Source organism: Mauremys mutica, chromosome 12 (genome assembly GCF_020497125.1).
Source record: "Mauremys mutica isolate MM-2020 ecotype Southern chromosome 12, ASM2049712v1, whole genome shotgun sequence".
Lineage (NCBI taxonomy): Eukaryota > Metazoa > Chordata > Testudines > Geoemydidae > Mauremys > Mauremys mutica.
In genome coordinates, this window is record NC_059083.1 from 29311848 (window position 1) to 29370605 (window position 58758).

At 50.3% G+C, this 58758-nt stretch overlaps 2 protein-coding genes and 1 pseudogene across 6 annotated transcripts; all 3 read right to left on the reverse strand.

Moving 5' to 3' along the window:
- Window positions 1–2390: 2390 nt before the first annotated feature.
- Window positions 2391–11618, reverse strand: LOC123346105 (annotated as a pseudogene).
- Window positions 11619–13096: 1478 nt separating this feature from the next.
- LOC123346119 (tripartite motif-containing protein 15-like) lies at window positions 13097–17679 on the reverse strand. The gene is made up of 4 exons (XM_044983346.1): window positions 17492–17679; window positions 17158–17180; window positions 16318–16433; window positions 13097–13873 (listed from the first exon to the last, which is right to left on the reverse strand). The coding sequence occupies exons 1-4, from the start codon at window positions 17531–17533 to the stop codon at window positions 13359–13361; spliced, it is 696 nt and encodes a 231-aa protein (XP_044839281.1). The 5' UTR covers window positions 17534–17679; the 3' UTR covers window positions 13097–13358.
- An 11226-nt stretch (window positions 17680–28905) lies between these two features.
- Window positions 28906–52297, reverse strand: LOC123346114 (butyrophilin subfamily 1 member A1-like). Of its 5 annotated transcripts, none has more exons than XM_044983336.1 (9): window positions 52051–52295; window positions 44192–44308; window positions 42845–43192; window positions 40192–40212; window positions 39212–39232; window positions 38107–38127; window positions 36425–36451; window positions 31117–31149; window positions 28906–29674 (listed from the first exon to the last, which is right to left on the reverse strand). In XM_044983336.1, the coding sequence occupies exons 2-9, from the start codon at window positions 44289–44291 to the stop codon at window positions 29157–29159; spliced, it is 1089 nt and encodes a 362-aa protein (XP_044839271.1). In that variant the 5' UTR covers window positions 44292–44308; window positions 52051–52295; the 3' UTR covers window positions 28906–29156. The 5 variants fall into 5 exon arrangements, with proteins under 5 accessions (XP_044839271.1, XP_044839275.1, XP_044839272.1 ...); XM_044983340.1 differs by lacking the exon at window positions 52051–52295 and adding an exon at window positions 43807–43950 and having other exon boundaries at window positions 44192–44307; XM_044983337.1 differs by lacking the exon at window positions 39212–39232 and having other exon boundaries at window positions 52051–52296.
- Between the last annotated feature and the right edge of the window lie 6461 nt (window positions 52298–58758).

Sequence of the window (58758 nt, forward strand, 5' to 3'; positions counted from 1 at the left end):
TACTTCCAGAGCTAAATGGGTTCCGGCCACAGTCATCACTCAAACAGGACCTGTTTCCTACACAGTCCGGACTGCAGAGAATCTTACCTGGCGGCGACATGTAGATCAGCTGTTGCCAGGTCATGCCAGTCCTCAGGACCCATCTGCAGTTGAGGGGTCTGACTTCACCTCTTCTGGTGAGGGATTGAATCACGAGTCACCTGTTTCTGACTGTTCTCCTCCATTACTGCCGGCGGCTGAGATACCCCTTTGCCCAGCACGAGCTGATACCACCTCCTCACCTGTTCGTGCTGCGGACCCTGAGCCCCTAGTGCTTTCGGGTGCAATAACACCAGTAGTTCGCCGTAATCCACCTAGAGACAGAAGGCCTCCTCATCGGCTGGATCTTTAGCTAGGGCGAACCCACGGTTATGGGGCAAAATAATCCCCAGGGTTTAGCCGGGAATGGAGGCAGTCTACCCTCCTTCTCTAGTCTAGTGTGTGTTTTATTTAGGGGATGTTCTTATTAGGGGGGGAGGAATATGTTGTGTATTTGGTTGTCATGGTTTTGTTGCTATGGCAACTGAGTTAGATTATTATGGGTTAGCTCAACCGGTTTCAACCGGCTGTGGAGCTCTCTGTATATATGTAAATAAAATGGAGGTTTTGGTTAGCTGCCTGCTCTCTGGCCTCAAGTGATTGCTTCCTACACCGGCTGCCCCAAGGATATAACAATCACAGCATCCCCTTCCACACCGTGCACTTCCCAGAAGTCCGCACAGGCACTGACACTCCCTCCTCCGGCCTTTGTCTCTTTTCCAGGCATTAGGAGGCCACCCGATCTCTCTGTTCTCCAACACCTTCAGTTGGCACCTTGCAGGGGAAACTGATTTGGGAGAAATGAAGTAAAAACTGCCCAAACCGAGCTTGAGCACACCTGAATTTTGAGGTGTTCAAATCTGGAAGGCAGGTGCTGGGGGTGGGAGAGGGCTGTGGGCTCCATGGGGGAGCATGGCAGCAACTGTCTGGAGCTGCACGGAGCCAGACACGCTAGTCTGAGTGGCACAGTAAGCGGTTTGGGGGTTGGAAAAGGGGTAGGGAGTTCCAAGGGGCAGTCAAGGGACAAGGAGCAGGGCGGGTTGGATGGGGCAGAGGTTCGGAGGGGCAGTCAGGGGACAGGCAGCAATTGGATAGCATGGGAGTCCAGGAGGTTTATCAGGGGACAGATAGAGGGGTTTTGGGGGGAAGTTGGGTGGGGTCTCAGGAGGGGGCAGTTGGGGACAAGGAGCAGGGAGGCTTAGATAGGGGCCCAGAGCCCTCTGCCTCCCGGCCGCGGCTGGGATTTAAAAGGCTCTGGGCTCCCCACGCTTGCAGGCAGCCCAGAGCCCTCTGACTCCCGGCCGCAGCTGGGATTTAAAGGGCTCTGGGCTCCCCGCGCTTGAAGGCAGCCCAGAGCCCTCCGACTCCCGGCCGCGGCTGGGATTTAAAAGGCTCTGGACTCCCCGCGCTTGCAGGAAGCCCAGAGCCCTCCGACTCCCGGCCGCAGCTGGGATTTAAAAGGCTCTGGGCTCCCCGCGCTTGCAGGAAGCCCAGAGCCCTCTGACTCCCGGCCGCGGCTGGGATTTAAAAGGCTCTGGGCTCCCCGCGCTTGCAGGCAGCCCAGAGCCCTCTGACTCCCGGCCGCGGCTGGGATTTAAAAGGCTCTGGGCTCCCCACGCTTGCAGGAAGCCCAGAGCCTTCTGACTCCCGGCCGCGGCTGGGATTTAAAAGGGGAGAAACCTATCTCCAACTATTGGTGGAGCAGAGCCCCTGACTTTAAATATTCCTGGGGCTAAAGCACCACGAGCCCATATAAGTCGGCGCCCATGCCCCAGCTGGTTCCCCTGCCAGGGATATTTTCCTGTCCCTCTTTTCATTTCTGTTTTCCATCATTTCTGATCGACTCTCCCTTTATTTTTGTTTTATTTTCATTCACATTTTTCTTCTTGCGTCTAAATCCCTCTTTTTAAACCTGCCCTGTTCCTGCCTCCCCCAGTGCTCCCAACCTCAGGAATTTAAAAGAAAATCAAGAGAATGACACAATGATGATTTTTTTTAAGGTTATATAATGTTTTTGGTCAATCTGCACCCATCTCCCCATCCCCCCACCTTTTTTGTGACAGTTACAGGGTTACCAGCTCTCCTGTAGTTACAGGGGAAGGAGACTTGGAACCCTGTGGCAGGAGCTCTGGCTGGGAAACCCCAGTGAGATCTAATCCCACAGATCTGTACAAACCGCTCCCTGCTGCTGCTTCTCCCCAACCACCCAAACCCTGATTGATTCATGCTGTGTCCCTGCCACCCCCACCTCTGCCTGTCCCCAGTCCGGCTGTTAGTTCTGCCCCCTGCCCAGCCCCCGCATCTGCCCCCACAGGACCCCTCTGCTCCTTATGCAGCCTCAGGGGTTCTTCACCCCTCCCCCTTCCATCCCTAGGGCTGCAGGGAAGGGGAGGGGCTTCCACAGGGCATAGAGATGAGGTGCCAGGGGCTGGGTAGATGGGAGTCCTCCAAGGTCATAGAGACTGGGGTGTCTGAGGCTAGATAGGCTGATTTCTGGTTCTCCAGTGGGATATTTCACCCCATCTCAGGGACACAGTCTGAGCCAGGATTCCCGCACCCCGAGCCAGGGTCGGATTCTCTCCCCAGGGACGGAGCCCGGTGGGAAAGTGAAGATCGGGGCCTCGTCACCAGCATCCATAAATGTCACCTGCCCCCGATCACAGTCCAGACAAACCCAGATCCTGCTGGGGGCCCGGCTCAGGGGCAGGAGGATGCGAGGGGAGGTGAGAGACCAGAACTGACCTTCCCAGTATGTCACAGCCCAGATCCCCCCCTCAGGGCGAAGGCTGATCTGTCCCTTCCTGCCCACAGACCCTCTGGCCACCCCCATGGCCCAGAATCCCCCACCCCCCACCTCCACCTCCCAGCAATGTCTCCCCGAGGTGAATCCCTCACAGCCCAGCACACAGGGAAAATAGTCAAATCTCTCAGGTTTGTTGGGCAGTTGCTGCCGTGAGTCTCCCCATCTCACACTTTTCCGATCCTCAGACAGGACGAGTTGGGGATGAGCCGTGTCTGGATCCAGAGTCACATTCACTGGGGAGAGAGAATCAGAGCTCAGCCCTGGGGGAGGCTGCAGGGCCGGCTCCAGGCACCAGCCGAGCAAGCTGGTGCTTGGGGTGGCAGATTCCAAGGGGGTGGCATTCTGTCCAATCCTTTCCTTTTTTGCTCTTTGCCGCTTCCGCCGCCCCTGCAGATTTTTTTTCTTTTTGGTTTGCTGCTCCTGCTGTCCTGTAGGGGGCGGCAGCATGAAGGAGGCCCCCCTCTGCTGTTTCTGCTGGCTGGCAGGTTTGTTCCCCCCCAGCCCCTTCGCTGCTCTGGCCACCATGCAGTTTTTTTTTTCCCTTGGGGCGGCAAAATACCAGAGTCGGACCTGGGAGGCTGGGACCATTTCTCACACTCCCCAGCAGCCCCGTCCTGGCAGGGACAGGCCTGGATCCCAGGGAGCTGCCTCTGTCCTGGGCACCTGAGACTGAGCAGGGACGTCACTGCAGTTCCTCAGTCTGTGTAATGGGACCCATTTCACTAGTTTTTCATTTGCTTGCTGAGGCTTCAGCTCCCTGCTCCCTCTCCTGGGGCTGCTCCATTCCCAGCATCAGAGACACAGCAAGGAAGATTTTAGTGAGGAGGGAGCAGAGGAGGCAGGTACCAGCTTTGAACCCCAGAGGGAAGCTCCCTTCCCTAAATGCAGCCTCCACTCACTGGCCAGAGTAGGAAGAGCCAGTTAAGAAAAGAGAGTAGGAAATGGCATTGGGTGGGGTAGCCTCCATTCAGGGCCAACCCTAGCCATTCTGGAGCCCTACCCAGCCCCCTACCCCCATCCCCACCGTGGGTGGTGGTGCCTCAGGCCTCTGCAGGGTGGAGGCTGGCTTTTGGGGCAGAGGAGAAGTGCCTCCCAGCACTCACCGGTGGTGCGTGAGTGCAGGCCCGACATGCAGTAGTCCTCAGGGGAGTGGGGGCGAGGCTGGGACGGAGCAGGAGAGGGAAGGAGCGGGGTCAGGGCAGAGCAGGGTGGAGGCTTTGGGGAAGGGGTAGAGTGGCGGGGCTGGGGCGGAGCAGGGGTGGAGGCCATGGAGAAGAGGCAGGACAGGGGCAGAGCAGAGGCTGGAGCAGAACTCAGCTGCCTAGGGCACCAGGAAATTTTGTGCCCCAAATTTCCTAGTGCCCTATGCAGCTGCGTACTTAGTGTATGGGTAGGAATGGCCCTGCCTCCATTCCCGGGCCAGAGAACAGAGAGGAAGGTGCAGCACTGGGGAAGAGCTGTTTAAGAGCAGAGAGTAGGAGGTGGCATTGGGTGGGGGAGCCCCATCCCCAGTCTAGAGAGAAGAGAGGAGCTGCCAGCATCACAGGGAGAGCATCTAGCCCTGCCCAGAGGAAAGGTAGGTGTAAAGAGTGTTTGTGTGAGTTCAGCACGGGAGCTCCTCACTGTTCAGCGTGTTGTTTTTAGGGCCGTGTGTGTCATGGTCGGTATCAGTTTGGTTGGTAACTTTAGCTACAATCTCATGAAGACGTTTTCTGATCATTTAAAGACAATCTCCAGCTGCAATCTCACCCTGTCTGAATGTTCCTAGGGATCCTCCTCTTTTTGTCTCTGATGCAGACGGCAGAGTGTCTGGAGGTGGGAAGGAGAAAGGAGACGAGATTTCAGCCTTTCATATTTATAACATTGTCCCCACTCTCAACTCATAGAACTGTCTTTTAATTATGACAGGGAAACACACCAAAAAATACTCAGATGTTTAAAATAAAAAGATCTGAAACCGTCTCTTTCCTCTCTCATTCAGGCATCTCCCAGCAACGCGACCAACATCCTTGCAGCCTCATAATTATCCCAGGACCCACAATCTGTAAGTGAGATTTACTTTTCCCCTCCTCATCCCCTCCCTCCCTTCAGACTCCAGTTGGTTTGTCTCATTCACTTGCTGCCTTTTGTCTAGACCCAGAGCCTGCAAAGACTTTGGCATAAAAGCAACTTTACCCACTTGGGTCCCTTTGACACTAACGGGATGTTGACAGTTTGCGAAATCCTGGCTCTAATTGTGAGTTGTTGGGTCTGTTTACTCAGTGTCTCTACAGAGAGCAGCATGATGGGGCCTTGTCCTCCACAGGCAGGAATAGAAATAAAAGTAAAATCATTTTATAAATGTGGAAATTGAGGTGGGGGAAGGTTGACTTAATGGGACAGATTCACCCCTGTACCGGCAAAAGGAGAGAGGGGAGGGGCCATTTGTGACTCTGCTGTTCAGTGGCTGCAGGGGCTGGTGCAGACCTTGGCACAGGCGGAGGAAGTTCTGAAGCCAGCCAGAGCTACATCCCTATGACAATGTCCCCCGAGGGTCTTGCCCAGTGTGCAGAGTGTCTGAGGCCCAGCTTTACACTGCCCACCTCCCTCTGTCCCTCGTCCACCCCCCTCCCTCTTCCACCCGCCCTCACCACCCCCACCCCATTCCCAGCCCTCTCAGGAACCTGCCTTGTGCCTGCAGCTGCTGTGGAGGAGGCACCAGAGGCTCCTGTGCTGGAGGAATCCCTCACCATGGGGGAGGGGCTTTCTCCTTCCCCACAGCCCATTTGGCCCAGACTGGCGGCCGTATGGGACCAGAGCACAGTGACGGGCTGGATCCGTCTTTGAGAAATGTGCCTCATGGCTGGTGATGGGGCAGTAGACGGGGAGGGCTCTGAGCTATAGAGAGTTCTTTACCACGTGTCTGGCTGTTGGGTCTTGCCAAAATGCTCAGTATCCAACTGACCATCATATTTGGGGTCGGGAAGGAATTTCCCCCCAAGTCAGATTGGCAGAAAGCCTGGGGGGTTTTCTGCCTTCTTCTGCAGCATGAGGCATGGGTCACTTGCAGATTTAAACTCGGTCAATGGTGGATTCTCTGTAACCTGAAGTCTTTAAATCATGATTTGAGGACTCCAGTAACTCAGCCAGAGGTTAGGGGTCTATTGCAGGAGTGGGTGGGTGAGATTCTGTGGCTTGCAATGTGCAGGAGGTCAGACTGGATGATCGTGATGGTCCCTCCTGGCCTTAAAGTCCATGAATCTGAGTAATTTCTTTCTTTAACAGTAATTGTCGAGGGAAGGCATGTTTTTGGTAGAAATAAAGGTTTGAATTAATCAGCCTGAGTGACTTGGACCCCAAGTGCGTGACATTCTCACCCAACAGGTAAATAGAAGCATCATCTAATTGTGAACCAATTAGCCAGAGACACTCTCCTCCCTCACTCTCAGAGGCTCATCCCAATTTCCATTCCTAGATCCCTTCTAGGTACCTTTGAACTTGCCCAGAGTCTCCAATAGCACAATCGTTTTCTGGGAGAAACCACTGACTCACTCTTCCAGTTCAGGAGAAATCTCCTCTGGCTGCTGGAACTTCCCCTTCTCACACCTGGAGAGAAACAATTTCACATGATTGTATTTTACTGCGTGACTCATTATAAGTTCTGGTTAGGGAGTCACTGCTCTAATGGGCCTGGAGTTAGAATTCCTCGACTTCTCCCAGCCTCAGAGCAGGTGCAACACAGCCCAGGGCCAACCAACCTTCCCTTCAAACGTCATTAATATTCTTCAACTCTGACCTGGAGAGACCAGCTCTGGGGACAAAAGGGGAATTGAGTCTCCATGGCCAATTCACTCCTAGGCCTCCATGCTCTGAGGAACAGGAAGTTCCCAGGTGAAGGGCTGTAGAAATCTGCCTCTAGGAACTAGACTGAGACATCAACTCCCCCCTCCCCAGCTCATTTCTCACAGGTCTCCAAACAGTCCTCAAGTTGGAAACACCCTTGATTGCTGCTGCCCTGGGCTGAATAGGGACCTGTGCCCAAGCAGTGACAGACCCATATTCCATCCTCATAGTCCGGGGCAGCCAGTCCCCCAGGGATGTGACATCTCTAGGAAATACTTGAAGTCAGTCCTTCCCACTGAATGGAGAATTCCAGAGTGAGAACCTCAGGATGAAGTTGATCAGAGAGATTTTTATCCAAGATGTGACCTTCCCCACACATTTTGCTGTAGAGCCCTGGGGAGATGCAGTGCTGACATCACCACCAAGCCCTTTCCCAGCGTTGTGAGGTGTGAGGGGGAGTGAGAGAGAGACACAAACCTGCTCAAGGTGTTTTTAATATCCTACAAGAGAGAGAGAGACAAAAGAATTTCAGTCCAGTCTGACACACACACGCAATTCCAGGGAAGGCATTTTGCAAATATGGGGAAGAGAGGCCCTGCCCTGGCCCCAGGGCCATGGATTCCTTGAGCTGATGGGGCTTTTCCATCTCTCATATCTCTGTGTCTGTGACTTTGCAATGAATAATAGTTATTCACCTGTCAGCAATACACATGCCAAGTTACACCAGGGTCTCTGACTGCGGGACTCCAGTGCTTAGGATTCAGGAGCCCTCCCTGCCCTGTGTGGAGAATCTAATGACAGGTGCTGGTTTTCAATTGTCCCTGGGAGTGTTCAACCCATGCCCCACCCCCACTCCAAACCTTCCCCCAATGCCACCCCCCAGCCCAACTCTTCCTGCTTCCACTCTACCACCACCCTGCCTCTGCCCCACCTCCTCTTCTGAGCACAATCCCTCCCTGCTCCTCCCCCACAGCCTCTCCTTCACACAGTGGAACAGCTGATCACAGCAGGGAGGGAGGAGGAGTTGATCAGCAGGGTAGCCAGCACTGAGCAGAGGAAGCTGTCTGCCCTGGAGCACCCACCTCTGTTTCTTTATATATATGGAGATATTCCTATCTCCTAGAGCTGGAAGGGACCCCGAAAGGTCATCAAGTCCAGCCCGCTGCCTTCACTAGCAGGACCAAGGACTGATTTTGCCTTAGATCACTAAGTGGCCCCCTCAAGGATTGAGCTTACAACCCTGGGTTTAGTAAGCCAACGCTCAAACCATTGAGCTATCCCATTCAGTCTCACCTGCAGAAATTCACTTGCTGGCTTCTGACACTTCCCCTCCATCTCACTGATCAGCTCATTGAGATGAGAAATCTGCTCGGAGAGTTTACTGACATTTTCATTCTGGATCCTCACAATCTCCTCATCCAGCTTCTCCAGCTGGGCCAGCAGGAGTCGCTCTTGTTCCTCCAGGAACTGCCGCAGTCGCTGAAATTCAGACACAATCTTCTGCCTCTCGGTTTGTGTTTGTTTCTGTATGAAAATAGGGCAAGGGCTGGTCAGAGACAAGGATGGAGCCTGGGGTCCTTTCATGGAGAGTTGAGCTTGAAAATCCAAAGATTTCTGACATTTGACTCTACCCTGTGTGTACTAGGCAGGGGATTCTCTTGCACCTTCCCCTTTGGCCCCTGTGTCCCTCTGAAATGGATGTTTCCATGCCTGTCATGGTCAGCATATTCTGTTATTTATGGTCTCTGGAAATTCAGACCCAGAGCAGCAGGAGGCAGGACTCAGCACTGCACTGACAGAGGCACCAGGGGAGAAAAGAAAAACAAACATTTAACAAAATGACCAGATACAATGGACAGCACTTCACGGGAACATTCAGTTCACTTGGGGAGGATTCTTGTGAAAGCCACAAGGGCTAGATATTAACTCATCCACTGAAATGGAAGCTTGGGGCTTGTCTACACATAGATCTAATCCAGCAAGCCATGATCATGGAGACACGCACAAGCTCACATTCATCGAGGCTACAGAGAAATCTTCCTCCAAACAGACCTCCCACTGCCAGTCCCTGCAGGTTAACAACAGGCACCTACCAGATACTCCAGGCTTTTTGCCTCTCCAGTCGCTTTCAATCCCAGCAGCTTTTCTCTCTCTTCCCTCAGAGTCTTCAAATGGGCCTGGATTCTTTCCTGAAGAAACAAAAATGATTTGGGCGGTTTCATCTGGATAGTTGAGAGGTGCTTGGAAGTGGGTGTTTTTCCACCCAAAACCCAAGATGACTGTGGTTCTAATCGCTTTGTGACATCAGAACCACCAAGGAGATGAAATCTCATTAATAGAGACTGGGAGCATGTCATATTCAGACTTGTTATCAATTCCAGTGCAGTCTTTTTAGTAATTAGACAGAGATCTCAATTATAACCAAGATTTGCTGGTATTTGTGAATGCATTAGTGGTACAGAGCCTAACAGGACACTGGAGTCACATGGGGGTGAATCAATAAACCTGTGTTTGAAAAGGTTTATCGAAGAAAGTGATACAAATCCCAGAAGCCACCAGGGTTTAAATACAGGCTGAAATTTCATCCCTGAAGTCCCTGGGACTGCACTGGTTGGACCGAACTGGGCTAAGTACCAAGGCAAACGCCACAGGACGTCGGGAGGCCATTTGTCTGGCTGGAAGCTGCGCAGTCCCAGTTTTGGGGAGCACTATCCCTGTCCGGTTGGGACTCAGCACTGGACATGGCCTTGTTCAGGATAAATGAGGGAGGAGGAGGAGACCAGGCCGGATTTGCATCTTGTGCGCCATGATGCGGTGTCCCCCCACTGCCCCTGGTGGCTGGGCAGCTGTGGGAGCTCCAGCTCCAAGCTCCTCCCCCACATCACCCGCAGGGACTTAGAGCTGCAGGGGCCCCCACAGCCCGGTGGCAGACCAGAGCTGTGAGGTCACCCTGCCACCTGAAAACAGCCAGGAGCTGTTGGGTTCCCTCTCTGTTCACAGTGGCTTGGAGCTCCTATTTGCCATGGGCATCGGGGGCACCGCCACATTTAATGTTTAGGTGCCCTGCCATCCAGCGCCCTTCCTCCCACAGACCCTCTCACTGCCCAGAGCCCCTCCACAAACCCTCCCAGAGACCCCCTCTCCCACACCCTGCCACCTGGGCGCACTCACCAGCCCTGCTGGAAGGTGACTGTGCCCACCACCGGGCAGAGCGAGGAGCACTCCAGTAGGGTTGCATGGTGCTGTCTCCCCGTTAGCTTGCCCCCCCTCTGCCAGGACCCAGGAGCAGGAAATCTTGAATTTTTAGCTGCCCCTAGAATGATGATGCCCCAAGGGAAAACCTGAGGACGCAGAAGGACACCATTGGCGGGAGGAGGGGGCACCTCTATGCAAAATGATGCAGGTGGGGGCACGCTGAGAAAGACGGGGGCATGCCCAAGTAGGCAGGTGTGGGGAAGTCCTGTATTTTGGGGATGGATCTGTGGCCACCTGAATTAGATATGCAGGGTGGTATAAAGAACAGTTGGGGTTTGCCCCAGTGCTGTCCTAACCCCTTTCAGTGGCAATGCGCTCTGGGTAGGTCCCCCACTGTCCCATTTCCTAGTAAAGATCCCGGAAGCAGTGCATTCTCGGATATTTCAAAAGGCTTCATTTGGGGCTGATGAAGCCACTGTGGCTGGTCCTTGCCCATGTAACCCCGCATGGAGCAGCACAGGAGTTCAGGATCCCAGTGAGAAACCTCCTCTCCCTCCTAATGGACAAACTTCTTCATGGGAGAGTTGTTGCTGAGTTGGCAGCATGGTCCAGTGGTTAGGGCCCTGGACTGGGACAAGCGAAAGCTGGTTTCTCTGCTGAGCTCAGCCACTGACATGCTGCGTGACCCTGGGTAACTCACTGCCCTGCTTTGTGCCTCAGTTTCCCTTCCCATCCTTTGTTTGTCTTGTCCATCTTGACTGTAAACTGCTCAGCACAGGCATTGTCCCTCGCTGTGTTTTGTGCAGAGCCCAGATCTCATCTGGGGTCTGTAAGGGCTACCGTGAGGCAAATATAGGTACTAATAATATGTTCTAAGATACAAATCAGTAAGAGCAAAAACCGTTTGTAGCTTCCCTTCTCCAGTCTGAAGGCAGCACTGTCACACAAACCCACCTGCAGCTCTTCTGATGTAAACCTCACTGATTCTTAGCACCTTCCATTGTATAAAAAGTTCCCTCATTTCACAAGTGGAAGCTGGGTTTGAAAAGGGTTCAGGACCTCAGAGAAAAGTTTCCCGCTTCAGTTATCTTTAAAGATTTAAGTTTTCCCTTATTTGCCACACTGCCAGATCATTACTTTTGTTATGGCATCTCCCGTACCATGAAGGCTTTACAGAGCTGAATGATGCGTCACACCTGTGACATGCAACTTTCAGCAAAATTAACCTGCAATTAAAATACAAAGTTATTGCCCATTAAACTTGACAGCAGTTCCCTACCTTGTACTCCTGGGCAGCCTCCTCTATGGGAACCGCCGTGTGCGCTCTGTGAGCCCGGGACAGATGGCAAACCAGACAGATGGAAGTTTGATCCTCTTCACAGAACAGTTTCAGAGTCTCCTGGTGTTCCCCACACACCCTCTCTCCTCCTGCTTCTTTTGCTGCCTGTAAACTCAGCTGTTTGACCATTTCTACCATGTTTGCCAGCTGCCTGTTTGGCCTGAGGTTTCCTTGTTGCACAGTTTCTCTGCACTGAGGGCAGGAGATGTCTGTATCGGATCCCGCCCAGCACTGGGCGATGCAGGCTCGGCAGAAATTGTGCCCACACTCTACAATCACAGGGTCCTTAAAATACTCCAGACAGACGGGGCACGTAGCTTCCTCCTGGAGACTTTCCACGGCATTCTCTGTGGCCATGGCTCCCTCTGGACAGTGTCACAGGGTTAGTTTCACTTTCCTGAGCTCAGAAATATGCCCCTGGCCCCGCCTGCAGCAGCAACTGGGTGTTTCCCTTCCTGGAACTGACTCAGGCTGTTTGCAGAGCTTCACCCAGCTGGCTGGTAACATTCCAACCCGGTGACAGGTTTCAGAGTAGCAGCCGTGTTGTATCCACAAAAATAAAGAAGGAGTTCTTGTGGCACCTTAGAGGCTAACAAATTTATTTGGGCATAAGCTTTTGTGCAAAATGTAGCAATAAGGCTCTGATCCTGCAATCAGCCCCCTGGACTGGTTTGAAGGGTCACTTGGGCTTCACATGGACATCACCATCCGCCTCTCCTGATGAGCTGACAGAACTGTGTGTCTAAGGAGTGATATTTAGGCTTGGCAGAATTAATTTGATTTAATATAAGATTAATCTTGATAAGTAGTTTATCTAGTTAAACTCACAGTTGCCCATTTTGATCAATTTAAATGTTCACAGTTGTGGGAAATTGTGGGGGGAGGGTCAGACAATATTTTAATCAGACAATAATTATTTAGTGACAGTGAATGTGGAGATTCAAAACATTAAAACTTTATAACTGTTAAAACACAAATTGTCAACATCACCTCTCAAAATATACTTGGTCAATCTCCTTATCTCAAACTCTAGTAAGTTCTCAAGCAGCATTTTTCTTACTGTGCCTATTTGTAAATTTCACTTATTATCAATGGAAATATTTTTTATCAGTTTGTGTGCGTCCAGTGAAATCAGCCTTTAGAGATATCTACTGATAAAATCTAATCCTTCCAAGTCCAGGGATATTCAATTCACAGGCCAAAAATATGGTTAAGTCGGAATCAGTTTTTCCAAAGGCCTGTTTCTAACATACACTAAGGCTGCTCTGGCTCTGTGTAAATCAGTGTTGCCAGCATTCATGATTTAATAATGAGTCTCGTGAACACAAGAATGGCCATACTGGGTCAGACCAATGTTCCATCTAGCCCAGTGTCCTGTCTTCTGACAGTAACCAAAGCCAGGTGCCCCAGAGGGAATGAACAGAACAGGTAATCATCACGTGATCCGTCCCCTGTCGCCCATAAACAGCCTCTGGCCAACAGAGGCTAGGGACACTTCAGAGCATGGTTTTGCCTGATATTTGGTGTGTTTGTTAAAACCCCAGCTCCTGGAAGCATGTGATGAAGTGAGACTCTTGGCTTCCATTTCCTAAACAAAGCAAGTTTCTGGTTCTTTTGGTTGCAAAGGAAAACTTAAAATGTGATCTGTGTGCAGCTGAAAAGGCTGAGAAGCCAGAAGACAAATCGAAAGAACTCAACATTTATTATCATGTTTATTTTTATGTCTCATAAAAGGCATCACATCATTTTGGGGCACTGAACCTGCCCCATTTAATCCCACAGATCTGTACAAACCGCTCCCTGCTGCTGCTTCTCCCCAACCCCCCAAACCCTGATTGATTCACACTGTGTCCCTGCACCCCCACCTGCACCTGTCCCAGCCTGGCTGTTAGTCCTGCCCAGCCCTCACATCAGCCCTTCAGGGCCCCTCTGCAGCCCCAGGGGTTCTTCCCCCTCCCATCTTTGAGACTGCAAGAAAGAGGAGGGGCTTCCACAGGTCATAGAGATGAGGAGCCAGGAGCTGGGTAAACAGGAGTCCTCCAAGGTCATAGAGACTGGGTTGTGTGAGGTTAGAAAGGTTAATGTCTGGTTCCCCAATGAGATATTCCTGCCCAGTCCCGCTCAGGGACACAGTGTGAGCTGGGATCCCAGCCACACCCAGAGCCAGGGGTGGATTCTCTCCTCAGGGACGGAGCCCGGCGGGAAAGTGAAGATCGGGGCCTTGTCATCAACATCAATAAATGTCACCTGTCCCCAGTCACAGTCCAGACAAATCTGGATCCTGCTGGGGACTTGGCTCAGGGGCAGGGGGGTCACAGGGGAGGTGAGAGCCCGGAGCTGACCCTCCCATAGCTCCACAGCCCAGATCCCCACCTCAGGGCTATGGCTGATCCGTCCCTTCCTCCCCACAGACTCTCTGGCCACCCCCACAGCCCAGCCTCCCCCATCCACCACCTCCACCTCCCAGCAATGCCTCCCCGAGCTGAATCCCTCACAGCCCAGCACACAGGCCCAACAGTCAAATCTCTCAGGGTTGTTGGGTAGATTCTGCCGTGTGTCCCTCCGTCTCACACTTTTCCGATCCTCAGACAGGACAAGTTGGGGATGAGCCGTGTCTGGATCCAGAGTCACATGCTCTGGGGAGAAAGAATCAGAGAGTTAGGGGCAGAGCTCAGCCCTGGGGAAGGCTGGGACCATTTTCTCACTTCCCAGCAGCCCTGTCCTGGCTGGGTCAGTCCTGGATCCCAGGAGCTGCCTCTGTCCTGGGCACCTGAGACTGAGCAGGGATGTCACTGCAGTTCTTCAGTCGGTGTAATGGGACCCACTTCATTCATTTTTAATTTGCTTGCTGAGGCTTCAGTCCCTGCTTCCTCTGCTGGGGCTGCTCCATTCCCAGCATCAGAGACACATCAAGGCAGGTTTTAGTGAGCAGGGGCGGCTCCAGGCCCCAGCACGCCATGCGCGTGCTTGGGGCGGCATGCCACAGGGGGCGCTCTGCCAGTCGCTGGAGGGCGGCAGGCAGGCTGCCTTCAGCAGCATGCCTGCGGAGGGTCCGCTGTTCCCGCAGCTTCAGTGGAGCCGTGGGACCAGCAGACCCTCCGCAGGCACACCTGCGGGAGGTCCACCGAAGGCAGCCTGCCTGCCGCCCTCCCCATGACTGGCAGAGCGCCCCCCACGGCATGCCACCGTGCTTGGGGCTGTGGAATGTCTAAAGCCGCCCCTGTTAGTGAGGAGAGAGCAGAGGAGGCAGATACCAGCTTTGAACCCCAGAGAGAAGCTCCCTCCCCTAAATGCAGCCTCCACTCCCAGGCCAGAGTAGGAAGAGCCAGTTAAGAAAAGACAGACAGAAATGTCATTTGGTGGGGTAGCCCCATCCCCAACCTACAGAGAAGGGAGGAGCTGACAGCCTCACAGGGAGAGCATCTCCTCACTCCAGGAAGCAGTAAGCACTCCAATGGGGGAGCCCAGCCCTGCCCAGAGGAAAGGCAAGATGTTGGAGAAGAGTGATGGGGAGACCCCTGCACTCAGGGGCAGCTCTAGGATTTGCGCCACCCCAAGAACGGCAGCACGGCACGGGGGGCCTCTGGTGGTCGCAGGTCCCGCGGCTCTGGTGGACCTCCTGCAGACGTGCCTGCGGATGCTCCACCGGAGCCGCGGGACCAGCGGACCGTCTGCAGGCACGCCTGCGGGAGGTCCACCAGAGCCACCTGCCGCCCTCCCACAGGACGCCACCCCAGGCGTGCGCTTGGCGCGCTGGGGTCTGGAGCCGACCCTGCCTGTACTGGGGTAAAGCAGAGGGATATGTCAGCCCTCCAGGCAGAGAGCTCTGCGCACAGGCTGCTCAGGGAGAGTGTTTCTGTTCAGCAGCCTGGGCATGAACTCAGCACTAAGGTTGGTGTCAGGCGTGTTTGTGTGACTTCAGCGTGGGAGCTCCTCACTGTTCAGTGTGCTGTTTTTAGGGCTCTGTGTGTCATGGTCCGTATTGGTTTGGTTGGTAACTTTATCTACAATCTCATGAAGACATTTTCTGATAATTTAAAGACAATCTCCAGCTGCAATCTCACCCTGTCTGAATGTTCCTAGGGATTCTCCTCTTTTTCTTTCTAGTACAGACGGCAGAGTGTCTGGAGGGGGGAAGGAGAAAGGAGACAAGAGTTCAGGCTTTCATATTCATAACAGCATCCCCACTCTCAACTCCTAGAACTGTGTTTTAATTATGACAGAGAAACACACCGAGAAGCACTCAGATATTTAATATAAAAGGGTCTGAAACCTATTTCCCCTCTCAATCAGGCATTTCTTAGCAATGGAGCCAGCATCCTTGCAGCTGGACCAAGGACAGACGCTCTGTAAGTGAAGAATTGTTTTTCCCCTCCTCATTCACTCCCACCCTTCAGACTCCAGTTGGTTTCTCTCATTCACTTTCTGCCCTTTGCCATAATCTAGACCCAGAGCCTGCAAAGACTTGGGAATAACACAGCTACCCCTCTGAAACCTTAAAGACATCAGACACCCAAAATGTACAGCCCAGGAGCAGTTAGCAAAGTCCAAAACCCCTATGCAGAGAACAAGGTCAAAGTGACCTAGACTTAATCCATAGCAATAAACCAATCAGAAGAGACCAATAATATGAAAATAGCTTGTATAGCAAAAGCCCTACCAATTAAAAAGTTAATGAATGTTTATTGTGCGAGTTATATAAGATACTTAATATTTGTAACAGTCAAAGATGATTGAAAAATCTAAAATATAATTTGGATCTGTAAAGAGGAACCTGAACCTCACAGGAAATTCCCTGTGATGCATCTATGCCCCAGAAGAAGGTAACTGGCCAGTACATCTATAAGGTATGTCTCTAATTTCTTACTTGAATAGTAATTGCAATGGCAAGGCATGCTTGTGGTACAAATAAAGGTTTGAATTAATCAACTGGAGTGTCTTGGACCCCAAGTACGTGGCATTCTCACCCAACAATTAAATAGATCCATCATCTAATTATCAACCAACTGGCCAGACCCATTCTATTCCCACAGTCTCAGCGGCTCATCCCAATTTCCCCTCCTAGGTCCCTTCTCAGTACCTTTGAACTTCCTGAGAGTCTCCATTAGAGCAACAGTTTTCTGGGAGAAATCACTGAGTCTTAATTCTAATTTAGGAGAAATCTCCTCTGGCTGCTGGAACTTCCCCTTCGCAGACCTAGAGAGAAACAATTCCACATGATTATATTTCATTAATTGACTCATTATAAATTCTGGCTAGTGACTCACTATTCTAATGGGTCTAGAATTAGAATTCCTCTACTTCTCCCAGCTTCAGAGCAAGGCTGTGGCAGTGAACCCTTTCCGCCCCCCACAAAAAGTCCCATTATTATTCTTCAGCTCTGGCCTGGAGAGACCAGCTCTGGGGACAAAAGGGGAATTGAGTCTCTATGGACAATTCACTCCTTTGCCGCCATGCTCTGAGGAACAGGAGGTTCCCAGATGAAGTGTAGAAATCTGTCCACTAGGAACGAGACTGAGACATCAATTCCCCCCTCCCCAGCTCATTCCACACAGGTCTCCAAACAGTCCTCAGGTGGGAAAGACTCTTGACCACTGCTGCCATGGGCTGAATAGTGACCAGTGCCCCTGCAGTGACAGGCCCATATTCCATCCTCACAATCCTTGGGCAGCCAGTCCTCCAGGGATCTGACATTTCTAGGAAATACTTGAGGTCAGTCCTTCCCACAGAATGGAAAATTCCAGAGTCTTCTATAAAAGGGTTAGAACCTCAGGATGAAGTTGATCAGAGAGATTTGTATCCAAAATATGACCTTCCCACACATTTTTCTGTAGAGCCCTGGGTAGAGACGGTGGTAACATCATCTCCAAGCTCTTTCCCAGCATTGTGAAGTGTGAGGGAGAGAGAGAGAGCCACATACCTGCTCCAAGTGCTTCTGACATCCTAGAGGAGAGAAATAGAGAGGGAATTTCTGTCCCACCTGACACACTTCGAATTCCAGAAGAAGAGATATAGCAACTATGGGGAAAAGAGGCTGTGTACTGGCCCCAGGACTATGCATTTGCTGAGCTAATAAGGCTTTTCCACCTTTTACATCACAGTGTCTGTAACTTTTCAGCAATAATAGTCATTCACATCTCTGCAATACACATTGAGTTACATGGTGATCTCTTACTGCTGGACTCCTGTGCCCATGTTTTAGGAGCAGTCTTGTCCCTGTGTTGGGATCTGGAGTATTTCTAACTCAGTCTCACCTGCAACAATTCAGTCACTGGCTTCTGACACTTCCCCTCCATCTCACTGATCAGGTTACCAAGACGGGAAATTTCCTCAGATACTTCACTGACACTTTCATTCTGTAACTTCACAATCTCCTTGTCCAGCTTCTCCAGCTGGGCCAGCAGGAGTCGCTCTTGTTCCTCCAGGAACTGCCGGAGTTGCTGAAATTCAGACACGATCTTCTGCCTCTCGGTTTGTGTTTGTTTCTGTGAAGGAAAATAGGGAAAGGGCTGGTCAGGGACATGGGTGGAGCCTGGGGTATGTTGGAGTGTGTTGGAGGAAGATTTTTTTTCTAAATTCTAAGTCATCTGACTCTGAACAATATCCTGAGAGAATTATCTCACACCTTTCCATTTGGCCCCAGAATCTCATAAAGGGATGTTTCCATGTCTGACATGGCCTGGATAGTGCGTTATCAGTGGGACGTGAAAATAAGAAAATATTAAGGACTGTAAAACAACACATCTGGACAACACCCACAGGCATAAAAAGTGAATGACAGGAATGGAGAGATTGTCAGAGCACAATGGGACTGCAAGCCAGAAATGAGCAGAGGGATAATTGTTTAGTCATGAAACCAAGACTTCACAGCCAAGGACACATGTCTCTATTTAAGCTGGAACTCAAAATAGTAAACAAAGATTGCACAAGAGGATTCCTCAAGAACATCCCCCAAACTCTGAGCTAACAGACTGAAAACTGTGAAACTGAGGCGTGAATGTGTAACAGCGGGAGTTTGTTTTAGTGCACTGGATTTTCTAATTCAAAATTCTGTTGTTATTTCATTAATGTAAATTGTTTCCTGTGAAGAGAGTGTAATTAAGCTAACAGTAGTAAATATACAATAGATAAGAATAATAGTTACAGTAGTTTATGGCAGTGGGTTTCAATCTGTGGTCCATACAGACAATGGATTTCCAAAGGGGTCTCTGCACCCCCAATTCAAAATTATCAAATGCAAAAATGTTGAAACCCACTGGTTTATGGTGTAGGCCTAAGTAGTAGTTCCTCCTAAAACAACTAATTTTGATTTACTTGTGATTATTCCCCACTTAACGGATTTCTGTTTTACCCGCCCCAACGGATTGAGATAAAATGTAATTGAGCCTCTAGATTGCCCCTCCCTCTCATTATTGCTCTGATTCAGAACGCCCCTCCATCTGGCTCGTTACAAATGCAGGTTAATAATGATGGGCCCCTACCAGGTATTCCAGGCTTCTCTTCTCTTCTCTCACTTTCAATCCCAGCAGCTTTTCTCTCTCTTCCCTCAGCATCTTCAAATGGGCTTGAATCTTTTCCTGAAGAAACAGAAACTGAGTTGAGTGGTGTTATTGTTAGGCGTGAGAGTGTGAGTGGGAGGGGGAGCTTTTCCAACATAAACAAACACTCTACTGATGAGTGGAGAACCCAGTAGCTTTACCATATCCGTGATACCAAGGAATTGAAGTCATATTAATGGACGCTGGGAGTGTTTCTTTTTCAGACTCCTTGAAATTGTTTGACCTTTTTTCCTCATTGATTTATACCAACATGACACTGGCGTCACATCCTTGCATTTTTATTTCACTGTGAAATATTCTGTTTTTGAGGAGGCTTAATAAACAAAGTGATAGAAATCCCAGAAACCTCCAGGGCTTGAAATATGGACTGGGATTCTCAAAAGAGCCCAATTTCCACTGAATTTCAGCCCTGGACCCCTGGGGACTGGACTGGTGGATAGAATTGGCTTGGGCACTAGGGCAAACCACATTTGATGTTTTCATTGTTGTCAAGAACAGTTGGGGTTTGCTCCGGTTCTGTCCCTGACCCTTACAGAGGCAGGGCTGCCTGGGTACCTGTTCCCCAGCTCAGCGCCCAGAAGCAGTGAGTTCTAGAGATTTTGAAATGTCGCACTGTGGGAGAGCAGTGTAAAGATTAATGGAACCAATTCGGCTGGTTCTTCAGCCTGACCCTGGTCACCACCGCCCAGGGGTTAGTTTTGCTAAAACCCAGTCTAATCCCCATCATAAGTGCTGACTTCTAATGGTGCCGGTGGGTGCTTCACCCTGCTCTGCCTCCAGCCCAGCCCTGCCTCCACCCCTGCCTCGCCCCCTCCCAATGCCATTCCAACCCCTTCCCCAAAGTCCCTGCCCCAACTCCCCCCACACCCTATTCAACTCCTTCCCCAAATCCCCGCCTCCTCTCCTGAGTGCGCTACATTCCCACTCCTCCCCCACATCCCTCCTGGAGCTTGCTACAGCTGTTTGGTGGTGGCCAGGCAGGAGGTGCTGGGAGGTAGGTGGAGGAGCGGGGATGCAGCATGCTCAGGGGAGGAGAAGGAGGCAGGGATTTTGCCTGCCAGTGGGTGCAGAGCACCCACTAATTTTTCCCCGTGGGTCCTCCAGCCCTGGAGCACTCATGGAGTCGGTGCCTATGATCCCTACGGTATTTGGCATGGACCTGCGCTGTATGGAGCCCTTTTGTGTGAGGACTCAAGGTGCTTGGAGTCCAAATGGTGTTTAGGACAGTGATCTCCTCTAGTGCAGGCTGGCAGCATCTGAGTTTAACCCCTTGTGGAGCAGCACAGGAGTTCAGAATCCCAGTGGGAAACATCATCTCCCTGCAGGGCCTGCCACCTTTATCAAGCAGCAAAGAATCCTGTGGCACCTTATAGACTAACAGACGTTTTGCAGCATGAGCTTTCGTGGGTGAATGCCCACTTCTTCAAGTGGGCATTCACCCACGAAAGCTCATGCTGCAAAACGTCTGTTAGTCTATAAGGTGCCACAGGATTCTTTGCTGCTTCTACAGAACCAGACTAACACAGCTACCCCTCTGATACTTGACACCTTTATCAAGGCATCTTTCCCTCCTTATGGCCTTTCTTAATTATTGCTCAGTCAGGAGACGGCTATAGCTGATTACTCCCAGTTTTAAGTGATGCAGGTTTGGCAGAAAATGTTCCCACTGTCAAGTGTGACAGGTTCGACAGGTTCTCTGAAATACTCCAGACAGATGGGACAGGTAGGTTCATGCTGGAATTTTTCCACAGGCTCCCTCTGTGGAGAGCTAGACTCAGCCCTGCAGGACAGAAGCTACCCCTCCCGTCCCCACATGGCTGCCCCTCCACACCAAGCCCACAACCCATCTACAACTTCCCATGACTCACTGGTGGGTCACAAGCCACCATTTGGGAAATAGCACCCAAGGGGGTCTCAACTCCCTAACCCTGATTCTGAAATTCCTGCCAAGCTCACAGGAGAGAGAGGAGACTGAGCCATGGACTCGCCCTCGTGCCTGCTACCACTCCATCACCTAAAACATTCCCCATAGAAAAGTACAGGCACCTAAGTCTGCATCATGGAAAATGGACAGCTTTGAAATATGGAATGGTGGCCACCCATGATGACCTATCGCCATTGCCAGTGTATGCAAACACAACCCTCTTTACGTGTCCCCCACTCCCAGCCCCGGTTCTTTCTTTATCCACCTGCTGCATATCGTCTTCATTAGACTGTGACTGTGGGCCCTTTGCCTGATTTGTCTGTACAGTGCCTGGCACAACGGGGCCCTAATCCCTCACTGGGGCCTGGAGATGCTACTGCAGTAGAAATCAGAACATTCTATTGGTTATGAATTCTTATTATTGCTATTGATGTCAACATGGAAACCTTTATGGGCACAAGGTTCCCACACTGAAATCTACGGCCAAAATTTCCCAAGTGAAATCTGCAGGATGGGGACTGTCTCCCTGTGTCTGCAGGAGATGTGGAAGAGGAACGATGTCGGTCACAGGGTGGCTGGTCTCAGCCCCACCTGTGATAAACCAGTTCTCCTCCCCAGGCGAGGACAATGAAGGAGTGGAGATCACGGCTGGGTGTGACATAGCCAGTTCTCCTCCCCAGGGGGGGAGAATGAAGGAGCAGTGATCGGGAGAGAGGGGGGTGCCATGTAATCCAACCTGCCCTGGGATAGGTAAAACAGAGGCCTATTGAGAACCAGAGGGAGGAGACCCATGGAGAGGGCAGAGGAGGCCTTGGGATCTTCTTCAGGGTGATAAGGCCGAACTCCAGACTAGAAGACCTGGGAGTCACTGCTGGTAGAGCAGGGGTGTTTCTGGCCACAGAAAAGCCCTTGTGGATGATTTCTGGGAACCTCAGAGGGAAAATAACGTAGGGCTACCCCAGGCCACGAGGGGACACTCTGGAAGCAGTGACCCTGCTACAGTGCCCCATTGCTCTGCTGCCTGCTCCCACCCAGTCCCTGCTTCCTGCAATCCCATCTCTGATTATATCAGGCAGACTTGCTGGGGTTTGCAGGACTGGAGGAGCTCCACTCCTGTGCTCCCCGTCAGTCTCATAAGGGTGGGGCTCCCTTCCTGTCTGCATGCGGAGCTCTGCAGGAAAAGGGCAAAGGGGATGTGTGCCAAACGGGCAGCTCCTCCTGCTCCCTCAGCCCCAGGGAGAGGAGCAGCAGCATGGACATGGTGTTTATAGCTTTGGGAAAGGGTGGACGTGGAGAGGGGCAGAGAAGTGAGGTCATTCAGTGCCCAGGACTCTGTGCATGGGGAGCAGGAGGGGTGGGGTGCGGGTTCATCACTCCCCCTCACTCCAAAGTGTCAGCCTTAAGATGTTTATGGAGGGCCACACTTCTCCACCTGCATGAGCCTTGGGAGGATTCCCAGTTGTTGGGAAACCTACTTAGGTCTGAAACCCCTTGTTCCTCTCCAGTGGAGCTCACTAAGTGGCTGTCTGGGGCTAAAGGAAACGAATGCTCTGGAAATTCCCAAGGCTCTGGTTATAAAAATAACAATAGGTTATTTTCCTTCCTTGAATTCTTTGGCAGCTTCCTCTGCAGGAATGACGCTGTGATCTCTGTGCTCCTTGGATCTGTCACACACCAGGCAGATGGGGATTTTGTCCTCTTTGCAGAACAGTTTTAGAGGCTCCTTGTGTTTCTCACACAGTCTCTCTGGTTCTGGTTCCCTTCCTGACGGCAACCTGAGTTCTCTGGCTGCTTCCACAATATTCCTGAGCTGCCTGTTCAGCCGGAGGTTCCTCTAGGAAAAAGTCACTCTGCACTGAGGGCAGGAGACATAGGCTGTTTTGGGAGGAGGGTGGGGCTTGTACCTACCAGGTGGTTCCCTATCGAGTCTTCAGCAGCACTTCGGCGACGGGTCCTTCACTCACTCCGGCACTGAAGGACCCACCGCCGCTGTGCTGCTGAAGACCCGGTAGGGAACCGGTTCCTAAGATTTTGGCAGCTCATCACTGGTGACAACGACTCTGTAGCCTCTGGGTCAGGGCACTGAGGGGTAGAAGATGCAGGCGCAGGACCCTGCTCCAATGGCTATTTAATTATAGCCGCTTTCCTGTAGCAGGGAGCATTTCATTGCAAACCAATGGCTTCAACCTTTGACCTTTCTTTGGGTTGTGACCTAGGCTCAGTCGAGAGATTCCCCTGTAGATCAGTGAGTCTCAAATTTTTGTACTGGTGACCCCTTTCACACAGCGAGCCTCTGAGTGCTCCCTCCCTTTCCAGATGTTTCCCCCTTCTTGCTTCCCACCCATGTCCCTTTACCCATTTCTCTCTGCTCCCCACCTCCTGCTGGCTCTGTCTAGTGCCCGCTCCCCCACACACTCAAAGCAGCAGAGGAGGTTCCCCCTCCTCAGGTAGGAAGGGTGGCCCAGTGGTTCAGGCACAGGCCTGGGGCTCAGGTGTGCTCGGTTTGGTTCTCTGCTCTGCCATTGACTCTCTGCTTAGCCTTAGGAAAGTCACTTCACCTCTGTTTACTCTAGATCCCACCTGCCAAATGGGGCTAATGCTGACCCTGCCTCCTAGGCTGAATCCCTTCATGGCTGTGTGGTGAGGGGGGAAATGAAGATACCAAGATGAGTAGATTTGAGCTGAATTTCTCCACAGCCTGAGAGTGAGAGCCAGCTCCCCGCAGGGGGCATGAGAGAGAGAGGGGCTCAGACCAGCTCTGCATGGGGGGGCAGGGCTTCAGCTTCTGCTGCTAGAGCATCTGGGGGTCCTGAACTGGGGGCTTCAGCTCCATGTCTTCTCCCAGAGTCTGAGGCTTCTTCCACCCACCCTGCGTGGCTTCTGCCAGGGTCCATGGCAGAGTTCCCTGTAATTTTTTGTGTCCATGTGAGGAATGACTTTTATTATGTGCACCAATATGGAGGTGTGTGGCAGGGGTGGGACCAAGCGGCTCAGGGTGCAGGAGGGGTTCAGGGCAGGGGCAGAGGGTTTGCATGCGGGGCAGGTGAGGGATCTGGCTGGGCATGTGGGGTTAGGGGTGAGGCTGGTGATGAAGGATTTGGGGTGCCAGCTGCCTTGGGGACTACCCCCAGCCCTCTCTCACTGAAGCAACTTGGGGCCACTTGAGATGCCTCTCCACGGTCACAGCTTCTCCAGTGGCCTGACTGAGGGCATCTATCCCCCCGCCAGGGCAGGTCCGCACCAGGCTTGGTGGGGACCAGGGAAGGGGCATAGCTTAGAGGGAACTTAGGTCTGGGGCTTCTGGTTTACTTGGACCCTGCACAACGCAGCTCCTGCCAGGCTCTGGAACTTCTCTTCCCCATAATCTGCCACTGCACCCGTCCAGCATATGCGTGTAGGAGCCCTGCAGCTCATCCGGGTGATTTCAAACAGCCTGGGGCTCCCAGCCACCGCTACCATGGCAGTGGTGGCAGCCAGGGTTCCCAGGCCTTTGAAATCTCCTGGGCCCCTAGGAAATTACCCCCTTTGCCCCCCCTCCTCGGTGGCCCCTGGTGGGTGAAAGCAGAATGTATTTTCGGCAGAGAAAAAGAAAAGTCTGGATGGCACATGAATTCTGCGCCTGTGCAGTGGCACAGAATTCCCTAAGGAGTATTTAATTGCTTGTATTGCACTCCCTTTTATGGGGTAATCCCTGGTAGATGCTGTTTCACTCCTTTTCATTGTTTATTTTATTACTCTTGTTGTTCTTAGTTCGCCATCACTTTGGGTAAGACTGTGTAGAGACATGTCATTGTGCTACCTGGTTCATAATTGACTTACTTGGCACATATTCACTAAAGGCACTGGCCTATTGTTGGGTTAGAGCCCTTTAAATGGATGAATGTAGCAGCTGCCCTTTGTGCAGGTTAAAAAAGAGAAGACCCAAGGCCATTCTGGAGTGTGTGTGTGTGTGTATGTGTGCGCGGGCGCCCAGTCAGAAGTTGACTGATAGAGTTTGGAGCAGTGAGCAAAAGAAGATTTCTGCATTTTTTTGGATGGATGGGATGGTTTGGTGCCTCCTTAGATAATGGAAACAGAACTTCCTACATACTTTGTAAATATGCTAGATTGTATGAAAGATACTGTGACGGTCCATGTCCCTAGGGTCAGGGCAGCATGGCCTATTGGGCACAGGTTGTGAAGCAGCAGGGCAACATCACCTAAAGGCCAGAGTCTGCAGCACTCCCTTTGGTGCAGGTCAGCATGACTTAGCAGCCAGAGTCTATAGTACCGCCTTTGGGTGCAGGGCAGCCTGGCCTAGCGGCCAGAGTCTATAGAGTTGGGGCACCCACTTTAGGGTGTGGCAGCCTCAGTAGGGGGACCCAGGCCCCTAACGGTGGCATAGCAGCTTGCCACTGACTCAGCAGGGGGTTCCTACCAAAACACGCTGAGTTTCCCGGGACAGGAGATACCACTCCGTCAACCTCCCTGGGTCACTTCCTACCAGAATCTGTGCTGGGGTTCCCCATGAGCTGTCAGATCCTCTGTGTTCAGCAGGGTCAATCATCTCCAGGGGCTCCTCCAGTCGCTGGGGTGCAGGCGGGCCATGGACGGCTTCAATTCCCGGTGCAGTCAGAGGCTGTGGCTGGCCCAGGCAGGTCCTTCCCCTCCAGCCTAGAATGAGTTGGGCTTCCTCCCTTTATACCAGGGGTCTCAAACTCAAATGACCCCGAGGGCCGCATGAGGACTAGTGCATTGGCCTGAGGGCCGCATCACTGACACGCCCCCTTGCTGCCCCTGGCCCCACCCCCAATCCACCCCTTCCATGAGGCCCCGCCCCTGCCCTGTCTCTTCTCCACCTCCTCCCCTAAGCGCGCGCAGTTTTAATAAATATATACACTCAGTAATGCACCTCACTCAAAGGACAAAACACGCACTTAGATTTACTGCCTAAGGCTCTGGGAGGGAGTTTGGGTGGGGGAGGGGGTCTGGATTCAGGCTCTGTGCTCGATGCAGGCTCCAGGCTGCGGCAGGGGGTGGGGGTGCAGGCTTTGGGACGGAGTTTGGGGATAGGAGGGAGTGCAGGGGTGAGGGCTGTGGGGCTGAGGGTGAGGGGTACATGATGCAGGAGGGGGCTCAGGGCTAGGGAAGAGGGTTGGGCTGTGGGGTGAGGGCTGTGGATGAAGGGTTCATGATGCGAGGGGGCTCAGGGCTAGGGAAGAGGTTTGGAGTGTGGGGTGAGGGCTGTGGATGAGGGGTTCATGATGTGGGGGCGCTCAGGGCTGGGGCAGAGGATTAGGGTGCGGGGGGATGAGGGGTTCATGATGTGGGGGCGCTCAGGGCTGGGGCAGAGGATTAGGGTGCGGGGGGATGAGGGGTTCATGATGTGGGGGCGCTCAGGGCTGGGGCAGAGGATTAGGGTGCGGGGGGATGAGGGCTCTGGCTGGGGCTGAGGATTAGGGTGCAGGGGGATGAGGGCTCTGGCTGGGGCTGAGGATTAGGGTGCAGGGGGATGAGGGGTTCATGATGTGGGGGTGCTCAGGGCTGGGGCAGAGGATTAGGGTGCGGGGGGATGAGGGCTCTGGCTGGGGCTGAGGATTAGGGTGCAGGGGGATGAGGGCTCTGGCTGGGGCTGAGGATTAGGGTGCAGGGGGATGAGGGGTTCATGATGTGGGGGTGCTCAGGGCTGGGGCTGAGGATTAGGGTGCGGGGGGAATGAGGGCTCTGGCTGGGGCTGAGGGTTTGGGGTTGGAGAGGCTCAGGGTAAGGGCAGCCTGCCTTGCCAGTACTGGCGGAGGGCAGGCACTAGGACCCTGCGGCAGCAGACAGCAAATCTGCTGGGAGCCCTCCGGGCAGCAGGCAGGGGAGAGGCGCGCTGCGTTCTGTCAGGCAGGGACGCAACACAACGCGGCGGAGGGGGGGGAACACGCGGAGGGGGGGTGGCAGGCGGGGGCTGGGACCTGCTCCAGGCAGGGTCGCGGCGGCGGGGGGAGACCTGCGGTGGCTGGGGCCGATCCAGGCAGGACCTGGGGGGGGGGGGCGGGAAGAGACCCAGCTCCAACTATTGCTGGAGCAGGGCGCCCAGCCCTGAATATTGCTGGGGCCCGGGCCCCACACAAGTATATAACCTGCCGCCCATGCCCCCCGGCCCGGCCCAGCCCAGCCCTGGCGGGTCTCGCTTCCCTTCCCCCGGCCCGGCCCGGCCCGGCGGGTCTCGCTTCCCTTCCCCCCCCCCCACGGCCCGGGCGGGTCCCGCTTTCCCCCCCCCTTACCCGAGCGCGTCTCCGGCGAGGCCTGAGCTTCGTCCCGCTCAGAGCCGCGTGGTGAGGGGGCGGGGCTGGGAGCTCCACGCCGAGCGCAGCGCTCAGCCCAGAGCTCCCAGCCCCGCCCCCTCCCCACGCGGCTCGGATCGGGGCGGGGCTCAGGCGCTCGGACGGAGACTCGGCGCTCTATGCGCCGAGGCTCCAGGAGAGGGGCGGAGGCTGGAGCCTCCGCTTTTCTCTTGGGGGCCCCTGCGGAGCTCCCCTGGGGAGCTCCGCGGGCCGCAGGGAAGAGCTCCGCGGGCCGCATGCGGCCCGCGGGCTGCATGTTTGAGACCCCTGACCTAGACACACATGATGCTGGTATCAATGACAATTGCACTGACTACGGTTAAGGATGTATTTACATTTTTTTTCTGGATACAGGCCTTAGTTTGCAATCTGAAATTGCAACCACTGATTGACTGTTACCGCTCCGAAACGTTCCATATATCTAAAGTGGCCTTATGTTCCAATGATAATTAATACCATTTTGGACTTCCCATTTTATGTACTTTGCATAACTTTTAAATTAAAAAATAATAAACCTAATGTCTGTAACTAATTCTCCCATTCTGTGAACACTGAAGCACAAGCTTTCTGGAGGTTGCTGCCCTGGGGCATCTGTAAGGTGTGTGGTAGATGCTGCCAGGTTTATCGGCTGAGGGCAGCCTGATTTTTTGTACCTCACAGGTGGCAACCCTATTTCAAAGGCTTTTCTCTTTGGTAAATATTCTCGTTCGGACGCATTTTGGCACTGTTCTTCATTCTGACAAGTTTACTTTTTTCCCGTTCTGAACAGGGGCATTGTTTGCTGTTGGCAGGTGCCCCTCCAAGCTTGGTTCCCCAGCCCCCCAAATTTTCATAGCCCCCGCCAGGGGTTGTGTGAAAAACAGCCATCTGTCAGATTTAGCCATCAGGTTTAGCTACCAGTGGTGGTTTCTGATACTTTCCATATCATGTCTTGCTTTCCTATCTGAATTAACTACCACCTGGGTATCTCATGCAGAGGGCCCTGCCTGCCGCATCCCTCCTCACCCCCACGAGACATCCCCCACCTGCCACTTGCCACATCCTTCCTCACCCCCCGCCACTGTGAGATGCCGCCCACTGCTTGCCATGTGCCTCCTAACCTCCACCCCCTCCCCTGTGAGAATCCCCACCCACCACTCTCCACATCCCTCCTTTCCTCTCTCCCCCCCAAATCCCCCAACTGCCGCTCGCCGCATCCCTCCTCACCCCCCTTGCCCTGGAGACCCCTCCCCCTCTCACCACATCCCTTCTCAACCCCTGACCCTCACAGGAACAGGAGAGGAGAGGTCTGGTGAGTCGTGGTGGCTGAGCAGGGCGGGGGCACAGTCTGGGGCAGAGTGAGGGTAGGGCCTAGGGGTAGCACAGGGGTGGGATGTGGGTGCAAGAAGTGGGACAGGGAACTAGCCTCCCCCAGGGGAAGCTTCACCCACCACCCATTTTAAGGTTGTTTTAGTGCTTGAGGGGATCACATTTGATACCTGGCGAGTGAAGTCAGAACACACAACCAGTGTGGGGTTTGTGCCCTGCTTTGTTAATGCCCTGAGGTTGGTCCTCACATTTCTGAGCTGCCCACAACAACCACAGCTGGGACATTAAAGTGGAAGAAACAAGAATTGTTTGTAATGTTTTTAGTTTACAGTAAGTAGGTGGAAAGCAGGAAGCTAAAAGGAGCTAAGAGAGAGTTTAATGGCCGCAGCATATTGTAAGGAGACCCCCAGCTACTGGGAACTGGTTTTTAATGGCACTGAGATCTAAGGACACAGATCTGTACAAACTGCTCCCTGCTGCTGCTTCTCCCCAACACCCCCAAACCCTGATTGATTCATGCTGTGTCCCTGCCACCCCCACCTCTGCCTGTCCCCAGCCCGGCTGTTAGTTCTGCCCCCTGCCCAGCCCCCACCTCTGCCCCTCAGGGCCCCTCTGCCCCTCCTGCAGCCCCAGGGGTTCTTCCCTCCTCCCCCCGCCCAGTCCCTGGGGCTGCATAGAGGGAGGGGGAGGATCTTCCTGGGGCCATAGAGATGAGGGGCCAGGGGCTGGGTAGATGGGACTCTTCCAGGGCCAGAAAGACTGGGGTCCATATGGCTAGAGAGGCTGGTTTCTAGGTCCCCAGTGGGATATTCCCCCCTCAGGGACACAGTCTGAGCCGGGTTTCTGCATCCCACACCTGGAGCCAGGGTCGGATTCTCTCCCCAGGGACGGAGCCTGGCGGGAAAGTGAAGATCGGGGCCTCGTCACCAGCATCGATAAATGTCACCTGCCCCCGGTCACAGTCCAGATAAACCCGGATCCTGTTGGGGGCCCGGCTCAGGGCCAGGGGGGTCTCAGGGGAGGTGAGAGCCTGGAACCGATTCCCCAACTGCCTCACAGCCCAGATCCCCCCCTCAGGGCTAAGGCTGATCCCTCCCTTCCTCCTCACAGACTCTCTGGCCACCCCCACAGCCCAGTGTCCCCCACCCCCCACCTCCACCTCCCAGTAGTGTCTCCCTGAGGTGAATCCCTCACAGCCCAGCACACAGGGCTCAGTGTCAAATCTCTCAGGGGTGTTGGGCAGATGCTGCCATGTGTCTTCCCATCTCACACTTTTCCGATCCTCAGACAGGACGAGGTTGGGATGAGCTGTGTCTGGATCCAGAGTCACATTCACTGGTGGGGAAAGAAGAGAATCAGAGAATTAGGGGCAGAGCTCGGCCCTGGGGAAGGATTTTATGGTGTCAGTGAGAGAATCTGCCCCAGCTGGAGAGTGAACCAGGGAATTTACCCCACTCTGAATGGGGAGCAGCTCTGAGATGTCAGACAGTGCAGGGGAGAGTCACGCCCCTGGCAGAGATGGGCCCTGCAGCAAAAAGGTCACTTGTGCCAGGTCTGGGACTCAGGCTCTTTCATGTCCTGCTCCACATCTCCCCACAGATGGGCCTAGAGCCCCAGGTATCATGGGGGGCCGCACGAAGTGGTGAGAAACTGAGCTCCCTCTGCTCAGTGCTCACTGACCTGCCTCACCTCTCCCTGCAGTTTCCCATCTTAAACTCCATATTCCCAGCTGAGAGAGATCATCGCTGTGGGGAGAGAACAGATGCCACCCATCCCTGCACCCTCAGCCTACGTGAGAGCAAGGGGAGTGTTGCGGGAGAAGGAGCAGGAGGGGTAGGAGGGAGAGCAAGCAGAGAGGTGAATGGAGACATGAAGGAAGGGATCCCAGAGAAAACAGTATTGGATGAGGAGGAGATGGGGCAGGAGAGGGTTATAGAGAGTTTGCTGTGACTGCGTGAGAAAACAGCAACTCACCTGCCTGTTCCCTCCAAACAGCCACTGTCACCAAACCTCCAGGCCCTTCCACCTGCCCCCACTCCTACTGCCTCCGCACCAGCCCCATTCAGCTGACGGCCTGCTGCTCTCCCCACCCTCCTGTTCCTGCCAGGCACTGCCGGCCCTCCAGCCCCTTCCAAACGCTGCCCCATCCCTCAGTCTTCTGGGCCCTTCCCAATCCCGATGTGTCTCCCTCTTTGCGCTCTCATGACTTTCCCCCTGTGCTCTCCCTGTGCTCTAGCACCAGGGTTCTTGTCACTGGGCATATTTTATTTCCTCACCTCCCTGTTTTGTCACATGAAATATCTTTGTATCTCTCTATCTCTCTCTAATCTCTGAATTTTAGCATTTCCACGTCATTTCCTCGGTTTCCAAACCCTGAATTGTTAATCCTCAGTTACTGGGCATTTAACAGACCCAGAACTCAGTTTGCTCCTGTTCCACAGCCCGTGACTCTGGCCCCCAGGGCCTCAGGCAGGGAGGGGGCTGTGAGCAGGGACAGCCCTGGGGAGCTGGGGGGACAAGGAGCTGTGTCTTTGGCCCTGTGCTAGGGGCATGAGGAGGGGCAGGAGGAGTAGACACAATAGTGTCTGGATTTACTGCTGTACATCAGGCCAGGGCTACACAACCTCCCTCCCCTCCCATGCTGTGAAATGCAGGATGCTTGTGAGCTCTGCCCTGAGCAACAAACTCCCCTCCCACGGCCACAGTCAGGGGAAAGCAGCAAAACGTTCTAACAGCCGCTGAAACTGGCACATTGATAGAATCTGAACTTCAGTTACCTTCTTGTACAGATGGCGCAGAACTTCCCAGCCCTGGAAACACAGAATCAGAGATGAGAGCTCATCTGAACAAGCACATTAACAGAAATTAGTGTTGTAGAGAGGGAGGCCACTCGTCCAGGATTTAAATGGACAGGCCTCTGTTTGAGAGGTTTGTCTGCTGTCCAGCACGGGGTCTAAAATGGATGTGATTTTGTCCAGTGCTGGATGGGGGACATCACTCTGCCCCCTCCATCTCTGAAAAATGACACCCCCCCCAGGCGGCATGACCTCATGTGCACCATCACGCCAAGGAGGATAGGGTGGCACCGGGGGGCCCAAACCAATCCCAACAGTCTGGAAATGTCCAGCCTTCTAGGAGTGACTGAGTGGCTCCTTATGAGTATAAAATGTTACACAGGGGAAAAGATATGTTCTAGAGTTCAGCAGAAAGTAAACAATCCCCAAATACACGTGTGAGCATTTCTCTGTCAGCGGCTACAATTTTAACAGACTCTTTTTTCCTTAGCAGAATTTCTATCACTTTTATAATTATTAATAAGTTAGACTTTCCCTCCTGACACTCTGCAGTGACATTGCCAGCCTGCTACCAAAGACCTGGTCCGGCTGCCATTCATGTCGCTGGCCAATCTCCCCTGGAATTCAATGGGAGGCCTGAGGCATGAAAGGGAATTTTGAAAGAGATGGGAGCGGGGCTGCCAACAGAATTGAATTGTCAGCCCCCTGGGCAAGGTGCGGGGGGGAGGGGGGGGGGCTATGGGCCCCTGGAAGGGGTTGGGCCTCAGGCATAAGGAGCAGGGCTGGGGGATAGTCTCCATCACCCAGCTCTTCAGTGCTGACCGGCCTGCCGCCCACGACCCTGGTGGTGATTTAACGGGCCCAGGGCTCCGGCCGTGGTAGCAGTGACTGGGAGCCCTGGGCCCTTTATAATCTCTGCGCTCCAGGGCATCTGCCCCTTTTGCCTCCCCACCACACCCATCGGCAGCCCTGGGTGGGAGAAAAGGGTTTTCCTTTGCCTCCTGTGAATATGATATAAAGGCCAGAGGGCAGCTGGGGCATAGGAGAAGATTTGATATTTCCCCTTCCGAGTTGTCCACTGTCTGGAGCAGGTTTTTGTCCCTGCAGACAGTCGCTGGGGTCAGGGGTCGCCCTCCTTAACTAAAGATCGAGAATGAGCATGAACTTGTTGGCTTTGGGTACAATTTTCAAAATCTCCAAAGTGCCTAGGCCCCATTTTCCAAAGGATCCTGGGAGTCTAAGTCCAGTCTTCTCTCCTCACCACCAAACTCATATCTGTGTTATCACTCCCCAATGTACTGACCCTGACCTACTTCTCAGGCTTCTGCCTCCTTCACTGACCAGTCTGTCCCACCCGTCTGTGCCGTTCAGTTTAGGAGTTGGGTAGGTGGCTGGCGTAGATGTCTCTCTTAATGCGCTGATTCTTAGCACAAGCAAAAGATGAAGAAACTCTCTGGCAAGCATGTGGTTTGTGGTGCAAAAACAAGCAAATGCAAATAATGTGTATCCATTTCTTTTGCTCACGTCCCTCCGCTGTCCTGTTGATTTCCTGTTGGTTCATCTTCCTGTCTGACGCTGACAAAGACCCCACTAATTCAGCAGACAGATGTTAACATACACACAGACACCCATTGGTTCAGCCCGATGCTGTATCGGCCCCGTCACACACTGATTGCAAAGACCACAGGCCAGAGCTGCACGAGGAGCTGGAAGAACTGAAATTATTCCCACCAGTTCCCAGTGTCTGTACCTGTTATTGCCTGTAAAGCTCCTTTCTCCACTCTCGCTGCCCTCCTGTTGTGTTCTCTGGCAACATATTGTGTCCCAGGGGCTGGACCATTAACCAGTGTCCTCGCTCTGTGTGTGTGTTATGATACAATCGCCAGTTACGTGATCACACACTGTTTTTGCCTCAGGACCCCTGCCTCATTCTTTCACTGCCCAGGATGGAGGCACAAGGGGTGAGAATTAAGGGTGTATAGAGAAGCAGAAACCTGGCATTTCCTAACTACCAAGTGTTTGACATTTCAACCTAAATCATCTTCTGTTCAGGGGGTTGTACAATATATTTGTATCATGTCCCCTCTCGCTCCTCTCTCTTAAAGGTAAAAATTTCCAATTTTCTCAGTCTCGCCTCCTGCTTATTCTCATTAGCTCTCTCTGAGCCCCCTTTTCTTCTTCGCTACCCTTTCTGAGATGGGGTGAGCGGTACCCAACACAGTGCTCCAGATGAGGCAAAACACTGATTTACATAATGGCTGTATAATATCTCCATGTCATTCATCATCCCATTTTTATGGGTTCTCACATTTTGTTTGATCTTTTGCCCAGAGCTGCACAGTGAGCAGAGGGTTTTGTCAAGCTAGTCACAGTCAAGGCCGGCTTTAGGCTGAGTCACCCGATTCCCCGGATTGGGGCCCCGCGCCTTAGGCACCTTTTTAATTTTTTTTACTCACCCGGCAGCGGTCCACTCCAGGGTCTTCGGCAGCCCCGCTCCCCTGGCCAGAGAGCTGGCAAGTGTGGCAAGCCCAGTGGCCCACTCTCCCAGCTGGAGCGTGACAGCCCCGCGGCCCCACAACCCCGTCCAGAGCGCCATGGCCCCATGACCCTGGCCAGAGTGCTGCAAGCCCCACGGCCCCGCTTTCCTGGCTGGAGCTCTGGCCGGAGCATGACAGCGCTGCGGCGCCGCAACCCGGCCAGAGCGCCGTGGCCCCGTGACCTCGGCCGAGCGCTGCAAGTCCCGCGGCCCCCCCCTTCCTCGGCCGGCAATCCGAAGTGCCGCCGAAGACTGGGAGAGCTGCCCGGTGAGTACAAGCCCCAGGAATCGGACCCCACACTTGCTAAAGCCGGCCCTGGTCACAGTGAATTCCTAGTTGCATTACTGAGCTGCTTATACACTTATTTTCAAAGCCTGTCACCTGAGTGAGATGTTCAATTTTTTTCCCCTCCACTGCACATTTATTTATCACCAATGAACTCCATTTCCCATGTTTCCCTTTCACACAGCTTGGGCGAGTAGGTCCCTCTGAACCTCCTCACAGACTTCACTGGACTTGACGAGCCTGAATAACTTTGCAACCTTTGTGCTACCTCACTTCCCGTCATGTCCTCCTTGTGCACAGTAGGTTGCCAAGTTACTACAAGCAGATGAGGGTTCTGTATCAGATATGGACAGGCCACAGCACTTCCATCCTGGAGAGAAGTACAAGAGATGTCTTCTCATAAGGGCTAGTCTACACGGGCATTAGTGCAGCTGCACCTTCAACTCACTACAGCAACAGGAGGAATTCTTCCGACTTCCGTCACTCTAGTTAACCCACCTCCCCGAGCAGTGGTAGCTGTCTACACTGAGGGTTAGGTGAGCTTATTGATGTTGCGTTGGGTGTGCCTGTTTCACACACCTAAGCAAGGTTGCTGGGTAACTTAACTAAGGCCACGTCTCTACTACGAACTTACACTGGTATAACTACATTGCTCAGGGATGTGAAAAATCCACATCTCTGTGGGATGCAGTTAAACTGCTTAACCCCTGATGTAAGGAGGCCTATGTTGGTGGGAGGGCATCTCCTGCTGACACAGCTACCGCCTCTTGGGGAGGTGGATTAACTACGCTGATAGGAGCTCTGCCATCGGCATAGGTAGGGTCTTCACTAGGTGCTACAGCGGTGCAGGCCTACCCTGCAACAATACTGTAATGCACGGCTAGCTTGGCTGGTACCAGCTCAGGTAAGTTATGTTACAGGCGGTGCCACGGCTCAACATTACAATCATTTTAGCTTTCAATTACACTGCTCATCCCCCTGGATTTCAAGATTATTAATAAATAAACGGAACCTAGTCCCTATAAAGTTGAGGAACCCTTGCTGTTAACCTTTGCTATGATAACAGATAAATTATTTCAATTATTTGATTTCTGTCTCCTAGCTAGTTTTTTAACCTCGACAATACAATACTTTGTCTTATTCTGTCACCACTTAGTTTCTTAAATAGTCTTTTGTGAGGGACTTCATCAAAAGCCTTTTCAAGGTCTAAATATATATCACCTTATTCTCCTTTACATGCTACTTAACTGACATGATCAAAAAGAATCTTAAGAGATGAAAAGTGAGTCACAATTTTCATTTGCAGGAATGTTGCTGGCCAGACATGATCTTACAATGATCTTCCAGGTGTCTTGTGATTCTCTTTTGAATGATCATTTATGGCAATTTACCAGGTAAGCTGTAAAACTTCCTGGTGCATCATCCCCTGGAGCACCCCTAGGTCCCTTGTAATATACAGGTACCATGTTTGATATCCTACAATTCTACAGTTCAGCTCCTCAAACACCTACACCCCTCCAGAAGTCTTGCATGCGCCAGCTGCGGCTGGTGAGTTTTTACTTTATAATATTGTTTACTTCCACCGACACCTCACTCTCTGACAGTACCGGGTTCAGAGAAATATTTTAGCTTCTGAGCAATATTCTCACCTCTCCTCCCTTCCCTCTCCCCCAACCCCACCAGTCTCTGTCACACTTCCTCACTGAATATCAGTGGTATGATTGATGGGTGTATTGTTGGTGCCAACCTCAGCCGCAGCCCCCTTCAAGAGGTATCAAACCCCACAGGCCCCACTCCCCAGATCCCCTGTGCATCCCTCCATTCCTTTCCCACTCCATAGCCCTAAGCTTACCCCTCCCCATAACACTCCTCTCCTGCCCAAGGAATTCCAGAGCACACTGGCTCTCTCTGGGCCCTTACGGCTCCTGGGCTCCTCATGCAGCTTGAATCCTGCCGTGTGTTTGGGGGGGTTGCAGTCAGTGTGTGATGGGGTCTCTGTATTTCTGTGCCTGCTGCATCCACCTGAGCCAATGGGTGTCCGTGTGCAGTGAATGTGCCAAATTACCCCTGCTGGCTGCCATGTGCCGGTGCCATGGCTAGAGCAGCAGCACCTGTCTGGGCACATGCAGCCCTGTTAGGGCTTCTGAAAACTGAAATGAGCAGCCTAGACATTAACCTGGCCCTGGCCCAGCCCTTTATCCACCTGCCCTCCCTGAGCCTCCAGCCCCATCAGGGCCACTAACAGCATCTCACTGAGAATCCTCTGAGTTCCCAGTGTGTGCAAAGAATCCCCTTTAGGCACCCAGACCAGCAGTGCTGGCCCCACAAGCCTTTGAGTTTTTCCACCTTAGTACAGAGCTGTCCCTGCCCCAAAGAGCTAGTGCAAAATGTTAACTGTATGAGAAAAAGGGACGGGAAATCTCAGGGCAGGGGAGCTTTGGATATTGATGCAATAGGAGCTTAGTTACCTGGGCAGACGATGTTTCTTCTCCAGTCTGAAACCAAACACAAAGAGAGGGATGAGAACTCAGCTGAGCAAATGCAGCAACACCAGGGCTCTGGGATGAAGAGCAGCCGGCTTACGCTGAACCCAGGCAAGAGCAAAGTGATTCAGAGGCAGGGACACATTTTGAAGAACTAGATGAGACACTTCCCTTCATTCCATTGAATTTCTACAGCCCCCATTCACCAAAATGTGCAAAGACTCGGGTCCTATGTGACCCTTCACTAGGTGACCAGGTAGCATCAGTGTCTAAACATCCCAGCTCACTAGGAAACTCTGCATCTTCCTGTGGGCAAGGGTCTGGTCACAGTGATCCCTGCCTCTGCCACCGCCAGGCTGGGTTACTGCAGATCACTGAATCTACTGCTGAGTGTGAAGGCTCCAGCTGGTACCTAACGCAGCTGCCGGCCTTCTCCAGGGCTTAGGCCACAGTGACACATCAGGCCCATGTTCCAGTCCCTTCACTGGCTCTCAGTCCCCTTCTGATGCCAGTTTAAGACCTTGGTTTTAATCTGCAAATCAATTAAAGAATCCAGCCCCAGTGGAGGCTGTTTGTGAGATGTCCAGGTAGGAGGCTACAGAGGCAGAGCATTGTATGGGGCACCCAGGTTGCAGGGCGGGGGTGACACAGCCACCCCTTAGTCTGGATTGTACCCTGGGTATGTCACAGTGACACCCTATATTAAAGCTCACTGGCTAAGCAGGGGATAGAGATGCCAAAACCCAGTGAAAATCAGAGCGGGTGGGGACAGGTGTTCCAGCCTGATGCTATGAATTCCCCTTCGAGAGCCCTAGGTACCATTTAATTCTCCCCTCCCCTCCCCTGTGCTTAAACCCAGAGCTGATTGGACCCCATGGAGAGCCCTTGTCTCAGTTCAGTGATTGCAAGAGCTGAAACCGCTGATGAACAGGTGTAGGGGCCATGTTGTAGACCTAGTGTGGGGGCAGGGCTGCAGTGGTGACAGGGTTAGCAGCAGCAGCAGCAGCGAGCCAGTTGCAGAGCTGGAGGCAGTAGTGGATGCATTGCTCTATGCCCCCCAACACACACACACCTTTTAGGGGTGGGAGGGAACCTCTGAACTCTGGGTCTTGGCTGATCAAGAATAACCAGCTGTGAGTGGGCTGCAGTGACGGGAGAGGGCAGCGGTGTGTTACAGGTCGTTCCCTCATTGGATTTTCAAACAGCAAGGTGGGAAACTGAGGCAAAGAAAATTGCCCAATGTACTGTAGAGTGGGGGGTTGCTCAGGCTTACATGCTTTCGAATCATGGCCGTGGTGTTTTCCCAAAACAATGCTGGGTTCCTTTTGCCTTGTAATAAAGGTTTTCTTTTGTTACACCCAGACTCAGGGCGGGTGAGTGGGAAGTTTGGCTCTTATCCTGTGTCCATACTAGCAGTTTTGTCAGTAACACTTTTGTCAGTCAGGATGTGAAAAAGGCACGTCCCTGACCTACAGAAGTTTCACCAACAAAAGCATCAGTGTGGACAGTGCTGTGTCGGTGGGAGACATTCTCCCACTGTCATACCTACTGCCGCTAGCTGGGGGTAATTTAATTATGATGATGGGAGGTCGGCACAGAGCGGCTATGCGGGAGACCTGATTGCAGGGCTGTAAGGTCTGCTGCATTCAAGAAACAGAAACACTTACCAAGTTCTCTTTGAAGATCATCTAGGTAACAGAGAATCAGAAACAAACACACACTAATTAAGTGCTTCTCTTCTAGGATGGAATCAACTCCAGTATCCCATCATGCAGCCTTTCCCTCACAAACCCACTGATCCAGGCTATGGGCAGGGAAACCACTGAGGTCTGGGGAGAAGAGTCCCTTTCCAACCCACAGGCAGGGCAAGGAGCACCTGCGAATTCCCATAGGGATTTTAACGGGTTAACTTCTGTTGGTGGAGAGACAAGCTTTTGAGCTACACAGAGCTCATCTTCAGGTCTGGAAAGTTACTCCCAGCATCACGGCTACATACAAGGTGGAACAGATTGTTTAGCATAAGTAGTTAATACATATGCTAGGGGACTATTTAAGGTGGCGTGACCTATCCACACCTCTGCAGTTATAGGACAGAAAAGGGGGGAAGGGCTTTGTGGGTTACAGATTGTTGTAATAAGCCATACATCATGACTATAGTGTCTAACAAAATTATGCTGCTTTGAGTTGGTGTGTCTCCAAGTTCATCATCAGAAGCAAACTCCCCAGAGATTTAGACACACCAATTCGAAGCAGCACCAGACTCTGCTAACTACTTTTGCTAAACAATCTGTTCCACCGTGTATTTAACTGTGACATTTGCAGTATCTTTCCCAGACCTGAAGAGCTCTGTGTAGCTCTAAAGTGTGTCTCATCAACAGAAGTTGATCCAATAAAAGATCTCACCCCATCCACCATGTACCTCTAATATCCCGGGACCAGTGCGGCTACAGCAACCCAATCCTCTTTCCTAGTATCTCACATACTCCCATTGGCCTTAATGGGCATTTTGGTGGTGCAAAGAGTGGAAATTATGGCTCTCAAATTATCAGCATTACTGTTTTACTGATGTGACTTGTGCATCCAGTGTTTGATCCTACACTAGCTGAAGTCAATGGGGAAGGTCTAACTGATGGTAGTGGTGCAGCATCAGGGCTTTCATCTTTTTCTTGTTAAAAAAACTCCTCCCAAAAATAAACAAATAAACAAACAAACACTCTTATGAGGAGAGGAATTTGTACAAAAGTTTTATGGGAGAAAGAGCATGACACTAACCAATTTCTGTAACCCGTTCCTCTAAAAAATAAACAGAAATAAACATAAATGAATATTAGGAGCCTTTTTCCCTTGGTTATATGGTTGTCTGACTTTTGTGAAAGTTGAACAGTGATTGTATAATGCATTGGTCTTTGAGGGGTTTCAATGTTGTCAATACAAGAGAAAAAGGTTTTCCTTTCTCCATCTCTTATGTGTCGTTTCTCACTGTTGTCAGTACTAAAGTTTAGGCAGAGAGCTCATTTCTGTTCAAACCACTATTTTCTACTGTGTCTAACTTTTTCATATTACCTATTGGGGTGAAATTTATCAAACTTAGTCTCATCCCAATTCCTTTTTTAACATTAAATAAAATCAGAAACTGCTCCCATAATATAAATCACTCACAATCTTAATGATGATCCAACTTTGTACAAAATATTTACAATTGGGACGGATGAGGGAAGAACTGTACCAGTGGGTTGGGAGGGTGGAGAGGAAGGGGTAGTCTGTGCGGGCTGATGCAGATCACTATCCCCTAAAGCAAAGGGGAACCTTAGTAACCTTTCCTTCCCTTTGCTGCTGGTGAGATTAAATTCACCAGGCTCAGTCTCAACCTGATTTATTTTTTAAATTAAATGAAATAGCGGCTCCCAAAATAAAATTACATGTGCTCTGTAGGATCATCCAATTTTGACCAAAATATTTACTTGTCAGATGAGGGGAAAGGACATTTGGGGCACAGAGTCTTCCTCATTTCCCACTTCATATTGCCTCCAGCATTTGGTGAATTTCAACCGCCGAGAAGATACATTTCAAATAATGGTTTATTTATGATTTTCCATTACCCACATACTGAATTATTATCAATACATGATCACCTTATTACTATATTTCATATGATTTGCAAGTTGATATCTCTTTCATCCTCATCATCATCAATAATAAAACAGCAAACAACTTAATGGAAAAGGTTCTATGTGGAAAAAAATTGAACTTACTGATTTCTCCAAGATGTTTCCCTAAAGAAAGGAAATAAAACAAACAGATGTAAATACAAGTTATTTAAGAATATTTTCAGTTAATGCAGTTTTAAAGGAGACAGTATTTTCATGATATGAATCCCTGGCCTCTAGATAACTAACATTTCATTCATGTTTTACTAACCATGTGGCCACACTAGAGTTAAGTGTCCAACAGTAACTGACTATTTTCAAGGATTTATGATTCTGAAAGTTTTGAATTCCTTATGGAATTAGGGCCCAATATTTCAAGACGTTTAGGAGCCTAACTCCCACTGATTCCAGTGGGCGTTAGCTGACCAAAAATACTTTAAAAAAATCTATCCAGTAGAGCCCAACCCTGCTTCCTTATGTCTCTCACATTCCCATTTGCTTTGCTGGGAGCTCTGGGGGTGCAGACTGGAATTTCTGGCCCTCAAATTATCAGCATTATTGTTTTAGCGATATGACTTGTGCATTCAGTGCTTGATCCTACACTCATTGAAGTCAATGGTGAAGTTCTAACTTAGTGGTCCCCAACCTTTTCATCTGGCGGGCGCCAGATGAAGGACCGTGGCAGCGGTGGAGCACCCGCTGAAATACTGCCGAATTTCTGCGGCATTTCAGCAACAATGCCTCTCAATGATGTTGCTTGTTGGTGGCAAGTGACGTCATCGAGAGGCGTCGCCGCCGAAACGCCTCAGAAATTTGGCGGCATTCCGGCGGATGCTCCACCGCTGGCCAGGTCGCAGGTGCCTTTAGATGCCCCCGTGGGTGCCATGGCGCCCACGGGCACCGCATTGAGGACCCCTGTTCTAACTGATGTTAGTGGTGCAGCATCAGAATTTTCATCTTTTTCTGGTTAAAAAATGCCATCCAAAAAAAGCACATAAATAGCATATGAGGAGACAAACTTGTACAAAAATTTTGCTTGTTGGAGGAAAGAGCACAACATTTACAGATTTCTATATCCCATTCTGTTAAAACTAAACAGAAATAAAGATTTATTAGAAGCATTGTCCCCTTGGTTATACAGTTGTCTGCATTTCATGAAAGTTTCACAGTGATTATACAATTCATGAGCCTTGGATGCGTTTCATGTTCTCAGCACCAGGAGGGGGAAAAGGTTTTCCCTCCTCCATCTCTGACTTGTTGTTTCTCACTATTCTCAGAACTCAGGTTCAGGCGCAGAGCTCATGTCTATTTAGACCCCTCTTGTTCTAATATTGCCTACTGGGGTGAAATTTGCCAGGCTTTGTCTCATCCCAATTTCTTTTTAACAGTAAATGAAGTCACAGCCAACTGCTCCCCTAATAAAAATCTCACACGATCTTTATGGGGACCCAACTCTGTACAAAATATTTACTGATCAGAGGAGGAAAAAAAGACATTTACTAATTCCCAAAGTCTACTGGGACTGAGGAAGGAATAACCTCACAGCTGGGTGGGAAGTGGGCAGAAAAGTGTGAGGCTTGGATGGGTTTTGGGTCAACATTCTACACTCTACGATTCTGGGAGGACTGCATGGTCACCTGTGCTGGTGAGTGCTGCCGAGTTCACCATGCTGACCAAATAGGAAATGAAATTTAAAAGTTCCCAGGGCTTTTCCTGTGTACCTGGCTAGTGTATCGGAGTTCAAAGTGCTGTCCAGAGCGGTCGCAATGGAGCACTCGTGGATAGCTCCTGGAGGCCAATACCGCCGATTTGTGTCCGCACTACTCCAAATTCGACCCAGCAAGGTCAATTTTAGCACTACTCCCCTCGTCAAGGAGGAGTACAGAAGTCAATTTTAAGAGCTCTTTAGGTCGACAGAACGGGGTTGATTGTGTGGACACAGTGATTTTTAAATCGACCTAACGCAGCTAAATTCGACCTAACCCCGTAGTGTAGGCCAGGGCTTACTCATGTAGATGGGACAAATGAATACCCAAATCTCTGAATTCCCAATATTCATGGACCCAGGAAAACATGTGAACAAGTATTTTAAATAATTTCACTGACTCAATGAGAGATGTTGTCCTCTCAACACAAGAGCAACTGAGTGTTGAAATCCGACCACTTCATTTAAATTTAAAAACCTCTTATGGGTCAATGCATTGGACAGATTTTTCCTCCCCTTTGTTTAAATAAATAACTAAATAACTCTACAGTTACAGTGTCAGAGCAGCAGGGGACCAATGCTCAGCTGTATCTAGAAGTGGTAAATACACAACTTCAGCACCACCACCATTATATGGCCTCAGCCAATCAGAAAGCTGCAACTGATTTCCACTGCACCCCTAAATAACAACCAGTAGTGACCACATCAGAAGAGCATATAAATCGGGCAGTTCCACCTTGGCCACACATCCACAAAAGGAGTGCAGAGAAATTGGAAAACTATTGGTTCAGAAGTCCTTTCCCTCCTAAGAAAGGGCCCCTTTTGGAGTCAATCGAGAATTTATTTTGGGCAAGGAAGTCTCTTGACCATTCTGAAAATGTCTTTAACAAAATGTTGGGAAAGTTGTCTGCATATTTTAGAAAGTATATGAATGTGGTTGTAACACAGTGTGTTACTCTAAAATAATTCACAAGTTGCTAGTCACAGTTGTTGCAGTAGGAAAGAATAAAACTTGCAGACCATAATAAGATAATACAGACAAGAGCTGCTGACCTGCTACCTTCAGTTCTAATACGGCTTCTTCATAAAAAGCATAACTTTGAACAAAACAGCTGTATCGTCCTTCATCTGAGCGACTGATGTTAAGAATCCGCAAGGAAACATTCCCATCCATGATGCCATCTTTCAAAAGTTCTGTCCTTCCATGATAGTCTGGCATCTGCTCTCTATACTGATCCTGCCCTTCACGGTACAGATGCACAACTCCAGAGAACTGAGATCGGAACCATCTCACCTCCATGTTCTCAGCGTTCATCCTGGGGGACAGGTGACAGGGTAACACAATGGCCTCACCTATCCGGGCAGTGACAGGGTGATCAGGACCGGTCACGCTGAATTGAGCTGTGAAATACACCAAAGCAAAAAGAGAACAAGCTCAGAGGGGGAAAAAATGCTATAAACGGAAAGGTCAGTAGGTTCAAACTTTCCAAAAATTCAGCCTGGCATGCAAATTTTCAACCCGAATATTTGAAATTTGGCAAAGTTACAAGCAACTGAAAAAGGCATTTATAGTAGAAAGTGACAGGCCAGCTCAGGTATGGGTGTCACTGAGAACTCCCCTTATATTAATTTAATATGCCATAGAGCCATTTCAGTGCCCTGTAAATGGGCAGGGTTGAACTGAGGATATACGCTGTATACCTGAGCTCTGTGATCTGTTCCGGCCTTCACTATATTTCTGATGTGATTCTGGGTGTTGGTTTTAATATGTGACTGATGAAAAGATGAAAACCCGACTCCACTGAAGTCAACAGAGAACCCGTAGGATTTCACCCTAGTGTTTTGGAACCCAGCTTCTTTGGAGACCATCACCTCTCACCTCGTAGGACACAATTTTCTCTGAGAAGAGCTGAGGTTCTCAAGTTTTCCTCCTCTGCCCCTTTCCTACTGTTTTTACTGGGCCTGGGCCTCTGCCAGGACATTTTCAGTAAAAAGTCTTCAACTCTGGGACTCACTTCTTGCCTTGGCCTCACTGAGCCCAAATCCCTTCAGCTACAGGTCAGGCTGCCTCGGTGTTTGACACAGGATTGGGTCAAAGAGGATGTAAGCATATAACGTAGGGTACTCAGACACTATGGTGATGAAAGCCATACAAGTACCTAGATATATAGAGACACTGAGTTACAACATGTGCAGCGGGTGGAGAATTACTCCTTGTGAAAGGGTGGGGAGGAACTGGAGACTTATTCTTTACTGATATTGATCCGTTCTGGGATTTGTTGTAGGATTTTTTGTTTTGTCTTTTTCAGTTTTGTACAAAGGAATAGAACAGGCACAATTTACAAATCACTGCAATGAAACAAATCCTACAAGCAGCAGCAGGAACAGTGGGATTCCTACCTGATTCCAGCTTGTGAATGGGAAAAGTAATGAAGAAAATGATCAAACCAGGCAGAGAGGCGCTCACTGCAGAGCTAGGACAGAATGAAAGAACCTTCATCTTCACTGTAACTTGATCTGGACAACAGGATAGGGAAGAGAAAAATACTTTATCAAACAGGGTGGATTTCATTTAAATCATGATTTAAATCACTAGTCAGGAAGACTCCATTTAATCCTGGTTTTCTGCATAAAAGTGCATTTGTGTTCGTTGTTATAACCTTAATACATGTTCTTCACAACTCAGAGACAGATGTAGGTTTCATTTTTAGAAGGTACACACTATAGATTTTTAAACAGTGATTTATTTTGAAAACTTTTCAGATTAGTTTTAAAGCTATATCAGAAAACCAATGACTGTTTGGTTATTTCATTTACCAAAGGTAACTGAAGCAGATATTTATGAAGTCATTGGGAGGTGAACGATCTCCAATTCAAGAGGTTAATCATTAATATTTGGAGGATTTTCTTGCCATGCTGTATTAGGAGAAGAACATCGCCAGACAGACATTTAAATTGTTTTATTTCACTAAAACAACAACGTTATGTATTCTGGATTTTTTTCTTCAACAGCAAACATAGAATATTGTACAAAACAAGCATATGAATTTTTGAATTTAGTTAAATATTCAGGTTTTTTTAAATCAGGTTTGTTTTGTTAAAATTATTTTTAACTAAAATAGTTAAATGAAATATTTAAAAAACAAGACAAAAATTAAATTGACGGTGTCAGCCAGGTCAACATGAGAAACTTAAAATATCGGTTTCTGCAGTTAACTCAGTCGTCTTCACCTTCATTTTCCTGTTTGTTCATAATCTGGTAAAGAAAAACAAGCTTTCCTGCTTTTTCAAGTCCCAAACGATTTCTCAGTTTGGAATGAATTAGTCCAAAGGAAGAAAATATTCTTTCTACACTAGCAGAAGAAGCTACTGCTGTTAAAAGTGAGATTATCCCTTCAACAGTCTCTGAATCCAAGTGCTTAAGTGATTTCCACCAGTTCACTGGTGTGACTTTCTTTAAAACATCATCAGCAAACATATATTTCTTGAATGGTTCACCCTTAGCTCTGAAGTTTATTATAGTTGGCATTATGGAGGGATGATTGCTGGATATCCATGTCATAGCCAGCTCCTCTTCTTCAGCAGTTAAGGTTTGACCCTGGTACCAAGTATTGAGAATATTTGCAAGAAAATGAGCTAGAGAAAGTGCTTGCCCCATTCATTTTTTAATCCTTGTAATTTAACTCTGTCATTGCATATTTCTCTTTTTAAGATCTCACTCAGTTCCTTCCAAATTTCAGCAGCATCCGCAATAAAACAGCTATTTCCCTGCATTTTGTTCAAGGCTACAGAAATAGGCTTTGGGGTACTCAGCATGTGTTCAACATTCCTCTTAAGCCCAATATTGAGAACTTTGGCTGTGCCGGTGCCATCTATTTTTTCATGATTTTGTTCACAAACTGTCATCAGATGAGGCCAGTTCTTGATATAGTGTTCAAAACAGTCCACTACTGAGTTCCATCACACGTCTTGTAGGAGTGTTAGCTTGGTTCCTTCCATTTTTTTCAGAGCAGATGCTGCAAAGTGGTTGTCACGGAAGTATTTTGCAATTTCAAAAAAATATATTTCTGGAACACTGAAGTCTTTGGCTAGAAGGTGCATCAAATGAGCACTGCAACCGTATGTTATTAGCTTGAGACTCTCTTCTAAATTTCTTCTCATCTTGGATACACTTGCAGCATTGTCTGTGACCAAGCTGCATACTAGACATTTGAATTTTTTTTCAGTTTGTTATAGCTTTTACTGCTACTTCTTGTAAGTAGCAGTAAGTCTTCTTGTAAGTCTGCTGTGGGTGCATTTCCTGATGTATCAATTGTTTCTGTAAGGAAGACATCCCCTTCTTCTGTTGTCACACAAGCACATACAACAGGATGATTGTGGACATTGCTCCACCCATCAAGACTCAGGTTAACAATTTCACCCTCTAGACTTTTTGCACACTGCTTAATTTCTCTTTCATACACTTTATCCAGCAATTTGTCTGTGACATCTGCTCTGTTGGGTGGACTGTATCCTGGTTTAATGACTGAACAATATTAAGGAAGTGTGGGTTCTCAATCATACGGAAAGAAGAGTTTCAACAAACTGGGCAATTTTTTCATCAATTACCTCTCTCTTTAATCTGCTAGTTTTTAATCACAAACTTTTCTATGGTTGTTTCTGGATGATGGAGGGTTTTTTTTTCTTTTTGCTATAGGTGATATACTGTGGCTATGTGACATACATGATGTGGCTGAAACAGAATCATTGACAGATAACTGAAATGGTACATTGGCCACACTGGACTGTCTCTATGCAAAAGAATAAATGAACACAAATCAGACATAGGAATGGGAACATTCAAAAACCAGTGGAAGAACATTTTAATCTCCCAGGACATTCCATGTCAAATCTGAACGTTGCCATACTTAAAAAAAACTTCAAAAACAGACTCCTGCATGAAACAGCTGAGCTAGAATACATTTGCAAGTTTGATTGTCTCACACTTGGCTTGAACAAAGATTGGGAATGGCTGGCTCACTACAAAAAATATTCTTGCACTTATGGTAGTCACAACTTCTCATTACAGCTAGTAATGGGCCACCTCCTCCCTAATTGTCTTGGACTCTTTAACACTGGTCCTCTGCATAATAATGCTTCACACCCATCTTTGTGAGTATATATTTGTTCACCTGCCAAACTCCAGTTTAAACTCCCACATCTGAAGAAGTGGGCTAAAGCCCACGAAAGTTTATGTTCTAATAAATTTGTCGGTCTTTAAGGTGCCACAAGACTCTTTGTTGTTTTTTTCTGAAACAATAGAAAATGATGGTGAACTTGAAGGTGGATAGTCTTCAGAATCCTGTATGTTGAGGATGGATTCTCCTAAACAAAACAAGTAAATGCAGTTATTTAATTATTATTACCATACTGCTCATTTAGTATTACTCATTGCATTCACTGACACTCAGTACTACTTTAAAGGTGAAATTGTAAAAGGAAGATCTGCCTATTTCAGCTATTTATTTTTTATCACAACTGAAACAAAAATGATAACACTATAGGGTAACAACTATATTTTTTCCTCAAATATGAGAATTCAAGAATAGTCCAGAAGGAAGACAGGCAGTCCTCAAGAACGGAGTATGAAATAAAAAAAGTTTACCAACCTGAGGATCCTGCATGTTCAGACATGTTCCTTTCATCATCTTCAACGCAGCTTCCTCCTGAGAAGGAGGACTTCTCATGATGTTGTTTCATTCAGGCAACCAGGCCTTGTGTTTCTTTGTTGCACTGTTTGCATTTTGCATGCATGCCTGTCTTACCAATAGGTAGAGGAACTTCATTAAAATATTCCCAAACTGGGTCTCTTTTACGGTCTGCTTCAGTTATAATGGTATGCCATGGTAGATCTCAAATCAATGAAGGCTACACTCAGAAAGACCTCAAGACTTCTGGAATATGCTGCTCAAACAGTTTCATTTTTATTTCTACTGTCTGTCCCTCCCATCTCACATTTATTTCCAGACTTCTCCTTCTCCAGATCTATTCCGCCCCCAACAATCTTCTATTTATTTAATTTTTTGAAACTTTGCACTTTTAGAGAGAGGTAAGGGATTGACTCTGTGCACACAAATTTGCAGAGGGACAATAGGGTTGAGGTCTGTTATTTCTCACCTCTCTATATTATTTATTATTTTAAAACATTTTTGCTATTAACAAGCATGTTATCTCTGGAGACAGAAAGCCACAGTTTGAGAACTGCAAAACTAAGCATCTCTGATGGTATCATCTAGACACAATGGGACTCAGTGTTCAGTCTAGATGGCCCTCTCCTAGCAGTTGAGGTGTGAACACAAGGGAGGAGAAACTGCTTTTGTAGTTGGCGAGCCATTCACAGACTAGGGCCTCATCCTCCCTGATTGAACTAACCTCGTTATCTCTAGCTTGATTCTTGCTTGCATATTTATACCTGCCTCTGGAAATTTCCACTACATGCATCTGACGAAGCGCATATTCACCCACAAAAGCTCATACTCCAATACTATAGTCTATAAGGTGCCACAGGACTCTTTGCCGCTTTTACAGATCCAGACTAACACGGCTGCCCCTCTGATACTTCTTCCTGCTTGTTTGTGGACTATAATCAACTGAAAGGCAAAAAACCTTTGTTAACATGGAGTTAAGGTTTGCCAATGACGCTCGGGCCCTTCTAGAATGTCAAGAGTGCCAGGGTTGTTGTTAGAGTCGCGTTGGTCCCAGGACGTTAGAGACCAGGCAGGGGAGGTCATAGATTTTTTGGGGGGCAATTTCTGTTGGGGAGGAGAAAAGCTTTTTGAGCTGCACAGCCCTGCAGAAGAGCCTCAGAAACCTCATGGAAATGAACGCGCGTCCCAAAGTTTGAGAACCACTAAGCTAGTTCATACCAGGCGCTGCAACAATGTTTCCATTCACAGCAGTTCAACAGCTGTGTTCACTTCCTAGACCAGCCTGTGTCACTAGCTGTATCCACAACAGCATCTCAGGAGCTGCTCCTCTCCCACCGTAGCGTAGTTTCTGTCTGATTTGGGCTCCAGGTGGCCACTCCCCAGACTTCCACGACCCACGTCTGTGCTGGAAAAGGCCAAGTCAGGGGAGAGACCAAGCACCACGTTGGGAACAAGGAGCTCTGCAGAGACAGGCTCCCACTGAACGCTTCTCAAACTGCACTAAAGCATGACAGAGCAAAGCCGTGCCACTGCTAGGGACTGAGAACTGGCATGCTCAGCACTGACCCTGAGGTGAAGCACTTAGAACAGGCCATCTGACGGTGCTGCATGCAGGGCGCTGGCCCCCAGCCCTGAAACCAGGGTGAGGGGTCTGGAAACAGGTCTGATCACTGCCCTGCATTGCACACACACACAGAGCTGAGACTGGAGGGGAGAGCTGAGAACAGACATGCTCAGTGCATGGCGCAGGGACACAGCGCTGAGTCTGGCAGAGGTGAGACTGAGCAGGGTCAGGTGTGTGTGTGGGTGGGTGGGGGGGCAGACAACTCCCTTGCTATGGAGGGCAGTGCGCACCTAACAGCTGGGCAGGACAGGGGAAGGGAAAGTTGAAGGACGTTGGGGAAGGAGGGAGGGAGAGGACACCTGGGTCCTTCCCAAAGGGGATGCAGCTGTCTGGGGAGCCCCGTGCTGTGAGTGTGGTTTCCTCTGCTCCTCCCCCTCCCCAAATTGCCCTGACCCCAGCGGCCAGCCTGGACCCACACAGCACGGCCGAGCGCGGTGGGTGGGTCTGTTACCCTCACTGAGGGGCCTCGAGGGAACTGCCGCTTCCAGCCGCAGCCGCAGCGCAGAGACGCTCAGTGCAGGGGCCCCGGGGCAGGGAAGGGCACTGGGAGCAGGGCTGAGACCCGGCAGGTTCAGCGCACGGCTGCAGGGCACAGCGCCCATGGAGATGAACAGGGCAGTGTAGGGGGGGCTCAGCGGTCTGTGCGCTGGGCTGGAGCCTGTCCTGTGTCACTCTCTTGTGTCCCATGCAGCCGTGCTCCCCACCCCGTAGGTCCTGCTCCCCCAGCCATCCTCTGGGCTGGTTCCAGCTGCCGGCTGGGAGGCGGGCAAGGTCCAGGGCCAGGAACACCTGGGCAGGTGCTAAAGTGTCACTCAAGGGCTTTCCTCCACCTGATTAGCTGCTGTTGTTGCCATTCTGGGCTAAGAGCCAATGACTGTGGATGCCAGCCCCTCACCTGCACCCCCCCCCACCATCCCTGACCTGTGCCCAGGTGCTGCCCTGGGCTGTGGCTGGTGGCAGCCCTGCAGTGGTGGGTGCAGGGTTGGTGTGATCCCTGGCTGCCTGGCTGGAAGGGGCTGTGTCCAGGCCCTGGGACTCTGGGGCAGGGAGGCAGGGCGGGGTAGAGCAGAGAAGCTGCCGTGGGTCATGTCAGGGCTCCATGGACAGGGGGAGCACCCGCCTATCCTCCGTCTGGCCCGTGTTGTCAGAGGGAGCCAGCCCAGTTCATCCCCAGGGTGTTCTGAGCCTCTGCCCCAACCCGGATCACAGCACTATGTGCCTCTGGGCCTGTCTCTTGCCCTCTCCTGCAGCCTGAGCTACCCACGCCTCTGCCACATGCTGAGCCTGCCTGGTGGTGTTGGGCAGGCGTCCAGCCAGCCTGGCCCCGCAGAGGACAGACCCAGCCCAGCCAGGACTCTGGCACCAGCCCGGCTGGGGGCATTTTCAGCCTCATCCCACATCACTGTCCTCTGCTTCTGACTCCCCCCCAGCATTGCCCTTCAGCCTGCGCCTGGGATGCACTTGGGCACACAGCTGGATGCCACCGGATTCCAGGGTAACTGTAGGTGGGTTTTTTAATAACTTCAGCAAAAAATGATTTGGGGGAAGTTTGTTTCTGTGCAAACTTCCTGCCTTTCACCATCAACCCCTCCCCCCATCTCTTTCCCCTCCCTCTCCCATGTCATTGAGGGAGAGTGGAGATTTTCTGCAGGAACAGAAGGAAGCCAACTAAGCAGGGATGGTCTGTTGGGTTGTTTCTAAGAATTTTCCATTTGATATTTTTAACCTGAGGAAAAATATTCATCCTTATGTAACCCTTCTGCCAGGTGGAGTTGGCAGCAAGAAGGGCCGGGTTCAATATCCAGGGGTGCCTCTTAACAATACAGCACAGAACCCGCTCAAGTCCCCACCCAGTAACCTGGGACAATTACCCACCACCCCAGTTTCCTCTAGAGGCAAAACTTCCCCTTCTCACAAGCATGGGGGTGGGAGGTAAAAAAAGGAACATCTAATAAAATAGAGGAAAATAACCCAGTATTGACTCAGGAAAATGCTGCACGCAGGATTCATAAGCATAGTACCACAATCAAAACACCCATGCCTGAGTACGTTGGCCAGTGTCCTTTTGCCTCAGGGTCTTAAGTCTAACAACCAAAAGTTCCTTTAACGTGCCCCTCTCTGCTCTCTCCAATGCACCCCATTCACACTTGATATAGTCCTGTATGCAACTTTTTTTTAAAAGTTAATTGAAAACTCAAAACAAATCATAGATGTATTCACGTGATTTCACCTCCCACCCAGGAAAGGGAGGACAGGGGAAAAATGTCACTTGCTCCTCCAGCCACTCCATAGCACCCCCTGGGATATCCTATGGTCCCAGGACTTAGCACAGCTCTCAGTGATTTCAGCTGTTAGCAGGGGAACCTCACTGCTAGTGCAGGCTGCATAGTGTCTTTCACCAGAGACATTGTCCTATAAACCTGGTTATCAGTGATTTCAGCTCTAGTGGTCACTTAACAAAACTCTCCATAGAGCCTAAGGAGCTTTATCTCTAAACAGAAACAAGGAGCCACCTACAATTCTTACACAGAGCCCACACTACCAGACAGATACCAACACCCACCTCCACATAGATTTGGCATCTGAGCCCCTTGCTTAGTGGGTTCAGTTGAGTTAAGGGTGACCCTCCCTCAGTCAGGACCAGCTCAGCACAGTTCTCCTGCCCTTTACTCACACAATCAGGATAACAACATCCCATGACCCCTGCATTCAATACTCAAGTGATTTGTAACCCAACACCAGCCAAAATTGATCACTTGGGCAACATTACACAGCTCGATCTGCTGGGTACCTGGGCAGAGTGGGTGTGTTCATGTAAATACAGCCTGGTCCTGAAGATTCACACACACACACACCCATGCCTAGCTCATCACTAGCTGTCAGGGTAAAGTTCATTCACACTTTGCATACACCCGGGTCAAAGGATAAAACAAAAATCATTCCCCTACCTTGTTTCTACGTAACAAATGTCACCACAGCTCCAGGGTCTCTGGGGAGCTCCTTGCTACCCCTTTCCTTTGAGTTACATTGAATCCAGCAGAAGCCTTTTTAATATAGTAGCTTATTCTCAAGTATAGATTGTTTCATCTGAGCATCCGGGGTAATTCTAGTGGTTTGTAATGAATGTTTGAATCCTTCCCCCTCTCTGTGCACTGACTGAGGCTCAATGCTAGAGGAAAAGGAGGGGAATGGCAAGAAATCACATGATGTTATTGGCATGAAGAGACAAAAACAACAACTCAACGTTCCTTTTATGGACCACAACTGAGATTTCTGCCCAGTCGTCTGCTTCTCACACAGCTGTTTCGGTTTTTTTTGGAACCTGTCCCAGCAACCAAAAGCTTGGTCCAAGCAACAGGAAAGCTTGGGTGGAGCAACAGGAAGAGAGTTCATTGTTTGGGATCATTTAATTGTGCATTTCTTTGCATTCAAATGTGTCTTGGTGTTGCAAGTCAAACACTGGCTTATAATAACCCTGTGAGTTTAGTGTATCTTTTTAACTCTGGATTTTGGAGTTTTCTCAGATTTGCTTAGTAGTTATCTATTGACTGTTTGTTTCAATAACTGAGGGCTTAGTGAAACTGCCCACTGCAACTGTAAAGTTAACTGTGAAGGAAACAGCTTTCTTAAGAGTTAGTCTAAGGCTGTTGGTTGAACTTCTGCCATTCTCAGAATCAAGAAAATAATAATTAATAATAAAGAAAAAATGTTATCTTGCCCTTCAAGTGCAAGATGCACTGCTTGGACCTGCCTCTGCCAATAACCATACAATGCAAAGGAATAATTAATTTAAAAAGAAATATCCCTGAGTAATTTTTCATCTGGTAAGTGGGGAATAAAGTAGAAATGTACCACACATACAGATAGTAGCTGTGCCACTGAACGTGGGGCTTTTCTTCTATGTAACAGTCTGTATTACGATAGAGTGTCTGCACTAAAATAAATTTTGAGAGATCATGTCACTACAAGCCCTACATTTTTTTTATTAGAATATTTTTCATATAAACTTTTGGTGTTCAATTCCTGGGGTTTAGTCCTGTATGCAACTTTTTTAAAAAGTTAATTGAAAACTCAAAACAAGAACAAAACCAAACAAAACCTCTCCTTTAATAGGCTCCAACTTCATACAAAAGTTTTTTATTCAGAAACAGGATAATGAAACTGACCAATATCCATATCTCACTGGCCTAAAAAATAAATAACAAAATAAATATATAATAGTATTAGATGCTTCCCATTCTCAGATACTATTTCTCTTTCAGCTAGGTGAAATGTATCTATTGCTGTGAAATTCATCCGAATGAGTCTTATCCCACATAATTTGAAGTTAGAGTAACCTCCCCTCGCTGCTAAAAAAGGAGGAAAAACTACAATTGTGTCAACATATTTGTGGAAGTGGGGGAAAGTGAAATTTACCCAGGTCTGCAGTAACTTTCTAAAAAGCATTTACATAATGTTATTTAAAGTTATTAATATAATATTAATATTAATGATTATTCACAGCTGCTTTCTCCATCAGTTGCCAGTTAAAATATTGTATTATTTTTGGCCAGGTAAGATATGGATTTATTTTAAAATGCTTTAGAAATGAGTTGTGCATTCAACAGGGTGGGACATGAGGCCATGTTACAGTGTCTCCATTGCTGACAGGGAAGGCCTTCGATGCATTCACCCATATGGCCAGAGAGGACAATAGAAATTATGTGCTCCAGTGTCTTTCCAAGTATCAGTTTAGGCTGACTGGTCTATAATTCCCTGAGTCCCCTGTTTAAAGAAAGTTACTACAAGACATCAAAATGCATGAGCTGAACTCCCCCAAAATCATGAGATTGGCCCAATAAATCATTAAATATATAAAAATATTTTTTTAGGTCACTCCCTTGTTGTTTGATGGACACTCCCCCACTCAGCCCATCCTCAGAGTGTGTGACTATTAGTGTTCTCTCCTACACGTACTGGGTAAGGCCCCTGCTGCAGAAGCTCTCACCCTGCCCAGCAATTAATCCTGTCCCCTCAGTGCTCCATCAGTCCTGTCCCCACCCAACCCCTGAATTCAGGCCCCCTCAGTTCAGTCCCTCAGCCCCCATCATCACAACCCCATCAGTTCAGCCCCCCCCATTCCATCACCCCCACCATCCTCAGTTCACCCTCCCAGCACTGGCCCATCTGCTCAGAACCCACCATTAATGCAGCCCCCAACCCATCGGCCCCCACCCTCCTCACGGCAGCCCCCTGGCTACTGTTCAGCCCTTTCAGCTTCACTTCTGCTCCTCTTAGGGTTCCTCACCCTTCCCAGGCTTGGGGTGAGGGCTGCAGTGGAGTCCCCACTCCCAGTTCCCAGGCTGGCAGGGGAGCAGCCTCTGAAGGATGACAGGGGGAGTCCCAGCCATGTGTGAGGCTTGACAGGGGGCTTATCGCTGTCCATTTTGTCACTGCAAAGGAAGAGGGGAAGAAGAAGAAAAAGGGAGCTACCACAGGTATGAACATCCAAGCTGGGAATTGTACCTCCCAGCTGCTGTGTAGACATACCCTCAAAGGGCTCTCTCCCAGAATTGCACAGTGGGAGAATTATCTCTGAGAATCCATCACTGCAGTGCACAGAGTTGGGAAGGACAGAGACCAGAAGGTGGTGAAGGAAGGTGTTTCTGGAGGAAAAGTCAGTCTGTGTCTCACTACTATATCACACTCGGCAGGCTTAGAAAATGCCATGACCCACGAGTGTTCTATTGACTTCCCAGGCCATCTTGTTCGAATATTGGTTCAGATAATGGGCTTGTGTGATTTGGGTCACTCACGTCTGCACATCTGGAGGCCCCGTGGTAGCTGGCATTTGTGTGAATATGCAGAGAGGGTGCTGCAAGCCTCCTCTTCCCTTTCCTCACCATCCACAAAGGTCAGTCACAATCACACTCCCTCCCTTGGCATCCCAGGGATGCACCTTGCCCAAAAGGTTGCAGGGTGGAACAGGGTCTTTCCTGCTCTTCCTCCTCTCATGCTCCAGGTCAGCCCATGCAATGAACCAGGATCTTCAAGAAGAGCAGGGTGCAGCTTATGTCATCCTACCTACAACTCAGACTCAGCTTGTTTGATTGGCATGGAGGGGCCCTGCCATAGCTCTAATGCAGTGGCTACCTGGAATATTTTGGCCTTTGGAATTTTGTTCCAGTTTTATCACTTCAATTTGATTGAGACGCATTATGTAAAATTCCAGTTGTTCTCTGCCATGGCACATTGCCCTGGTGTAAGCAGTTCCACTAATGGCATTTTTTTAATTACAGAAACGTGGCATGAGGAACTATTTCATTTTGTAGTCAAAAGCTTTCCCGGATGACAAAAAGCATTTAAATTGGCCATGCACTGGTTCTGCGTGACAGAGGAGCCTAGGCTGGCTCCGTGGGGGGTTTGACAGTAATTTCTAAGTAAAATTAAGCCTCACTCATGATCTCAGATAGAACTCTCAAATATCAGGAGGGGTTTTTTTTCCAGCAGCAGCAGCTTGACAGTTTATCCATCTAAATAGCCATCTTAGGCTATGCGAGCACTACAAAGTTCAAAGTTGAGTTAAGTTACAACCTTGTACAGTCACCGCTGTAATTAAACTGCTGTTGCATTTCCACACCATGCTTCGTGTGTCAGCGGAACTCATCCACAGCAGGAGCTCTTGCAATGGCACCAAGAGCAGTGCATTGTGGGTAGCTATCTCACTGTGCAACTGGCTGCAGGGTGCTTTGGGAAGGGTTTGCAATGCCTCATGGGCAGGTACAACGTCACATGATGCAGGTTTCTCAGTCTCGTCGTTCCATGGGCATCCTACTAGGTTTCCAGTCACGTTTCAACTGCCCTGGTAACCCCTGAGCCAGCCATCTGGGTCAGAAAGCAGGATCCTGCACTGCTCTTCAGCATTGTGCTGTGCTCAATGTGGGGGCAATTCACCATCACCCTGACCTCAGCCCCCTCCTTGTAGAAGTGACAGGTCTGTCGTGCCACACCAGGGGCAACTTTTTGCCTCCTGCTCTGCCTGCTGCAGATTTTTGGGTTTTACACGGCCCTGCCACGTGTCCGTATCACAGCCCTTCTCCTCCATCCCTGCACAAGTTCCTGTGCCTGGATTGGAGCTGGGCTTGCACAGCCTCCTCTCCCTACAGACCCATGAGATCCACCATCTCCCGCGGACTCCAGGCAGGAGCCATTTGCTGCGTGGAGCCGGCCTGCTCAGCTGGGCAGTTGCTATGTGAGCGCTTCATGCTGAGCACACAGGAAGAGCAAGTTCACACCTTCCTGGGGCTTTAACAGGGGAGCAGAGTTCACCTGTGTACCTGGCTGCCAGGCAGCAGGTGACCAGGGCGGGATTCTGGGATTGACACCTCGTGGAGGCCACGTAGGGAAATGCAAATAACGCAGTGTTCACACTGACATTGTGTCGCTCTAACTACGTCGCCCTAAGCTCCACGCCTCTCCTCGAGGGAGGGTTTATTACGCCGGCGTAACATTCGAGTCGACGCAGCAGGAGGAGCATTGCAGTGTGTACACCTGCATAGTAAGGTTGATGACAGCTGCCTTATGTTGGCAAAACTGTGTCGTGTAGACAGGGCCTTTGAAAGACCAGGAAGTGGTTATGGTGAATAGCCCTGGGGCAGCCAGATGTAGCTCTGCTGGCCCAAACACGCTTGTTAAGGATTCACAAAGGAGATTAGGCACCTAGAAAATCAGTCAGCTGCCAGTCTTGTGAGTGGGGCCTGATCCTTCCAGCTTGCCAACCAGATTGGGTCCCATTCAAACATCTGTCCATCAGAAGTGGAGAAGGTGGTGTTCCCATCATTCTGTCATTATTTATCTAAAGGCGGCGGCAGCAGGGCCGGTGGAAGAAAGTTTTGCACCCTAGGCGAAACTTCCACCTTGTACCTCCCACTCCCAGCCCTGCGGCAGCTCCCCACCCGCCCCCTCGCATGGCAGCTTCCCCCTACCTGCACTGAGGCACACCTCCCCTGTGGCAGCTCCCCCCACCAGGAGCCATGCGGCAGATCCCCACCCCAGCTCACCTCTGCTCCGCCTCCTCCCTGAGCACGCCGCCCCTGCTCTAATTCTCCTCCCCTCCCAGGCTTGCGGCACCAAACAGCTGATTGGCACTGCAAGCCTGGGAGGCAAGAGAAGTGGAGCAGCGACCGCGCACTCGGAGAGGAACACTGTAAAAAAAAATTGGGGGCACCGCTTTTTGGTGCCCCCAAATCTTGACACCCTAGGTAACCGCCTAGTTCGCCTTAATGGTAGCCTCAGCCCTGGGCAGTGGCAGCTATCTCTCAATACAAGGATGATGTCTGCCAGGGGGAAAAGATGTTAACACCCTTGGCAGAAGCCTACATGTGAAATCTCTTACTGTGGGGGAGCCAGTGTGCAGGTGGCAACCTCATGAAACTTGAGAGGAAGGAGCCCTGGATCCGGTAGCAGGAAAGTCTGAAACAACCAGAGGTCTTATCCTGCAGCAGCCCTCATCTGCCTTTACAGCTGCAGAGAATTGGCACATCCTCAAATAGACCTGTTCTGTCATTGGGGTCTTCAGAAGTTTGGACTCCTATGGGGTTTGACTCTCCACCCCACAGGGCTGAAGCACCAAGACCCCCTCCCCACAGGGCTGATGCCCTGAGCCACAACAGGTGCCTTTCGTGGGGCTGAAGCCCCAAGATCCCCTCCCCACAGGGAGGAAGCCCAGAGCCCAGGCAGGCCCCTCCCATGGGGCTGAGGCCACAAGCACCGACTCTCAAATGCCACTTTCTGTCTCGGGGCAGCCAAACTTACTAACCCTCCAAGCCACGGTATCCGGAGTCTTGTTCTCCTAGGAGGGCCTCCCTCGGCGAACAGTTCTGAGGGGCTGTGCAAACAAAGCACAGTCCAAACTTCTGAGGCTTTCATGGGTGAATACTCACTTCTTGAGTGTTCTGAAATTAACTAGGTGCAGCAGGGGTGGCCAGCCTGTGGCTCCGGAGCGCATGCAGCTCTTCAGAAGTTAATATTTGGCTCTTTGCATAGGCATCGACTCCGGGGCTGGAACTACAGACGCCAACTTTCCAATGTGCCGGGGGGTGCTCACTGCTTAAACGGTGGCTGTGCCCCAGGCCCTGACCTCATTCCATTCCACCCCTTCTCCTAAGGCCCCCACCCCTTCCCATGCCCTCACTCCTCCCTCCTTCCCCCCCGCCCCCCTCCCCGAGCCTCCTGCACACCACAAAACAGCTGATCGCAGTGGGCAGGAGGCATGGGAAGGGAGAGGGAGGCACCGATCGGCAGGTCCACCAATGGGTGGGAAGTGCCGGGGGTAAGGGTTGGGGAGCCGATGGTGTGGGGCTGCTGACTTATTACTGTGACTCTTAGGCAATGTACTTTCGTAAATTCTGGCTCCTTCTCAGGCTCAGGTCGGCCACCCCTGAGTTACAGTCTCATCTTCAGTGACGTTGTATAAAATCTCTGTCCCTCTTGTGTTCCCTTTTCTTCTCCCTTCTCATTCATACTGTTCATTATCACTAACCATTTTTCTAGCCCTCATTTCCCATCCCTGTTTATTTCTCTGTGTCTCTTCCATTCTTCTCTGATCCCTGTCACAGACCATCCCCCTCATGTTCTCCATTCTTCCCTCAGCGTTTATCCCTTCCCCTCTCACTGGC

Excerpts from the sequence above, each read along its gene's own strand:
- LOC123346119 (XM_044983346.1), bottom strand. The coding sequence starts at position 17,533 with ATGGAGGGGAAGTGTCAGAAGCCAGTGACTGAATTGTTGCAG. Across the intron at positions 16,434-17,157 it reads GTCAGAAGCACTTGGAGCAG|GTCTGCGAAGGGGAAGTTCC; the intron begins GTATGTGGCTCT and ends GTTTCTCTCTAG. Across the intron at positions 13,874-16,317 it reads GACTCTCAGGAAGTTCAAAG|AGCATGTGACTCTGGATCCA; the intron begins GTACTGAGAAGG and ends CTTTCTCCCCAG.
- LOC123346114 (XM_044983336.1), bottom strand. The coding sequence starts at position 44,291 with ATGAAGGTTCTTTCATTCTGTCCTAGCTCTGCAGTGAGCGCCTCTCTG. Across the intron at positions 40,213-42,844 it reads ATTAGAACTGAAGGTAGCAG|GGAAACATCTTGGAGAAATC; the intron begins GTCAGCAGCTCT and ends TCCTTTCTTTAG. Across the intron at positions 39,233-40,191 it reads GAAACATCTTGGAGAAATCA|AGGAACGGGTTACAGAAATT; the intron begins GTAAGTTCAATT and ends TTTATTTTTTAG.